Below are 72089 nucleotides of genomic sequence, written 5' to 3' on the forward strand. Positions count from 1 at the left end.
AAACAGCTCCCTACACAGAGCTCACATTGGGAGGTGGTGAGGAAGGAAGTTTAATTACTATATAAACCGCCAGATATTGATGAGTGCTAGGAAGGGAAAAGCAGAGCCCGCTGTTGTGAGGAGTAGAGGAGATGGTGCACGTCAGGGTATAGCCCAGGCCTGAGCATGCCCAGGTGTACAGCCAGGTTACCTTCCTTCCTTTCCCCCTAGAATAACCATCATGAAATATAATACATGATTTTTTCTTTTCTTTTTTTTTAGATGGAGTCTCTTGCTCTGTCACCCAGGCTGTAGTGCAGTGGCACGATCTCAGCTCCCTGCAACCTCTGCCTCCTGGGTTCAGGTGATTCTCCTGCCTCAGCCTCCTGAGTAGCTGGGTCTACAGGTGTGTGCCACCACACCCAGCTAATTTTTGTATTCTTAGTAGAGACGGGGTTTTTGCCATGTTGGCCAGGCTGGTCTTGAACTCCTGACCTCAGGTGATCCACCCGCCTCGGCCTCCCAAAGTGCTGGGATTACAGGCGTGAGCCACTGCACCCAGCCAATACATGATTTTCTTTGCTCTACCAGAAATTACATTTCCCCCCTTGTTGGTATAGGCCACCTTTGAGCAAATCTTGGTTACACATGTGGGAAACCAGGAAAAAGGTGAAAGAAGAACTTTGGCTGTCTTAGGTGCCTGGCAAAGCTGTTTATTTATGGCTACAGAAGGCTGGAATTTGGGAAGGGTTGAATAATTGTGTATGGAGTCTAGAAGTCTTTGGGAAGGGAAGGTGCCAAATCCCTAACCAGTGGTTTCCAACTCTGAGACCCAGCCCTTCTTCCAGCGCACCCTTAAAAGATATTTAGAAACACTCTATTCACTATCTTAAAATGAAATTCATTGATTTTATAATGTATGCACGTGGTCCAAAATAATCAATATAATTCTGTTTGAAAATATGGAGGCTGGGCACAGTGGCTTACACCTGTAATCCTAGCACTTTGGGATGCTGAAGTGGGCGGATCACTTGAAGTCAGGAGTTCGAGACCAGCCTGGCCAACATGGTGAAACCCCATCTCTACTAAAACTACAAAAATTAGCCCAGTGTGGTGGCACGCACCTGTAATCCCAGCTACTCAGGAGGCTGAGGCAGGAGAATTGCTTGAACCTGGGAGGCGGAGGTTGCAGTGGGCCAAGATCATGCCACTTCACTACAGCCTGGGCGACAAGGCAAGACTCTGTCTCAAAACAAAAACAGACAAACAAACAAACAAAAGAGAGAGTATGGAAGAAAAAAACAACTTGTAATACAATGCTTTGTATTTCACTATGTAAGTGCTAGGTCACAACTACACTAAATGGCAAAAATGACCCCAAGGTCCCCAACATGCCCCTGTGCCAGTGAGGAGCTCAGTGGGAGGCACTGCAGCACGGAAACTGTAAAGGGATTATTCACAGAGGTGAACATGAGGATGGGGAAGCCATCGAGGGGTGGTGCAGCCCTTGCGTTAGGAATGGGGAGTGAGAGGAGCTGGTCCCTCCCTGGGCCCTGGTGGGGCCCTGGGAGAAAGCTGTAGTCGTGGGTGGTAGCCACCCAATGGGAGCTGAGTATGACTTTGCTAGAATGGCCCAGGACATGAAACCGTGATGTCACTCTCCTCCCACACACTGAGCTCCTGCAAGTTCCTCTATTGGCCTAACTCTTTTCAATGTTGAGTCACTCTGACCTGTAGGTTCTCTGCAGCCCCTAAGCAATCCTAGATACCTTGTTACTTGCTCACACTGATTCCAGGTTGCAGCAGGGAATTTGCTTTTTATAATCAGAAAAAGGGCATGATTACCTGACCTATCTGTACTGGTTCTCTGGTCTCAGTCAGAAAAGCTCTTCTCTCTGGTTTATTTTTGGTTTTGTTTTTTAAAACAAACTGAATTCCGTCCTGTTTCTGCCTGTTTGAAGGGAGGCTTATCTCATAGTTGAAGGCGGGAGAAGGCTGATGCACAACCTCATGTTCTGGCGTTTTCCACTGCTCTCTGGATGAAGCTCAGCAGGGATGTGGTTCAATCCCTGGTGGCGAAAGGCGAGGGTTTTGCAGCAGCTTTACTCCTCCGTGAGGGCGGTTAACGTAGGGAGATCCCGGCCTTCTCCTGTCTTGATCCAGTCTCTTCTGTATTGTAAGTTCTGTCAGGTGCCACAGCCCACCCCAGGTCTCATATCCTGTGTGAGTGAAACCTCAAATCAGCTTAAACCTAAGAGGGAATTCACTTGCTTACACAAGCTGGGAAGTGTGGGGTAGACGCAGTTCAGGCTGATAGACTTGGTGGTGTGGGGTATCCAGGATGCTCCCTCCCTTCTCCGCTGGTCTCTTTGGTTTCATTTCCTAACTGCAGACGGTGGTGGGAATGTGGCTGCGGCAGATCTAGCATCATCTCTTTCTGAATGAGACAGGAGGGGCCATGGCCTTTCTCTCCAGTGCCACATTGTAAGGTCCCAATGATTCAGGTTCCTTACTGCCCAGCCTTAGACCAGCCACTGTGGCCAGGGCCATGGGGTATTTGGTCTAGTTTACCAAAATACCAATTTGGCCAGAGGTTTAGAACATGTGACTGGCACTTCTCCAAAAGCATGCCATCAGCACAGTGAAGGCGAAGCTGTTCCCACTAGAGAGAGAACTTATATTAATTCCTTCAATGCATTTTTCAGCCTACTGACCTTCCTTGAAGTCAGCATGTGTTTATCATGCACACAGGCTAGTGATCAGATGAAGAGCTTGTCTTTATTGAGCAGTATGGAACCCAACATTGTGCTCAGCACCCAATCCATGCTGCCTTTTGCTGCGGGAAGGTGAAGGAAGCATTGGGGGTGCTTCTGCCCTCAAGACACCTGCAGTCAAGACAGAGTAGAGGCAGGAGTGAGGACCTCTCCATGCCTCCCTCTCCTCTCTGCTCCCTGCCCTCATCATTTGCTGTCCTTGGGCTCACTCGCTTCTAGGCAATCCTTAGTCATGCCTCCTGGGTCCCATCCATGACACGTGCTGTACACATGATCCAGCAGTCCCATGTCTCTGATGCCTCTGCTGGGGTCTAGTCTCGTTGCCCCTTCCTTCCTGTCTCTGTCTCTGTTTTGGTCGTGCAGCCTTTGTGCAAAGCCTTCTTCTGATTGAAGCTCCTGTAATTCTCACTGCTCTTCCACCGGGCCCTTGGCACTGTTGGTCTGTCTGATGATTGCATGTCAAGTGGCTGGGATGATATAAATTCATTTAACTCACTTCATTACTAAGTGGGGTGATTAAAAAGCTGGTGGAGCTCAACATCTGTTTGTGGAATTAAATTGCTAAGGTGAGTGGAAATATGCAAAACACTCCATAGCAAAATCCCCTTGCAAAGTAGAAATCTAGTAAAGCTTCTAATTCAGAATATGATCTATCTCAAGGTTAAAATTATTAACCACATTCGTTTGTACACCATCCACTTTACCTATGAATAACAAATGCTTTCAGGGAGTTTTCAAGCGTCATTGATGCAAAAACTCTGCAACTGTGATATAAGCAAAGGCAAGCACTGTATAGCTGGGGCTTTGCTAGCTTTAAAAATCACTCTTATCTGGAAGGCTGGTCTCCCCATCTGAGGCTTAAATATCTCAGGGCCAAGGCCCCAGCCCAGCAGTTCTGGGAGTGCTGTTGAAAACACTAGATTGGAGTGTCCTATTAGTTTGTTAGAGCTGCTGTAACAAAATATCCCAGACCTGGGGACTTCAACAACAGACATTTACCTTTTTAAGTCTTGGAGGCTAGAGGTCTGAGATCAAGGTGTGCACAGGGTTGTTTTTCCTGAGGCCTCTCTCCTTGGCTTGCAGACAGCCCTCTTCTCCCTGTGTCCTCACATGGCCTTTCCTCTGTGTGTGTCTGTGTCCTAATTGCCTCTTATAAGGACACCAGTCATGTTAGATTAGGCCCCAGCCATATGACTCATTTTATTATTTTTTGTTGTTGTTGGTTTCTTTTTCTTTCTTTTTTTTTTTCTTGAGACGGAGTATTGCTCTGTCTCCCAGGCTGGAGTGCAGTGGCGCAACCTCAGCTCACTGCAAGCTCCGCCTCCCAGGTTCACACCATTCTCCTGCCTCAGCCTCCCAAGTAGCTGGGACTACAGGCAACCGCCACCACGCCTGGCTAACTTTTTGTATTTTTAGTAGAGACGGGGTTTCACCGTGTTAGCCAGGATGGTCTTGATCTCCTGACCTTGTGATCCGCCTGCCTCGGCCTCCCGCAGTGCTGGGATTACAGGCGTGAGCCACTGCGCCCGGCCTTCTTTTTTTTTTTTTTTTGAGACAGAGTCTCTGTTGCCCAGGCTGGAGTGAAGTGGCATGATCTCAGCTCACTGCAACCTCTGCACCCCAGGTTCAAGGGATTCTCTTACTTCAGCCTCCCAAGTAGCTGGGATTACAGGTACCCGCTACCACGCCCAACTAATTGTTTTTTAAAACTGCGTCTCACTCTGTCGCCCAAGCTAGAGTGCAGTGGCACCATCTCAGCTCACTGCAACCTCTGCCTCCCAAGTTGAAATGATTCTCCTGCCTCAGCCTCCCAAGTAGCTGGAACTAGAAGGGCCTGCTACCACACCTGGCTAATTTTTGTATTTTTTTAGTAGAGATGGGGTTTCATCATATTGGCCAGGCTGGTCTTGAACTCCTGACCTCGTGATCTTCCCGCCCTGGCCTCCCAAAGTTCTGGGATTACAGCCGGGAGCCACCACGCCTGGCCAACACCCAGGTAATTTTTTTTTTTTTTTTTTTTTTGGTGGTAGAGACAGGGTTTCGCCATGTTGGCCAGGCTGGTCTCAAACTCCCGACCTTAGATGATCTACCCACCTCGGCTTCTCAAAGTACTAGGATTACAGGTGTGAGCCACAGCACCTGTCCCATGACTCATTTAATTTAATGAGATCTTTAAAGACTCCCTTTTTTTTGTTTTTTTGAAGGAGTCTCCCAGGCTGGAGCACAGTGGCATGATCTCAGCTCACTGCAACCTCTGCCTCCCGGGTTCAAGCAATTCTCCTGCCTCAGCCTCCCGACTAGCTGGGACTACAGGCGCCCGCCACCATGGCCAGCTATTTTTTTTTTTTTTTTTTTTTTTAGTTGAGACAAGCTTTCACCGTGTTAGCCAGGATGATCTCGATCTCTTGACCTTGTGATCCACCTGCCTCGGCCTCCCAAAGTGCTGAGCCACCGCGCCCGGCCTAAAGACCCCCATATTCAAATACAGCCACATTCTGAGGTCCTGGCTGTTAGGGCTTCAACAGAGGAATTTAGGGGAGTGGTACAATTCAGCCCCTAAGTGTCCGCTAGCAGAGACTCTGCACACCATGGTCCCCAAGGTGAGACGTGCTTTAGTCTCCCAGGAGAGATGTAACGCTCCGTTTCCAGAGCCCATGCCAGACCCACTACAGAGGACACTTGGGGGTTTGCATCATTATTAAGTTTCTGAAGGAATTCTTGGTGCCACTAGGTCACCACCACCAATACTTAGGAAACAGTGTCCTAAACACTGCTTGGCTGACCTGGACCCAGTTACCAAAATGGCTCAGGGCAGTGGGGAATGCATGGAAAAATAAATCTGTAGGAAAAAATCTCTAAGAGTGAAAATAATGGGAAGGGACGTTAACAGTTGATGGGGAAATTTCAATTTATTTTTGGAAGCTGGAAAATAGATCATAGGCATTGTTGGAGGAAAAAGAGCGGATAGCTACAGCTCCCTATGCATGTGCAGGGCCTGCAGAGGAGGGGAGGGCTCCCTGGTGTGCCTGATGATCCCCCAGGCTGCGGGGGTGGGGTTGAAAGCAGCGAGGCGGTGAAATCCGGGGAGGAGCTGTGGCAGCTGCATCTGCCCCCCGCCCGACCGCAGCTCCCGGCACCCAGCACTGCTCATGGAGCCAGGAGGTTTTGGTGGAAGGGGGCTTTGGGAGAAAGGGGAACCTAGAGGGCCCTCTGCTAAGGAAATTGGGAATTGAAAGTCTGGTTAGTGTATTTGAGTCTAATATTTAATTGCCTGAAGCTAATAGTATTTCAGTGTTATAAATCAAGAAAGGGTGAAACGAGCAGATTATTTGGAGATACGGAGGTAAATAAATATGAGAATAAAGCAAACAGCAGGGGAAGTGCGCCTCTCCCTCTCCCGTTGGGTTGGCGGGAGCTGGGCTTCAGCAGCAGAGCGCCTGCAACTCAGGCCCTTAGAACCAAGTTCATTTGCCTCCACGCAGAGTCGGGCTGCGGCGTCAGGATGGGTAGGCCTCCGCTCTAAAGCCACAGTGGGAGGCCCGGCGTGGCACAGGTGTTGCTGTTACCGGCACGCTCCCAGTTGCCTTCCCCAGCTCCAGGAAGGGGCACAGGGCAGCAGTGCGGACCACCGCCTTGGCCAGACCCAGACCCGGGAGACGCAGCCACTTGTGCTAGGGGAAGCGGGAATAGACTTCTGGTGAGCGCTGGAGGTTCTGCCGCAGTGCAGAGTTTAGGTAAAAAGGCAAACCTAAACCTAAAGGTGGCTCACGCCTGTAATCTCAGCACTTTAGGAGGTGAAGGCGGGCGGATCTTGAGGTCAAGAGATTGAGACCATCCTGGCCAACATGGTGAAACCTGTCTCTACTAAAAATACAAAAATTACCCGAGCGTGGTGGCGGGCGCCTGTAGTCCCAGCTACTCGGGAGGCTGAGGCAGGAGAATGGCGTGAACCCGGGAGGCGGAGGTTGCAGTGAGCTGAGATCGCACCACTGCACTCCAGCTTGGGTGACAGAGCGAGACTCCATCTAAAAAAGAAAAAAAAAAAAAAAAAAGGCGGAAAAAATTAAAAAATCCTCCCTAGGGCAAATTCGTGGTGTCTGCAGACACCGGAACCCTTCTCCTGTGGAGAGCTGGTCTGTTTCTTTGTTCCCTGAATCAGGGCTGGCCTGTGAGTGCTGCGGCCGATAAAGCATGAGAGAATGAACACTGTGCCAGTTCAGGGAACTGCCAAGGCCCACCTTGGGCTCCTGGGGTCCGGGTCTGCCCTGTGAGAGGTCACCCTACTGGCCAAGGGAGCCCCCGTGTCTGTAGGAAGATGGTGAAGGACCCAGCGAGCCTGCTAGCACCGGACATGATCCGGCCCAGCGCACGGGCCCTAGCGTGGCGGATGGGGAGTCACTCCGTGCCAGGCGCGAAGAGCAGAAGTGTGAGGGGTTCATCAGGATGAGAGGAGGCGATCTTTCCAGCCCAGCCACCCCAGGTCTCCCTATCCATCCCGGAGGAAACAGTCAGTCACATGTATGAGCTAGGAAGTGAACAATGATGTTCACCATTTGGACTCGAGGCCACGCTGCGTCTGATTGAATCTGCCCTTAGTTTTGGGTTCTTTGAGCCGGTTAATTCCCTTCTCTATCTGGTAGGCATTTCTTCCTACTTGAGGCCCAGGTACACTGCAAGCCAGCTGAACGCCATCTCCGAGTGAATCCAGCCTCACTCCTTCAGCATAATGAGTAGTTCTATTCTCCTCGAGAAATCCTCTGCCTCTTCCCAGACTGGCAGCTTATCCCCTGTGAAGGTTTCTACCTTCGGGTTGTCCCTGCTGCTGGACTGCGCGTGCCTGGAGGGAGGAGGGGCCTGCTGCTGGTCTTTGCAGCTGCGCACCAGGCAGTATCCAGTGCTCAGGCGATACCTGTTGACTGAACCGACTCACTAATTCAGAAATGCATTGATATGTACGTAGCATATACTTTCTCCCGCTCACAGCTTTCTGATAATGAATTTGGCTTCCACCTCCAGGCAAATGTATCATGAACCCGTGGTTCATCTAAAGGCCACTTTGTGTAATTTTTTTAAAATTTATTTCTAAAAACATTAAAAATGAAAAACAAACTACCAAATCTAAGTCACATTGTTTCCTCTTGAATTGCGGTATATTTTTAGCACAGGCAACAACTGCAGTAGGGTCAGGGACAAACTGTCTGTCTTTTTAAGCTGCAGGAGTGTTTGCATCCCTCACTAAACACACTGGGATATGCTGTCATCTTTGCAGTTGAGGGGGACACATTGGTGGATGGTTTTTGCATTTGTGTGCTTTTTGTTGGTTATGTCACTTTTTAAAATGGTCCCCAGCAAAGTGCTGAAATGTCTAGTGTTCCTGAGTGTGAGAAGGCTGCAATGTGCCTTATGGAGAAAATTCATGTGTTAGATAAGCTCAGTTCCGGCATGAGTTATATATAGTGCTGTTGGTTGTGAGTTCAATGTTAATGAATCAAAAATATGGTTCATCCATAAAAAGGAAGAGGAAATTCACCAATCTGCACTTGAGGCTGCTCCAGAAAATGTTAAAGTAATACCTATAGAGCATGACGAAACAACAGAAAAGATAGAAAAGCAACTAAATTTATAGATTCATTAGTTGATGACTAAAGAAAATCCCCAAGCCCGCAAATCATAGTGGACAGAGTTGTGAGGCTGAAAGCCAAGGAAATTTGCAGTCACATTACTCAGGGTCAGGAAAATGCCAGACCTCTCTTGGCTAGTACTGGGCTGGCTTGCATGTTTCCAAAGGCAATGTGGTGTGAAAAATGTTAAACCCGCAGGAGAGGCAGGTTCTGTAGATAGGGAGGCTGTGGAAGAACTTTAAAAACGCCTTCTAAGTGTTACAGAGGAAAAGCGTTATTTGGGAGAGCAAATTTTCAACGTTGATGAGACTTACCTGTTTTACAAGGACGTTAGCAAACAAAGCTATATAGCGTAAATGATGTTTTGGTTGGTGAAAATGTTATGTCTGGAGCCCGGAAGGAACCTAACCCTGTGGTTTAGCTTTTGCTAAGTTGATGTTTGCAGTGACTTATGGAACATAACTACCCCTAAATTTAAATGAGAATAGGCTGTAACTGTGTCTTTTATTTCCTTCTGTTGCTTTTTGCACAGGTTAGAGCTTCCAGGACTAAGGTGAATAGTAGTAGTGAGGGTGGGGACCTTTGCTGTGTTTCTGATTTCATGAGGAGAGCATTAGGTCTTTCACTATTATGTTTTGCAGGAATTTTTTTTTTTTTTAATCAGGTTGAGGGAGTTCACCTTTATTCCTAGTTTTCTCAGAATTTTTTTTAAATCATGAAAGTATTAAGTTTTGTCAAATGCAGCCTAGTAATCCCTCTTCTAGGCATATACCCAAAGGAAATGAAATCACTACCTGGTAAGGATATCTGCACACCCATGTTGCAGCATTTTTCACAATGACCAAAGTATGAAAACAACCTAGGTGTCTATTAATGTATGAATGGATAAACTATGACATAAATAGACAATGGAATATTATTTAGCCTTTAAAAAAGGAGATCTTGCGCTAGGTGTGGTGGCTCATGCTTGTAATCCCAGCACTTTGGGAGGCCGAGGTGGGTGGATCACGAGGTCAGGAGATCGAGACCATCCTGGCTAACACAGTGAAACCCTGTCTCTACTAAAAGTAGAAAAAATTAGCTGGGCATGGTGGTGGGCACCTGTAGTCCCAGCTACTCGAGAGACTGAGGCAGGAGAATGGCGTGAACCTGAGAGGCAGAGCTTGCAGTGAGCCGAGATGGCACCACTGCACTCCAGCCTGGGCAACAGAGCAAGACTCCGTCTCAAAAAAAAAAAAAAGGAGATCTTGGCAGGGTGTAGTGGGTCACACCTGTAATCCCAGCAGTCTGAGAAGCCAAGATGTGAGAATAGCCTGAAGCCAGGAGTTCAAGACCAGGTCGGGTAACATAGTGAGAGCCCCATATCTATAAAAAAAATAAAAATTAGTTGGGCATGGTGGTGTATGCCTGTAGTCCCATCTACTAGGGAGACTGAGGCAGGAGGATTGCTTGACCCCAGGAGTTCGAGGCTGCAGTAAGCAAAGATCACACCACTGTACTCTAGCCTGGGTGACAGAACAAAACCCTGTCTAAAAACAAAACAAAAACAACAACAAAAAGTAATATCTGCCATTTGCCACAACATAGGTGGACTTGGAACATATTATACTAAGTGAAATAAGCTAGACACAGAAAGAAAAATATTGCATGATCTCATTTATGTGGGGTCTCTAGAAAAAAAGAGATCAAATATATATAGAGAGAATAAAACAGTGGCTACCAAGGTTGGAGTTGGGGAGAAAATGGAGAGATTTAGGTCAAAAGATACAAAGTAGCAAATAAATATGTGGAATGAACAAGTGGAAAGGTCTAATGAACAGCATGAGGACTACAGTGAATAATAGGGTATCATATTCAGGATTTTTCCTTAATGGGTAGATTATAGCTGTTTTTGCCACAGGAGGAATTATGGATAACTAAATGAGATGATGGAGATGTTAATTTGCTTCACTATAGTAACCATTTTATTATATATGTGTCTTATAACTATGTTTGTACACAATAAAATTTATTTAAATAAACAAATTTTGTCAAATGTTTTACTGCATCAATTGATAACATCATGTGAATTTTATTCTGTTAATGTGGTGGATTACATTGACTGATTTTTTAATATTGAACCAACCTTGCATTTCTGGAATAAGCTTCATTTGGTTATGGTGTGTAATTCTTAAAAATCACTGAAGCCTATTTGTTAATACTTGTTTAAGGGTTTTTATGTCTACATGCATGAAGGCTATTCTGTAATTTTCTTTTTTTGTACTTCGTCTGGTTTTGGTATTAGTGTAATACTGGTCCCATACAATGAGAAAGGAAATATTTTCTCTTCTTATATTATCTGGAAAAAATTGCTTATTGTTAGCATTCATTCTTCCTTAAACAGAATTATGCAGTGAAACAACTTGACATTTCTTTTTCAAGGAAAAACTTTGTTTTAATTTTAGAATTAAAATATCTATGCCTCTAATTGATGAAGATTGTTACAAAGAATAAGTTCCCTGTGTCTATTCACCCATTTCCCACTCCCACAGAGCAACTCTTTTAAACTTGCTTAGCTAACCTTTTGATATCTTCCTCAATGTCTTAAACAAAAATGCCTATATTGTTACTTATTTGGTTTTGCAGTTTAAAAATTTCTCTAAGACTTCCCAATGTGGAAGATGATTTATCTCCTTCCCTCCTTCCCTTTCCTAACCCGACCAGCAATTTCTGTCTTCACTTTCTCCCAATCTAATTAAATAGGCATTTTTTTCTTAAGCTTAGTAGTCGGCATTTTTATTAGTTGCACCTTTCCGGCTGAACCATGGACTATACACTGATGATGGTGACGGTGGTAGTGGTCGTGACAACAACAATAGTTAATACAACCTGGGCAACATAGCAAGACCTTGTTCCTACAAAAAAAAAAAAAAAGAAAAATCAGCTGAGTGTGGCAGTGCACACCTGTAGTCCTAGCTACTCAGGAGGCTGAAGCAGGAGAATTGCCTGAGCCCGGGAGGTCAGGGCTGCAGTGAGCTGAGCTCACACCACTGCACTCCATCCTGGGCAACACAGCCAGACTCAGTCTCTAAAAAAATAAATAAAATAAAAAATAAAGACCGTTAACATTTACATGGGGCTTTCTCTGGGCCAAGAAAACATCCAAGGACTTTAATTTTCACAAAACTCTCACAAGACTGTTATAATAATCCTGATTTTATATATGAGGACCATGGAGGTGAAGTGATTTGCCCAAGGTAATTCAGCCTTTAAGTGGCAAAACCAGAATTTGAATCCCAGGCATTCTGGATCTGTATTCTGTAGGTGTGGCCGCTACCCTACAGTTTCTAACAAATTTATGTTTGTTCTTGAGTTAATAATAATCTTCTGTTGGTTGCTTATTTTTCTATATATTTATCACTTATGAATTTCAAGTTCTACTTCAGTTGTGAAAAGCTTCTCTCAATGTGTTCAAACACATTAGCACTATTATTGTCTTCTTGAAAAAATATTCTAGAGTTCTGGGCTGTCTGTTCTCCAAGCCTGCTTGTGGTTGGCATCCTGGACTCTTTCTCCCATCCTGTCCTGAGGATTCCCTTCATCTCTCTTTTGTTTGGAACCCACTGTTTTCTGAATGCTAATCGTGTTCTTTCTTGTTTTATTTCCTCATTTTGATCAACAACATCCTCTCAGCTTCTGGAGACAATGGAATAGAAAGTAAATTTTGCAACTCCTTCATGTCTAAATATGTCTTTATTCTATCTTCACATTTAATTCATACTTTGGCTGGGTATTGAAGAATCTGTAGACAATCCGAATGTTGAAGATACTTCTCCATTGTTTTTTAGCTTCTACTGTTGCTGTTGAAAATTTCAAAGCCATTCTGATTACTACTCTTTGTATTTGACCTGCTTTTCCTCTAAGGAAACTTGTAAAGTCATCTTTCCATTCCCAGGATTCTGAAGGTCACTAATGATGTGTTTGATGGGGGACAAATCTCATTTAATGTGCTCCCCACTTGGTGGATCCTTTTCATTTGGCAAGTCAAATTCTTCAGTTATGATATATCTTCTTGAATTATTTTTTGATTCCTCCTGCTACCATTTTTTCAGTTCACTCTCAGAAACTCTCTTTATTGGAAGTTGGCCCTTCTGAAGTTGGTCAACTAATTCTTAAAACCTTAAAAAATAATTAATATCCTCAGAAACAAAACAAAAACCTCAGAAATAAGCAATAACAAAGGGGCTGATAATCACAAATTTAAAATATTATATCAGAAAAGTCACACTAGATCCATATATTTGACGACATTAAAATCAAGAACTCCTGTTCATCAAAGCACACCATAAAGAGCTCCTTCACATCCCTTGTAAGTTGGATTCCTAGGTATTTTATTCTCTTTGAAGCAATTCTGAATGGGAGTTCACTCATGATTTGGCTCTCTGTTTGTCTGTTATTGGTGTATAAGAATGCTTGTGATTTTTGCACATTGATTTTGTATCCTGAGACTTTGCTGAAGTTGCTTATCAGCTTAAGGAGATTTTGGGCTGAGACGATGGGGTTTTCTAAATATACAATCATGTCATCTGCAAACAGAGACAATTTGACTTCCTCTTTTCCTAATTGAATACCCTTTATTTCTTTCTCCTGCCTGATTGTCCTGGCCAGAACTTCCAACACTACGTTGAATAGGAGTGGTGAGAGAGGGCATCCCTGTCTTGTGCCAGTTTTCAAAGGGAATGCTTCCAGTTTTTGCCCATTCAGTATGATATTGGCTGTGGGTTTGTCATAAATAGCTCTTATTATTTTGAGATACGTCCCATCAATACCTAATTTATTGAGAGTTTTTAGCATGAAGGGCTGTTGAATTTTGTCAAAGGCCTTTTCTGCATGTATTGAGATAACCATGTGGTTTTTGTCTTTGGTTCTGTTTATATGCTGGATTATGTTTATTGATTTGCATATGTTGAACCAGTCTTGCATCCCAGGGATGAAGCCCACTTGGTCATGGTGGATAAGCTTTTAGATGTGTTGCTGGATTCAGTTTGCCAGTATTTTATTGAGGATATTTGCATCAATGTTCATCAGATAAAAGAGGACACAAGCAAATGGAATAACATTCCAGTCTCATGGATAAGAAGAATCAATATCGTGAAAATGGCCATACTGCCCAAGGTAATTTATAGATTCAATGCCATCCCCATCAAGCTACCAATGACTTTCTTCACAGAATTGGAAAAAACTCCCTTAAAGTTCATATGGAACCAAAAAAGAGCCCACATTGCCAAGTCAATCCTAAGCCAAAAGAACAAAGCTGGAGGCTTCGTGCCACCTGACTTGAAACTATACTACAAGGCTACAGTAACCAAAACAGCATGGTACTGGTACTGAAACAAAGATATAGACCAATGGAACAGAACAGAGCCCTCAGAAATAATGCCACACATCTACAACCATCTGATCTTTGACAAACCTGAGAAAAACAAGAAATGGGGAAAGGATTCCCTATTTAATAAATGGTGCTGGGAAAACTGGCTAGCCATATGTAGAAAGCTGAAACAGGATCCCTTCCTTACACCTTATACAAAAATTAATTCAAGATGGATTAAAGACTTAAATGTTAGACCTAAAACCATAAAAACCTTAGAAGAAAACCTAGGCAATACCATTCAGGACATAGGCATGGGCAAGGACTTCATGTCTAAAACACAAAAAGCAATGGCAACAAAAGCCAAAATTGACAAATGGGATCTAATTAAACTAAAGAGCTTTTGCACAGCAAAAGAAGCTACCGTCAGAGTGAACAGGCAACCTACAGAATGGGAGAAAATTTTTGCAATCTACTCTTCTGACCAAGGGCTATTATCCAGAATCTACAAAGAGCTCAAACAAATTTACAAGAAAAAAACAAACAACCCCATCAAAAAATGGGCAAAGGATATGAACAGACACTTCTCAAAAGAAGACATTTATGCAGCAAACAGACACACGAAAAAATGCTCATCATCACTGGCCACCGGAGAAATGCAAATCAAAACCACAATGAGATACCATCTCACATCAGTTAGAATGGCGATCATTAAAAAGTCAGGAAACAATAGGTGCTGGAGAGGATGTGGAGAAATAGGAACACTTTTACACTGTTGGTGGGAACGTAAACTAGTTCAACCATTGTGGAAGACAGTGTGGCGATTCCTCAAGGATCTAGAACTAGAAATACCATTTGACCCAGCCATCCCATTACTGGGTATATACCCAAAGGATTATAAATCATGCTGCTATAAAGACACATGCATATGTATGTTTATTTCAGCACTATTCACAATAGCAAAGACTTGGAACCAACCCAAATGTCCATCAGTGATAGACTGGATTAAGAAAATGTGGCACATATACACTATGGAATACTATGCAGCCATAAGAAAGGATGAGTTCATGTCCTTTGTAGGGACATGGATGAAGCTGGAAACCATCATTCTCAGCAAACTATCACAAGGACAAAAAACCAAGCACCACATGTTCTCACTCATAGGTAGGAAGTGAACAATGAGAACACTTGGACACAGGAAGGGGAACATCACACACTGGGGTCTGTCGTGGGGTGGGGGGTTGGGGGAGGGATAGCATTAGGAGATATACCTAATGTAAATAACGAGTTAATGGGTGCAGCACACCAACATAGCACATGTATCCATATGTAACAAACCTGCATGTTGTGCACATGTACCCTAGAACTTAAAGTATTAAAAAAAAATACACCATCACAGGAGTGAGAGGCAGACAACAGAGTAACAGAAAATATTTGCAATTTTATATCCAAGGAAGTACTTGTATCCAGCATATATAAAGAACTTCTACAAATAAATTTTAAAAAGATGGAAAGCCAGTAAATCAATTTGTCTATCAGCAACAGAATGACAATCTCCTCCACCATGTTATGACACAGCAAGAGGGCCCTCACCAGATGTAGTCTCTCAGTCTTGAACTTCCTAGCCTCCAGAACTGTAAGCCAAATATATTTCTTTTCATTATAAATTACCCAGTCTGTGGTATTCTGTTATAGCAATATAAAGCAGACTAAGACACTTGTGTTTGTTGTCTTGTGCACATGGTATTCTATTGTGTGAACATACCACAATGCATGTGTTCATTCTGCTGCTGATAGACAATTGATTCCAATTTTTATGGATAGTGCTGCTGTGATCATTCTTGCACGTGTCTTTTGGTTTACATATCTGTGCATCTCTGTTAGATATATACGTAGCAGTGGAACTGTTGGGTTATAGCGTACTCATATGTTCAGAATTAGGGGATGTTGCCAAATGATTTTCCAAAAAGGGGTTTTACCAATTTACACTCCCTCCAGTAGTGTATGAGAGTTCAGGTTGCTTTAACACTCTCACTAATCCTTGGTATTGTTTGTTTGTTCTTCACTTTAGCTGTTCTGGTTGATGAAATATTATTGTGGCTCTAATTACATTTTCTTAAAGCTGAGTACCTTTCATACCCATCAGAATATTCTCCTTTGTAAAGCACCTGTTCAAACTTTTGCCCAATTTTTAATTGGCTTTCCATCTTTTTAAAATTTGTTTGTAGAAGTTCTTCATATATTCTGGATACAAGTACTTCACTGGATATAAAATTGCAAATTTTTTTTTTACTCTGTCAGCTGCCTCTCACTCCTGTGATGGTATGTTTTGATGAACAGAAGTTCTTAGTTTCAATGTTGTCAAATATATAAATCTAGTGTGACTTTTCTGATATATTTTAAATTTATGGTTCTCTATCAGCTCCTTTGTTGTGGCTTATTTCTAAGGTTTTGGTTTTTTGTTTTGTTTCTGAGGATGTTAATAATTTTCTTTTCTTTTTTTTTTTTTTTGTCAGACAGAGTCTTGCTCTGTCACCCAGGCTGGCATGCAGTGGTGCGATCTCGGCTCACTGCAACCTCCGCCTCCCAGGTTTAAGTGATTCTCCTGCCTCGGCTTCCTGAGTAGCTGGGATTACAGGCGTGTGCCACCACACCTGGCTAATTTTTTTTTTTTTTTTTTTTTTTTAAGTAGAGACGGGGTTTCACCATGTTGGTCAGGCTGGTCTCGAACTCCTGACCTCGTGATCTGCCCGCCTCGGACTCCCAAAGTGCTGGGATTACAGGCGTGAGCCACCGCTCCTGGCTTGATATTAATGATTTTCTAAAACTTTCTTTTTCCTACACAGCCTCTGTTTCTTCCCAGTCATCCTTCTCTGTTTACTTCTTCCCATCAATCACTAAAAGCTATTGCAGGATATTTAATTATAAAAACTATACTAGAGATTAAGACAACTATTATTAACCCTACAATTAGAATGCTCTGTCCTATTACTAAAATAATCTAGCGTTTCATACAGGATGGCCAAAACCCAGAAGACTGTCAACACCAAATGCTGACAAGGATATGGGGCAACAAAAACTCCCATTCATTGCTTGTAGGAATGCAGAATGGTATAACTACTTTGGAAGACAGTTTAGCAGTTTCTTACAAAATTAAACATCCTTTTACCATACGATCTAGCAATTGTACTTCTTGGTATTTACTCAAAGGAGTTAAAAACTTGTATCCACACAAGAAACAACACATGAATGTTTATTGCAACTTTATTCACAATTGCCCCAAACTGTAAGCAATCAAGGTGTCCTTCAAAGGCAAATGGCTAAACAGTGCAATATCCAGGCAATGGAATATTATTCAGTGCTTAAAAAAAAAAATGATCCATCAAGCCATGAACAGACGTGGAGGAAGCTTGAATGCATTATCCTAAGTAAAAGAAGCCCATCGGAAAAGACCCAGACTGTATGATTCCAACTATATGACATTCTGGAAAAGGCAAAACTGTGAAGTTGGAAGATCAATGATTGCCAGTTCAGGGAAGGGAGAGATAAATAGATTTTTAGGACAGCAGAACTACTCTGTATGATACAGTAATGGTGGCTACATGCCATTTTATACTCGTCCAAACTCACAGAATATATAAACCCAAGAGTGAAAGTTAAGGTAAACTACTGAGTTCTTTACTCCAATTATTGCTAATATTTTCGAATCACAATACTTGTAAGTTCCCTCTTTCTTTTAACAAAATTCCTCCCCGTGATCTTTCTCTCATTCTTCCTCAGATTTGGTCTTTCCCTTCTAACATTTGTTTGTTTGCTAAACTTAAAAAATTACTGGCTGCATTCTAAGTGAGCACAGTTTAACTTGACTACATATTTAATTCAAGTCTTAACAAAATCTGCAAAAGAAAGGAGGAACTTCAGATGTAAATATGATAAAGAATAAGCAAATGAATTGATTGTCCAAGTTGTTAGTCCTATGGGATAAAATTTTCTGTTCAAAAATTTCTGTTGAAAACTGCTGAAGAGACACCAGGTTGTGTAAACAACTCTCAGGGCAACGTGGTGCCCAGGTTCTCAGAGGGGCTGTTCTTTTAACGTAGCTTCCCTCCGGGGCAGTCTCTGACTCCTCTGTGACCAGCACACCACATCCAGCCTGTCCTAAGCCCCATGGCCTCTCCTTCAGACTGAGCGCCTGCCCAATGTCCAGCTCCCACCCTCACCCCGGCCGCCTCATCTCTCTCTGATGCCAGGAGCTTCCTCAGTGGGCTCCCTGCTTTTCTCACATTGGGCCCCATGGTCTGGTCTGTAGGCTACAGTCTGAGTGATTTTTTTTTTCTTCCAGTGACAGAGTCTCACTGTTTCACCCAGGCTGGAGTGCCATGGCGTGATCACAGCTCACAGCAGCCTCGAACTCCTGGGCTCAAGTGGTCATCCTGCCTTCAGCCTCCCAAGTAGCTGGGACTACAGGTGCGCACTACCATGCCCGGATAATTTTTTAACTTTTTGTAGAGACAGGGTCTCACTATGTTGTCCAGGATGGTCTTGAACTCCTGGCCTCAAATGATCCCCCAGCTTCAGGCTCCCAAAGTGCTGGGATGATAGTCATGAGCCACGGTGCGTGTCCCTGAGTGATCTTCCAATGCTGAGGCAAAGCATTTCATTCCTCATTGACCCTTCTCATGGTGTCCAGTCCTCTTCAATCCACAATTTCCTCCCTGTCAGGGCTCCGGCTAGAAATCTCTCCAGCCCTCTCCAGCTCTGAAACCTGGATGAGTCTGAGCGCCCATTCACCTTTCCCACAGCAAACAGAGGGAATGGGCTTGAGGAAGAGGAGGCGAGAGAGTCCTGCTGAGTACAAGACAAGGTCACCGCCATTGCCAGCTTAAAGAGCCCAGGGTTGACCATGGGACATCCTCTGAGGAGTCCACAGCTCCATCCACTGCCCTGATAGAGTGGTTTCATGGACAGCGTCTTGTTTTGCCTGCCCCCTTACCATATCTCTTTCTCTGTAAGCATCCTGAGTTCCATTTTGGGAATTCCTGTTCTTCACTGGGTAAAGGCTTGGTGGGGATGTAAATCAAAGTTCCGTTTGCTCCCTGTTCAGAAACCAGTGGGCCCTTCCTAGCAGAGCCTTTTTTCCACAGCCTTAGCCACATTCAAATGGTGGGCATTTGCTGTAAAGGGGGCCAACCAGGCCCTCCGCTGGGATTTTGCCTCCAGTGGACGAATGCAAATATGAGGAGTGAGTTGGGGGTTCATTCATTTCAAAATGGAGTGTGAAGAGGTGGCCCAGCTGCTCTTGCCGCCCTGGTTCCCATGGTTTCTGACCTCCATTCTTCAGCCTTCCGGGAGTGTCTGGCATGCTCCTAATTCTTCCTTTATTCCTAACTTGGCTGGCATCAGTTTCTGTGCTTGTAAAGGAAGTAGGGGCAGTAAGGGGTGGCAGTACCACCTGGTGTGCCTCAGGGGCTCCAGGCATTACTGTGTGGACATCCTCTCCCTTACTGAAGCAGGAAGCCCATTCAGCACAGTGGGCTCCAGGGCTCCACCTTGTTTCAACTGAGTACAAATAAAGGAAAGGCAAGCAAGGAATTGAACTTGAAGTTTTAATGGGTCAGTTGAATGAAATCTGATAAACTTTCCCAGAGACCACTGTTACAAATAGCAAACACTTTGCTAAAGAGACACCCTATGACTGTGTGAACTGCAAACCTGGAGATGTGGGCTTGGCAGCCTCCTCCAGGAACGTGTCTCTAGATGCATCTTTCCTGTGCAATATCTTCATGAACAGGATATGCGGGTGTCACTGTGCAGTCGAGGAGGCAGGCCATGCTATGGCACCCGAAGGACCTTTGAAGTCTCCACCAACCTGAGAGCTTGAGGAGGGTCAGTAAACCCTGGGGGTGTCTATTTGCTCTCCGCTTTGAGTTCCACTTAGTACTAATTACCTGAAATGCTTTTCGTCTAAACACCTGAGTCTAAGGCAAGAGGCCCCAGGAAATTGCTGCCTTTAATTTGATGGGTATGGACTGAACTTTAACACCAGGCCAAGGCGCTGGGGAGAGAGGAGACGGACTGCAAAAACACTGTGCCCTGGAAGCAAATGACTGAGAAAAATGGATTTTTCCCCTCAGTTTGGTCCTCCCTAAGAGCTACTTTGACAAAATGGTTCAACGTCTTGCCGCTGGCTGCTGTCAGAGTATCAGCTTTGCAGCTGGTAGAATGTTTGGGTTACTCAGGTTGTGTGTGGGGTAGAGAAGCCCCTGGCTCACCTCAGTGCCTGCCCCTTCATGGCCTGCCAGTCCCAGCTGAGGGCATTTGTCTCCTTCCCTTCACAGATTTGATATCCCTGTGCAGGGGTAAGCACCTGCAGCTCGTGTGTAAATGGGATTGGGCCCACTTTGATTTCAGCTCTGAGAAGGACCCAGTGCGAGCCAGGAGGAGCCTGGAAAGGTCTCACACAGTGGAGGCGACCTCTGGACCAGCCTTGTGAAGCTGGTCTGGAGCCTGTAGCCTGAGACGCCTGCCCAGGCACCTGACTCCTGGGGCTGCTGCCTCCTGCCCTCAAGGGCGGCGTGACTGACTCAGAATCAGGAGCGCCACTGCTGGGTTCAGCTCTGCCACCTGCCAGCTCCTTGAATGTGGTAAATTGTTTCACCTCCCTGAACTTTCTCCCTTAGCTTTTTACCTGAAAAACAAGGAAATTGACTTCCATTTCCTCTGCTAAGTAGGTTTGTAAGGGTAGAGCTGCCATCAACCGAGCTGCCAACTATGCCCCAGTTTATATGCCCACCTTTACCCCTGCCCTGCCCTGGTGATACTATTAGTTTAATGAGTCCATTGGTTTACTTTAGATGATTATTTCTTCTTCTCCTTCTTCTTCTTCCTCTTCCTCTCCCTCTTCCTCTTCCTCTTCCTCTCATTCTCCTTTTCCTTCTTCTTCTTCTTCCTCTTTTTTTTTTTTTTTTTTTTGAGACAGAGTCTTGCTCTGTCACCCAGGCTGGAGTGCGATGGCATGATCTCGGCTCACTGCAACCTCTGCCTCCCAGGTTCAAGCAATTCTCCTGCCTCAGCCTCCTGAGTAGCTGGGATTACAGGCATCCGCCACCACACCCAGCTAATTTTTGTGTTTTTAGTTGAGACGGGGGTTTGCCACGTTGGCCAGGCTGGTCTTGAACTCCTGACCTTAGGTGATCCACCCGCCTCGGCCTCCCAAAGTGCTGGGAATACAGGCGTGAGCCACCGCGCCCAGCCTAGATGATTTCTTCTAAAGTACCTTTTTCCTCCCAGACTCTGAGTGTCTTTAGTCGCAGGCTTTGTGCTTCTCAAGCAGGTAAAATGCTTATTATCCCGACTTTAAACGTCCCTTCTTCATCCCGAGCTATTTTCTCAGAAAAGTGGGGGGACTCCCTGGAGTTGAGTCAGGAGCTGTGCCGTGTTGGACATCTCATAGTGGCCAGAGCAAACTGTCTCTGGAAAAGGAATAGATTTCATTTTCTAAACCAGACAGACACAGCAGTTTCAGTATTTTTGCATAATAAATGCTAATCACCAACCAGGAAGGAGTGGGTGATTAAATATTCGGTTACAGCACTGGGTGCTTTGACTCCTCACCAGCCCCACACCAGGGTGTGAAGACAAGAAGAAAAGCTAGCGCTGACACCTACTTGCAGAGGCCCTTGGCTCTACCCTTGTCTGGGTCACGAGTGCTGGGTGAGAAGTGCCCTTGAGTTGGCCTTTGCTGGCAAAAAACAGACAAAACACATCATCTTGTAAAAGTCTGTGTCAGTTTAACAAAATTTTATTAACTCCACATTTAAGCTGTAGCCATAATGCCATGATCTGCGCTAATACGCACTGTTACAGCTTATCCTAGAACATGCAAATTCGTTCTTATATGAAATTTAAAGCACAAAATTATGTGTTTCAAATTCTTCAGATCCTCAGCTTTCAGGTTTAAGGATGTTTACATAGCTTTAATATGCTTAAATTTATTGTCATTTTAGTCCATTGAAACCGTGATAAAATCACTTTAAGGAAGTTGCTGGAAATATCATTCCTTGTTATTATTTAATAGTAACTTTTAATAAAAAATTTCACCTCACATTGCCACTTCTACTACCTGAGAGCTTTAGAAGACGTAAGAAATAGTTCTATCTGTAGCATGTACTTAATGGTAAATTTTTAAGGAAATACAGTGTTCAGAAAACTCTCCCTCACTCTCTAGTCAAGGCCTACACACTGAATATTGATTGGCTATCAGGTTGGTCTGTGACTTCCAGGTCATTAGGGAAGAGACCATCAATTACTGATGTTAAGTTGCATCATCCAATATTGTCCTTTTATTGCTGCACATACTCAAGATGCATCGATTTTTTAAAATTAATTAATTTTAAAATTTATCTATTGACCTTTTTTGGGGTCTATAGTTCTGTAAGTTTTAACACCTGTATAGATTTTTATAACCACCACCATAATTAGGATGCAAGAGAGCTCCATTGTATAAAAAGTAAACTCTTGTATGTTACCCCTTTCAAATCAAACCCCTGACCCCTGGCAAGCACTGATCTCTTCCCCATTCCTTGTGGTTTTGCCTTTTTTAGAACATCACACACACACACAAATCATACAGTATGTAACCTCTTGAGGTCTGCTGCTTTCTCTCTGCAAGATTAGGAATTCAAATGTGTTGTTATGTGTATGAATGCTTTGTTCTCATTTATTTCTGAGTAGTATTTCATCTTATGGATATATCATAGTTTATTCACCTGTTGAAGGATAATTGGGTTGTTTCCAGTTCTTGATGGTTGTAACTAAAGCTCCTATGACTATTTATATAAAGTTTTTGTGTGATCAGACATTTTCATTTCTTTTGGGTAATGACCAAGGACTAGGATTGATGGGTCGTATGAGAACCCCAGGTTTAACTTTATAAAAACGGCAAAGTGGTTTTTCAGAGTGGCTATATTATTTTGCAGTCTAACCAGCAGTGCATGAGAATTCTAGTTGTTCTGTATCCTCACTGGCATTTGGTATTGTTAGATTTTTTTTAAGTTAGTCATTTTAGCAATATGTTTTTTATTGTGTTAAAAAATGTTTCATTTAAATTAGCTGGGTGTGGTGACAAGCACTCATGATCCTAGTTATTTGGGAGGCTGAGGTGGGAGGATTGCTTGAGCCCAGGAGTTTGAGGCTGCAGTGAGTTATGATCACACCACTGCACTCTAGCCTGGCCAGCAGAGTGAAACCCCATCTAAAAATTTTTGTTTTATAATTTTATTGAGATAAAATTTACATACAATAAAGTGAGCATATTTAAAGTGTACAGTTTGAAAAGTTTTGGCATGCATATATACCTGTGAAGCCATCATGAACATAAAGAAAAATGAGCATGCTTATCATACTCTAAAGGTTGCCTGTGCCCATTTGGAATCCTTCACTCCACCACGATATCACCTTCCTCAGGCAACAAATGATCTGCTTTCTGTCACTGTAGATTAGTTTGTATTTTCTAGACTTTTATAAATGAAATTATATGATATATACTCTTTTGTGTAATATAGTTGTATCAAAGATGTCCTTGCCTAATATAGTCATACCACATGTTTGGTTAAATTGATACTTCTTATTTACATTTCTTTTTTTTTTTTTTGAGATGGAGTCTCGCTCTGTCACGCAGGCTGGAGTGCAGTGGCGTGATCTCGGCTTACTGCAAGCTTCGCCTCCCGGGTTCACGCCATTCTCCTGCCTCAGCCTCCCGAGTAGCTGGGACTACAGGCGCCCACCAACACACCCGGCTAATTTTTTGTATTTTTAGTGGAGACGGGGTTTCACCGTGTTAGCCAGGATGGTCTTGGTCTCCTGACCTCAAGTGATCCACCCGCCTCGGCCTCCCAAAGTTCTGGGATTACAGGCGTGAGCCACCGTGCCCAGCCCCTATTTACATTTTTTTATGTTTGTGTAGCTGTCATTCAATGCAGAGCCAAATTATGACTGTGATGATGATGATGATGATTATTATTTTGAGACAGAGTCTTGCTCTGTAGCCCAGGCTGGAGTGCAGTGGTGCAATCTCAGCTCACTGCAACCTCCATCTCCTGGGTTCAAGCAATTCTCCAGCCTCAGCCTCCTGAGTAGCTGGCACTACAGGCACACACCACCATACCTGGCTAATTTTTGTATTTTTAGTAGAGATAGGGTTTCACCATGTTAGCTAAGCTGGTCTGTAACTCCTGACCTCCAATGATCCACCCACCTTGGCCTCCCAAAGTGTTTGGATTACAGGCGTGGGCCACCACACCCAGTCATGACTGTGATTATTAACCATTATTTGTTAAATTGTTGGGCTCAGACCTAGTATTTGTGTTTCTGTTATTTACAGAATTTTTTATGAATGTATACATATGTTTTTTTCCTCAAATAATCCCACATATTGAGACCTCTTAATACGATTTTCCCATAGGTAAACGTTTTATTATGATACCTGTAGTTAACAATTTAACTATAGTTAAACATGTAGAGTAAACATTTCAATTTTTGGTTTGTTTGACAGCTTGAATTCCTTTATTTTCTTGCCGTATCTGTCACTTGAGATTTGCTTCACTGTTCTGTGTTGAAACCCCTGTTTCTGGCCACTTAAGTGTCTTTCTCCTCTTTCTTAGTTTAGTTCTTTGTTTCTGTATGTCCTTTATTAGCTTCTTGAGGAAGAAATGAAATTACTCGTGGCCCTTTATACCTAAAAATGTCTTTATTCTAGCCTTATGTGTAATTGATAATTCAGCTAGATATAGAATTCTGAGTTAACAATAATTTTCCCTCAGAAATCCGAATTTATTTCTCTCTTGTTTTTTAGTGTGCAATATTCCTGTTGAGAATGTGATACCATTTTGATTTTAGGTGATTTGTATATGACTTGGAAATGCCACAAGGATACCCTTTGGTAGGGGAATGTCTTATTCATTGTGCTAGAGCTTCAGTGGGGGTCTTTCAATCCAATATGTATCCTTAAGTTACAGGACTTTTTCTTGAATTTCTTTTTTATACTTTGTTTTTTCTACAATTCCTATTACTCGTACATTGGACCACCAAGATTGATCTTTAATTTTTAAAAAAAATTTTTAAAATCTTGTTTTTGGGATATGTCTTAATTTATTTTATCTTCAACTATTTCTACTGATTTTTAAAAATTTCTCCTACTATATATATTTTTTCTGCTGGTTCTTTTAGAAGTAGAACATGTTCCTTTTTTCAGGGATATGATATTTTCTGTATTGAAAAATGTTTAATCACAGATTTTTCTTCCCACAAAATCTCCTGCTTCTTGCATTGTCTCTAGTTCTCTTTTATGATGTTTGTTTTGGTCTCTGTATTTCATGATGAAGGCTTTTCTCTAGTTCTCCTTGGTCCTCCCTACATATTTAAGTGTAAAATACAAAAAAGGATTACCAGAGGCGTCAGATAAGAGGGTAGTCAGAGTGGAGACAATATTCTTTACAAGTTGCCGTTCAAATATCTTTATTTTTGCAAAACTTACAAAAACATATGACCCATTGTTGATTTATTGCTCTATAATTATTTACAGTTATTTAGTGAGATTTTGGTGGCAGAGGAAATAAATATGGTAATCATTTTGTACACCCCTCCTGAATAATAATTTGGCTGGGAATAGAATTTTTTTTTTTTTTTTTCCAGAGAGACATGGTCTCACTCTGTTGCCTGGGCTGGAGTGCAGTGGCACAATCCTCTCACCTCAGCCGCCTGAGTAGCTGGGATGACAGGCTCACACCACCACGCCGAATTCTTTTTTTTTTTTTTTTTTTTTTTTGTAGAGATCAGGTCTCACTATGTTGCCCAGCCTGGCTTGAGCTCCTGGACTCAAGCAATCCTCTCACTTCAGGCTCCAAAAGTGCTAGGATTACAGGTGTGAGCCACCATGCCCAGCCAGAATTCTTGAGTCAGTTATTCTATCTCAGTATTGTGAACTTATTACTCCTATGTGCTCTGACCTCTATTGTGTCTGGTGAGAAATCTGTTTATCATTCATAGTTAATTCCTTTATTTATACACCACTTTTTTTTTTTCCTATGATAGCTTTCCAGATTTTCCTTTAAAGTTCTGCAGTTTTACTATGATGGGGCTAGTTAGGAATTTACTACAATAATTATTATTTATTTAACATTAGGTAAAATTTTTTAATGAAAAAACTCATGTCTTTCAATTCAGGAAAATCTCAGCTTTCATCTCTTTAATTATTATTATTATTATTATTATTATTATTATTATTATTATTATTTTGAGACGGAGTCTTGCTCTGTCACCCAGGCTAGAATGTAGTGGCACAATCTCGGCTCACTGCAACCTCCCCTCCCGGGTTCAAGCAATTCTCCTGCCTCAGCCTCCCGAGTAGCTGGGACTACAGGCATGTGCCACCAGGAGGGTCTCGATCTCCTGATCTCGTGATCCACCTGCCTTGGCCTCCCAAAGTGCTGGGATTACAGGCGTGAGCCACTGCACCCAGCCTAATTATTACATTTTTAACATTCATTTTTTCACTCTTTCAAACATTTCTTTTTTTTTTCTTTTGAGACTCCCGCTCTGTCGCCAGGCTGGAGCACAGTGGCAGAATCTCAGCTCACTACAACCTCCACCTCCCGGGTTCAAGCAATTCTCCTGCCTCAGCCTCTCAAGTAGCTAGGACTACAGGCACGTGCTACCATGCCCAGCTAAATTTTAGCCCAGCTAAAATACTAAAATTTTGTATTTTTAGTAGAGATGGGGTTTCACCATGTTGACATTTCTTTAAATTTATATCATGTCTCTTCACTTTTTTTGTTCTAATTTCCATCTCTTCATCTCTGCTCTGTACTAGGAAATTTTCTCAGTTTTCTTTTCTAATTTGCTAATTATTTTGCTCCTGGATATGTCCTCTATTTAGTCTATATTCAGGGATTTTAAATTATCAAGAGATCTGATTTTTTTTTTCTCTCTGAGATGGAATTTTGCTCTTGTTGCCCAGGTTGGAGTGCAATGGCATGATCTTGGCTCACTCCAACTTCCGCCTCCCAGGTTCAAGTGATTCTCCTGCCTCAGTCTCCCAAGTAGCTGGGATTACAGGCACGTGCCACCATGCCCAGCTAATGTTTGTATTTTTAGTAGAGATGGGGTTTCACCATGTTGGCCAGGCTGGTCTGTCGAACTCCTGACCTCAAGTTATCCACCTGCCTCGGCCTCCCAAAGTGCCGGGATTACAGACGTGAGCCACCACTCCCGGCCAGAGATCTGATTTTGTAAAAATACTGATCTGTTCCCTTGCCATAATGGCATTTTAAAATTTTGAATGTTCTTGTTCCACAAATGTCATTCTCTACTTAATCAATTTGAGGATTCGATATTACTCGTGGCCCTTTATACCTAAAAATGTCTTTATTCTAGCCTTATGTGTAATTGATAGTTCAGCTAGATATAGAATTAGAATTCCTACCATAAGATTTTGCATGGGCTGTGTGTATGAGTGTGCAATTGTGATCAATGTGAATTACACACCTACAATCATACGGTCTGTATGCAGCAGACCTGGGTTTACTATTGTCACAATACTAGACATTCTTGTATGTTTTTTGCAATTCTTACATGTGAGTTTATCTTCTGTGGGAATTTTACCTTGTGGACTCCCTCAGCTGTGGTTGTCTCCCTGGGAAGTAATTTCACATTGACCCACAAGGTACATACATCCCAACCAGATCACAGGTTAATGACGGGTTCAGGGCTCCTGTGGATGAAGCTGATGCAGCCATGTTCATGTGAATGCACCTATCTCCACCCGTGACTGGTGCAAAGGCATTTCAACTCCTAACAAGCCAGCCCTGCACCCAGTTTGGGTCCCGAATACAAGACTCTCCCAGGCTCAACTCCTGTCCCTGTGTGATATTGGGCCCTACCCTTTCTCCTGTTTCAATCTCCAAAGGGGAATTTTTTTAAAGGTGTAGAAAAATAGGGGAAAAATGAACTCATAGATTCCAGTCTTGGGTTTGCTAAGAATATTTTCCTAAAAATACGTATATCCTATTTTAAAAATATTTGTACGTTACTAAAGCAAAAAGAAAGTGTTACTTTCCCAGACATGCTAACTTCCCAGCAAATAAAGCTTTGGCAGATTGGCAAGTTTTGCAAATAAACAAGGACCATTCATCATGAAAGATGACAAGCATAGATACTCAAGATTCCAGTTTCTAAAACAATGTCTAAACAACGTTTCAGTAAATTACTAAGTTTAAAAATATATTTAATTTAAAAATTTCACAATTCTCATGAAGACAGCTTCTTCTTATTAAGAAATGTTAAAATCTTTGTTTTAATTTCTATTGTGAAATTAAATAATTCCAACTTCAAGTTGTTGGAACTTTAAGTTATTCTGAGCCTTGAGACAAATGTGGCTATGCAGCCTGAGTCACATGGCATGCAGCTGCAACTTCCGCCTTTTTTTCCCTCTGTGAATAATTAAGAAGACCAAACAGCACGAGAGAAGACCTCCTCAGATCACCACCCCTCCTCATTGAGTAATAAAGTAATCTTCTTTGGCACGTAGCAATCTGTGACCAAATTGCTTTAATGTATGCACTGGTCTCCTATGGAAAATGTTGTAATCCTCTGAAAATGTCTTTTTCTCTGTCTGTAAAAGTGAAACCTTAACTTCTCCACTTGGGAATGCTGACCATATTCATTTGGAGCTGACACTTCATGAGTGGCTATCCTCAAGCTTTGCACTCGAATAAACTCTATCCTTAGTCATATTTTCTGAATCTCATTATTTAAGGTTGACACTATTTATGAGAAAAAGATGAAACAGAAACAACCGCAGCCAAGGTGAACTGGTCAAAACTGGCTAAGGTCGTAAAATAAAATAGAACTTTTACAACATACAGATGTGAATTAATAAAGTTTAGGCATCTCAGCTGAGAATAGTAGATTTGTATCTGAAGTCCCACAAATCTGGGTTTCATCAACTGCTTCAACTCAGTATAACATTGTCAGGGCTTGCTCTAGGCACAATGCTGTGCTTGGCAATGGGCATACAAAGGCGACTAACATGTGCCCTTTGCCTCCCAAACAGCTACTTTTTAACTGATCAACCTCAAAAGTGCTAAACCTGGGTTCACCAGACATTCTGCAGTGCAACTGGAACTTTCATGCTAAAAAAATTCAAACCTGAGTCTAAACAAGCCTCTAAATGTAAACATCAGCTTACAGGAAATACAAGAAGCAAAAGAATGTGTTAGTTACACCATAAGAATGCAATTAATCAAGATCCAGACTGTGGAAAATTGAGCAGACCAAACATATGGCCTGAAAGCCAGAAAGAAGAAGGGGAAGTATCACATATTAAAAGAGCTCAAGATATTTATCAAATGCACGATGTAGACTTTGCATAGAGCCTATTTGAACACACCAACTGCATAAAGTTATTTTTGAGAAAATTTTAAAACAAACTGGGTATTAGATGAAATCAAGAAATATTAATTTGGGAAAGTATGATAATGTGCTGTGATTAGGTTTTTTTTTAAGTGCTTATTTTTAGACAGACGTGATACATTTAAGACTGAAAACCTGGAATTTGCCTTAAAATGATCCAGAGAAACATTGAGTGGTGAGGAGAGGAAGGGGTGGAGAGTAGATAAAACAAGATTGGCGGCCGGGCGCAGTGGCTCACGCTTGTAATCCCAGCACTTTGGGAGGCCGAGGCGGGCGGATCACGAGGTCAGGAGATCGAGACCACGGTGAAACCCCGTCTCTACTAAAAATACAAAAAAATTAGCCGGGCGTAGTGGCGGGCGCCTGTAGTCCCAGCTACTCGGAGAGGCTGAGGCAGGAGAATGGCGTGAACCCGGGAGGCGGAGCTTGCAGTGAGCCGAGATTGGGCCACTGCACTCCAGCCTGGGCGACAGAGCGAGACTCCGTCTCAAAAAAAAAAAAAAAACAAGATTGGCAAAATGTTTATACTTGAAACTGGGTAATAAATACATGAAGATTCATTATCTACTTCCTTTATTTTTGTGTATGTTTGAAAATATTTATAACAAAATGTTTGTAGAAATAACACACGATTGAGTTTGACTCAGCAAAGGAAGGAAAGAAGAAGGGGAGGAAGGGAGGAAGAGAGGGAGGGAGGGAGGGAGGAAGGAAGGAAGGAAGGAAGGAAGGAAGGAAGGAAGGAAAAAAAAAAAAGGAAGAGGGGGAGAGAATGTGCCTGTGTGTAGCAGCAGGAAAGCTGCAGTGAGCTTATGAAGATTTGTGGTGAGGGCTGGCTGCCTTCCATGAGTGTCTCTCCATAAGAAATATCTTAATTCTGCCCAATATGAGAAGTAATGAAAGGGTAGCAGTATTATAGACATATAATCTTTTTCTCTTCTGCCCACTTTACTTAATCTTCTCATCAATAATTCGGGACTATCTCTCTGCCTTTGGTTGTTTCAAAGTATTTCACTCCAAAATACAGGTCCCTGGTATAATGAGTATTTTAAATTAAAAACCCTTAGAGATCAATAAGCACTGGTTTTCTCCTATCTCTACATACAGGTAGGACAGACTCACCAAGGAGAACAATTATTCTTGCTGTCTTCCCTGTTATCTCCTTATCCATTACAGAAAAGAAGACCAAAAAATGTGAGTACATCTGAATAGACCCTTTTCAAGATGATAACTGGCTCCAAGGATCATTTAAATTCCAAAGAGAACTATTTACAAGTTAATTTCTGTTTCCCATCCAGTCATTCATTCTAGTAATCATTTATTGCCCCTCAGTGGAATTCTTCTCTCCACTCCCATAACCTGTTTTACCAGGATCCAAGCTCCCATTCTTTCTGTAACTGACATCAGTGGGCTGCGGGAAGTCCCCAGTTGCTAGTGGGACCTCCACCCCAGTGAGAATAAATTCAAGGCTGAGTCAGAAAATAGTCCAAGTACGGAAATGTATTGCAAAGTGAAAAGTACACACTCAAGAAAGGGGAGTGCGGGTGTACTCAAGAGAGAGTCACATGCAAAGGGGTTTGGAGCGGCTGCCTTTATGGGTTTAACTAAGGGGTAGAATATTCATGAAGATTCCTGGAAAAAGGTGGAGATGTTCTGGAATTGTAGTGCTACTCATTTTCACACCAAATATGGATGTTCCTGGAACTGTCATGGTGCTGGTGGGTGTGTGATTTGTATGCTAATGAGCATATAATGAGGTTCTAGGTGAAACCTAGGTCAAATCCAGTGCCACATTGAGTCCAGTTAGTCTCACCCAGCTTAGTCCACACCCTGGTTTTTCAGGGTCTTATCAGTCGATAGTTTCTGCAGCTATTTCTAGTTTCCTTTTGCTAACCATGTGAATCCACTGCCTGAAATTTTCTATTCTCCTGCGACTTGTTATTCCTGTCTCCTAACCTCAGAATGGTATGTAAGCTTCTGTACCTCACTGGGAAGTTGGGTCTTCATTCAGAAGGCTCCCAATCTATACATGTTAAATGAATTTGTATGGCTTTTCTCCTATTAATCTGCCTTTTGCAAGTTGATTTTTTCAGTGAAACTTCAGAGAGGGTCAAAGGGAAAGCCCTCCCTTGGCCCCCACATGTTATTGAGGTATGTTTCTCATGGATAAACGCAATCTTTAAGTGATTCTTGGAATTTATTAGTCCTTTACTGGTAACTCCCTTTGCTTCTATAAGAAACAAAGGCAAAAACTTATAGTAAATTCCAGGGCTCTCCATAGAATTATTAACCCGTTATAAAAGTAATAAAGTTGCTGAGAAATTGCCTGCTTGTTTTTTGGGTGTCCTTTGGCTTATTCTGTTTATATACATTACCTACCACCCTAAAACTTCAGGGCCAGGATGTGGACTATCGTGGGTTCCAGTGAGGATCATGAAGGAAACCAAAATATTTCACTCCAAAATATCCTTCTCTGATGTATTTTGAGATGGCTGTTCAGAGGGCTTGCAAACAGAAGTAGCCCTGAAAAACTCTTTCCTGGGGAACTTTGCATCTGCACAGAATCTGCACGGTGCAGCCAGGCCTCCTCTGAGGCCTTCTCTTATCCAGATCCAACAAAGATTAACTGAGAGTCCACCATCTTTAAAGATCTGAAGGAAACTCTTACCATGTATTCTCTCTGAGAGCTGCAGCCTGTGAGGTTTCATCGTCTACATAACAGGACCCCCCTTTGTGAGACAGGCCTCTTCTCTCCCTCCATAACCTGTCTTATTGCCATAACTTATGTTGGCCATGCTCTGAGCCTCCATTCTTTCTGTAAGCACAAGATGGTAGAATAGTGTCAACCATCTGGCGATTTCCTTCAGTTTTTATTTTTATTTTTTTTTATTTTATTTGAGATGGAGTTTTGCTCTTGTAGCCCAGGCTGGAGTGCAATGGCGCGATCTTGGCTCACTGTAACCTCCGCCTCCCGGGTTCAAGCAATTCTCCTGCCTCAGTCTCCTGAGTAGCTGGGATTACAGGCGCCCACCACCACACCCAGCTAATTTTTGTGTTTTCAGTAGAGGCGGCATTTCACCATGTTGGCTAGGCTGGTCCAGAACTCCTGACCTCAGATGATCCACCTGCCTTGGCCTCCCAAAGTGCTGGGATTACAGGAGTGAGCCACAGCTCCTGGCTTGAGTTTTTGTATTTTGTATGACTCCCAAGCTCATATGCATGTTTCTAAAATTTGTAACTTTTTTTTTTTTTTGAGACAGGGCCTCACTGTGTCACCCAGGCTGGAGTGCAGTGGCAAGATCTCAGCTCGCTGCAAACTCCGCCTCCTGGGTTCAAGCGATTCTCCTACCTCAGCCTCCCGAGTAGCTGGGGTTACAGGCGTGCACTTCCAGGCCCAGCTAATTTTTGTATTTTTAGTAGAGACAGGGTTTCACCATGTTGGCCAGGCTGGTCTTGAACTCCTGTCCTCAAGTGATCAGCCTGCCTTGGCCTCCTAAAGTATTGGGATTACAGGCGTGAGCCACCACGCCCGGCCAGTAAGCTTTTTTTCTTTTCAGTTAATCTATTTGTTTTATAAACTAAAATGATCAAACCTTCTGGGAAAACATCTAAACTTCCCTACAATCATTACCATGAAATCCTTTCCATTCTATATCAATCTACCCACATAAAGACTGGAAAAACTGATAAAGATGTGAGTTATTCCTGCCTACTCTCAATTTGGGAGAAGAATACTCTGGTTTCCTTTCCCTGGAGATATACGATATATGGAGGAAATGGAAGATGGGAGCTAAGAATATACAAATATGGATACTAGACAACCTGGAGTGTCTAAACATCTTTTTTCTATATAATATACTGCCTTTGGATTCTATAAACTCTAAAAATATCTGAGGAATCACAGGATTATTTTGAGAACCTTTTATTCCCATAAGTGGCCCAAGTATCACTCTTGTTCTAAATTTTAGTTGGAAAAATATGGTCACTGAAAGCATAGACTAACCTAAGCAGACTCTCTGCTAGTTTATTTTTAACTAACGCTGTATGCCAGGCACTGTTTTGAGGACTTTACCCTTGGAAGCATGCATGATTATTTTTAGAGCTCCTCTACAGAGGAGAGCACCCAAGTGCACACAGGCATCAAGATGCAGCCAGGACTCACACCCAGACAACCTCGTCCTCAGAGTTCTGCACCTCCCCACTGCCCTACGCATGGCTGTCCTTGGTTTAGCTTTAACTTTCGTATCTGATATTTTTTAACATCAGATTTTCTATTGATTTTTCCCAAGTAATAATTAACAAAACACTTATATTGAACCTACTAATCACTAGAACTATGCAATGGTAAGAACAAAAAAACCTTTTCTCTGTGCAAAAACTGGAATAATTAACCAGAAACTTTGGTACCTATGATATTGGAAATCACCCAACTTCATACTTCTCCCCTTTGTTTTTTTTTTTTTTTTTTTTTTGAGACAGAGTCTCACGCTGTTGCCTAGGCAGTGGCGCGACATCGAGTCACTGCAAACTGCACCTCCCGCGTTCAAGCGATTCTCGTACCTCAGCCTCCAGAGTAGCTGGGATTACAGGCATTTACCATCACGCCCAGCTAATTTTTGTATTGTTAGTAGAGACAGGGTTTTACCATGTTGGCCAGGCTGGTCTCGAACTCCTGACCTCAGGTGATCCACCTGCCTTGGCCTCCCAAAGTGCTGGGATTACAGGTGTGAGCCACTGCGCCTGCCGTCCCCCAACCCTCATTGCTTTATTCACTGATGAAGCAGGCAAACTTATAAACAGATGCTATGCTCTTTTTTTTTTTTAACTTCTTTTGGGTTCTTTATTGTAACTGTGATTCTTTTTTATTACATTGATATGTATGACATTTTCTAAAATACACCTTTGAAATCCAGAAATTTAATACTAATAAAGCTATCCTATTGAACAGCCCTTTGCAAGTCACTTTGTTGGATACTTTGTGGAATTAAGATGCATGAGACATAGATACTACTTTCAAGGGGTCTAGACCATGGGGTTCTGAAAAGTGTTCTCCTTGGACCAGCAGGATCTGCATCAGCTGAGAGCATGCTAGAAATTCTTGGGCCCCAGAGACTCTGGGAGTAGGGCTCAGCAAAGTCTTAACAAGGTCCTTGGGTGATTTTGATGCACACTAAACTTTGAGAATCGCCTATCTAGCAGTGTAAGAAATATAAACAAAAGACTCTAAAACAAAGTTAAAATCAAGTTTAAACAAAATTCAGTGGAATTTCCAAGAGGGAAAGTTGAGTTGAGGTGGAGGGAAATCTTGAAAGGGCTTCCTGGATTTGGTACTGGGGCTGGCTCCTTATGGAAGGATGATATTGGATGGCACACATTGGAAAGCGGCAGGAGGTTCATCTCAGGAGGATAACAGAGAACATGGAGGTGGACACAGTTAAGTGTGGCCCGTGAGGGGGCCTTAGAATCCTCCATCTGGGTGGAACAGAAAGTGTGAAACAGTCAGTAGAGTCTCAGTCATGGAAATCTTTGAATATCATTACTAGTATTTTAATAATGAAAGAAAAAAAACACTTAAAGACAGTATGCCTTTTCTATAATGGAGGAAAATAGTGGGAATATAAGTATACACAGGTAAAATAATGGGAAATGTTCTTATATTTGTTAGGACTTCAAGGAAACCTAGAAAACGATGATACTTAAAAAAAAAATTATTCTGTATATTTAAAAAATACTAAAGTACTCATTACTTTTTGAAGACACTGCTATGGAAATTTCATTCACAATATGGATAACATTTTTGCCTTATAAAGAAGTATGGTAGTGACACTCTATTATTGTAATAAAGCCATAATCTTAATTCCTGAACTTTGTTAGATAATTTCCTGATTCAACTTTAGAAATAGCTTCACAGAGCATTTTGAGAGAAGTTGTAAATGAGTAAGTATAAGGTAGAAAATAATATTGCTATTAAAATGAAAGCCTGATATTGAAATATAAAAATGAACTTGCACTATAATAACTAGAGAAATCTTTTAAATATCCAAAAATAAGTATATTTTTAGGTTTACTATTCAAAGAAAGACTGCAGAAAGTCAAAGGAATTTTATCTGATGCCTCTACAAATGGAGAAGACAGCGTAAAATGAAAGAGATTTTAAAGGGCTTTAAATTTGGTTGAAATGGAGTAACAATCTCCTACTTGAAACAACCAAAATAAATACGTGAAAGAACAACATTGCATGGACATCAGGCAGCAAAGGACAGTGATATCTAAGAAGCATGAGAAACGTGCAGTTGAGGAAGGAGGCTGGCAGGACTTGCTTTCCAGTCACAACCCTGCTGACCAAGCTAGGATCTGGTCAAAACAGGACTCTGTGAAGAAACTGGCAAAAACCAGCAGGTGGCTCAAAGGCAGCTTCTAGTTGCTCCCAGTGCTCATTAGCATAAGACACTCTCATCAGCACCAAGACAGTTTACAAATGTCATGGCAATGACCAGAAGTTACCACCTCTTTCTGTGGCAATGACCAGGAAGTTGCCCCCTCTTTTCTATAACATTCTGAATGACCTGCCCCTTAATTTGCATTAATTCACCCCTTAATTTTGCATGTAATTAAAAGTGGGTAAAAGTAGGTAGAAACACAGGTAGCCAACAGCCCACAAGAAATGCTTTGGGGCACTGCCAATGAGTTAGCCCTGCTCCATAAGGACAGTTCTGGTTCAATAAAAGATTGCTGTCTAATACCCCTGGCTTACCCTTGAATTCCTTCCTGGGTAAAGCCAAGAATTTTCCTGGGCTAAGACTCCAATTTGGGGGCTCAGCTGCCCTGCGTCAAAGTGAGCCCTAAGATTGTCCACCTTATGGCTCTGAGAAAGCTTTCAGGCCATGTCGCAGGGAGGGGCAACCAGGTGGAACATGGTGGTCTTTCTGAGTTGAGACAGAGCTGGGAATTGGGGAAGCCAAGAGAGCAAGAGTTCTGAAGAGAAGAGAGCGGCACAGAGGAAGAACACTGGAGACCTGCAGAGAGTTCCCATGGGATCTTGAGCAGAGCACTGATCAGTACATATGTGTGAAGAAATGCTTTGAGGATGGGGGAAGAATGATCCAAAAGATTGAAGAGAACAGTGCTTCAAAGAACACACAAGGCCAAAAATAGCACCTGTTCCCAAAAACCAGAATGGAAAACTTTGTAATTCAGAGAGCATCAGTTAATGTACTAAGAACCGCTTTGCCACTGTAGTGGAGAAAAATTAATCCTAGAATAAATTCAGATCTGCTTCTAATAAACAAATCTTAAAAGCAAGCCGAGAAATGATCAAACTCTTTCAAAGTACCTTAACTACATCTCAGAACAGAGCTCAGATATTTATAGGAGTACAAAAATAGTCAACAACCAATGAAATAAATCATCAATATCTACCATTCAAAGAAAAATTGCCAGACATTCATAGAAGCAAGAAAATACAGCCCATAATGAGAAGAAAAATCAGTGAATCAAAACCAGCTCCAAAATGACACAGATGATAGAATAGGCAAGGACTTTAAAACAGTTATTCTGATCAAATTTCATATGTTTAAGAAGCTAGAGAAAAGATTAAAAATGCTAAGTAGTGACGTGGAAGATCCAGATCAAACTTCCAGAGTTGAAAGCTTTAAAAACTGAGTTGAAAAATATATTAGATGAGAATTACAGCAGATCAGAAATTTTAGAAGAAAATATCAGTGACCTAAAAGACAGCATTAGATGCTATCTAAAATGAAACACCAAGATTAAAAAAGATTTTAAAAAAATTAACAGAGTGATCTCTTGGAAAGATGGGGCAGCTTGGGGGCTTCTCCACTGAAGCACTTTGTGCTGGATAAGAAAGCAATTACTGAAATCTTTGACCAGTTACTGGAGTTTGTTACTGAGGATCACATTTTGTTGAAGTATGTGAATCTCCCTTCTCAGCTCAAGATCTGAAGATCCAATCAGGGTGGAATAATAATAGCAACATATAAGAATCTAGAACTTGACTGAGCTACTGAGGATAATCAAGTAGAAATATAAGAATATAAAAACAAGCTTTCTATCATTGGTAAGGTGCTATCTCGGAGACAAATGAAGGTGGCATTTTTTGGCAGGACAAGCTCTGTTATCAATGCAATGTTGTGGGATAAAGCTCTCCCTGGTGGGATTGACCATACAACCAATTGCTTCCTAAGTGTTTAAGGGACCAATGGAGATAAAACCTATCTTATGACAAAAGGATAAGATGAAAAAAGAGTGTAAAGACAGTTCATCCGCTGTCCTATGCCCTTCATATGGACACAGACTTGGAAGCTGGCTGTCATACACGTGTTTTGGCCAAAGACAAAGTGTGTCCTCTTGAAAGGTGAGCTGGTTTTAGTAGACAGTCCAGGCACAGATGTCACTACAGAGCTGGATACCTGGATTGATGAGTGTTGCTTAGATGCTTATGTAATCATTTGTTTGTAAACTCTGAATCAACAGTAATGAACACAGACAAACATTTTTTTCACAAGGTAAATGAGCAGCTTTCCAAGCCTAATAATTTAATTCTGAATAATCACTGGGATGTCGCTTCATCAGAGCCAGAATATATGGAAGATGTATGTAGACAGCACATGGAAAGATGCTTGCATTTCTTTGTGGAGGAGGTTAAAGTTGTGGATCCTTTAGAAGCACAGAATCATATATTCTTCATTTCAGCAAAGGAAGTTCTTAGCGCTAGACAGCACAAACCACAGGGGATGCCGGAAGGCAGTGAAGTACTCGGTAAACGATTTCAGGCAAGATTATAGGAGTCTCAGAATTTTAACAAATCTTTAAGGAGTGTATCTCACAATCAGCAGTGAAAACAGGGTTTAAACAGCACACTATCGGAGCTAAGCCAATACTAGATATTGTGAAAAACACAATGGATTCAATAAACGCGGCAGCAACAGAGAAGAGCTTATTCAAAGAGTGGGAAGAACAAATTGATAGACTGAACTTTATCCCAAACCAGATGAACCTTTTAACACTAGATGTTAAGAAAAAAATCAGGAAGGCCAGGCGCGGTGCTTCACGCCTGTAATCCCAGCACTTTGGGAGGCTGAGGCAGGTGGATCACGAGGTCAGGAGTTCAAGACCAGCCTGGCCAACATGGTGAAACCCCGTCTCTACTAAAAATACAAAAATTAGTTTGGCGTGGTGGCGGGTGCCTGTAATCCCAGCTACTTGGGAGGCTGAGGCAGATAATTGCTTGAACCTGGGAAGGGGAGGTTGCAGTGAGCCGAGATCATGCCACTGCACTCCAGCCTGGGCAACAGAGTGAGACTCCATCTCAAAAAAATAAATAAAAATAAATAAATAAATAAAATAAATAAATCAGGGAGGTTACCATGGAAGTAGCAAACAAGGTTTCACGTGCAAAGCAGATGAAATTTGTTGACCGTCTGTTTTGGTTGATGAATTTTGTTCAGAGTTTCATCCTACTCCACGTGTATTGAAAGTATATAAAGGTGACTTAGATTAGCACTTAGAAGACAGTATCAGAAGAAATATGGCTGATTGATGCACCGTTAAGACAATGCCTCAGTGTTTAATCCAAGGAAGAAATTATTAAAAATTTGAAACCATTACTTTCAGCTGATCTATAGAATAAACTGCATACACTGATCCCTTGCAAGAAATTTGATCTCAGTTATGATCTGTATTGCCACAAGTTATGACCAGATTTTCAAGAGGGTATTGTATTCCATTTTTCCCTGGGCTGGTCTTCACTTGTGCATTGATTCCTGGGCCCTACAAATGCTCAGAGGGTGCTCCTAGGATTGTCAGAGGCTAACTTTCCCTAGCTCTTTAGCCTGTACTCCCACTGCTTCTATCAACCCAGCAACACCAGATAATGCATCACACAAAGAACTCATGGTTACCTTAATAACTGGATTAGCTTCTCTTACATTTAGGACTTCTATGGACATCACTGTTGGAGGAGTAATTTGGAAAACTATAAGCTGGCAATTCGTATATGTTTCATTATGTATGTATGGAGTTTGGTATCTTTATGAAAGGCTATCCTGGACCACTTGTGCCGAGGAAAGAGGCTTTAAACAGCAGTTTGTGAACGATGCATCTGAAAAACTTCAGATAATTGCTAGCTTCTGGAGTGCAAACTGCAGCCATGAAGTACAAGAAATGGCTATCACTTTTGCTTGCCAGCGCCAACAAGTTGTTACTCAAAGACATCTGGAAGAAATTACTAGATTATCCAAAGAAATAGATCAGTTAGAGAACATACAAAACAATTCAAATATTTTTTTCATATTCGTAGCTTTAATAGTGTGTTCTACTCGACATATCTACTCTCATAACTATTACACTTAATAGCTTCCAACAGCCTTCCCTTCCCTTCCCTCCCCTCCCCTCCCCTTCCCTCCCCTTCCTACCCCACCCTACTCTCCCTCCTCCCCTCCCCTCTTCCCAATCCTCTCCCCTCCTCCCCATCCTCTCCCCTCCTCCCCCTCCCCTCCCCCCCTCCCCTCCCCTCCTCCCCCTCCCCTCCCCCCCTCCCCCCCTCCCCTCCCCTCCTCCCCCTCCCCTCCCTCCCTTCCCTCCCCTCTTTCAGAGTCTCACTTTCCTTCCCTCCCCTCCCCTCTTTCAGAGTGTCACTCTGTCACGCAGGCTGGAGTGCAGTGGTGAGATCTCGGCTCACTGCAACCTCCACCTCCCGGGTTCAAGTGATTCTCCTGGTATCCAGGTGGCAGAGGGGAAATAGAGTCTGGAGAGGGAGGCCAGGTGCAGTGACTCACGCCTGTAATCCCAGCACTTTGGGAGGCCAAGGTGGGTAGATAACCTGAGGTCAGGAGTTCGAGACCAGCCTGGCCAACGTGGTGAAACCCTGTCTCTACTAAAAATACAAAAAATTAGCTGGGCATGGTGGTGGGTTCCTGTAATACCAGCTACTCAGGAGACTGAGGCAGGAGAATCGCTTGAACCTAGGAAGTGGAGGTTGCTGTGAACCGAGATCATGCCGTTGCACTTCAGCCTGGGCGACAAGAGCAAAACTCCATCTCAAAAAAAACAAAAACATATTAAATAAAAATAAACACAACTTAGTTAGCGTACTATCCTGTGGGTTAGCAATTTAGGATAGGCTCTGCTGTGCACTTTGGCTGGTGTCAGCCAGCCTCAGCTCATTCATGTATGTGTAGCCAGCTGCTGGTCCAGGGTTCCTAGTTGTTTTTATGCAGACTTTTATCTTTCCCACCATGTTCTTTTTTTTTTTTTTTTTTTTGAGACGGAGTCTCGCTGTCGCCCAGGCTGGAGTGCAGTGGCGCGATCTCAGCTCACTGCAAGCTCCGCCTCCCGGGTGCACACCATTCTCCTGCCTCAGCCTCCCGAGTAGCTGGGACTACAGGCGCCCACCACCTTGCCCGGCTAATTTTTTGTATTTTTAGTAGAGAAAGGGTTTCACTGTCTTAGCCAGGATGGTCTCGATCTCCTGACCTCGTGATCCACCTACCTCGGCCTCCCAAAGTGCTGGGATTTCAGGTGTGAACCACCGCGCCGGCCTCCCACCATGTTCTGGTCTGCAACCTTATGTCTGCCTTCAAGGTACCCATGTCTTCAATCCCTGAGCATTTCCAAGTTCTGTAGGATGAATCAGTCCTTGGTAGGCATCTAGTTTTCATCCTACATATTCTGCTAAGGCAGTTCGCAGTCCTCAAATGTTCATGTGCAATGAACAGGTATCTCTTAGCTTCATTTAAAAAGTCTGTGTTTCTGTCTCCTCCTTCTTTTCTCTCCCATTCTCCTAGCTCATCATTAATTATCATGGGGATATGGGTGCAGAAACACCTGTACTCTGCCATACACAAAAGTCTGAAATAAAACTTCTTAAATAAATGATGACCCTTTTTTAATGTCAAAGAAAGGAGTGATGAGTCTAAACCCAGCTCTCTGAGTGGCAGCCAGGCAGGGAGATGTTTCCCCAGTTACTAAATTAGAACGTAACCCACAAGAATAGACTGTGACGATGGCAGCAGGAGTTTGAAGGCTCTGTCAGAACATTCTGGATGTTCTTATGGCACGTGGACTCATAAATTCAAAGATCTTTCTTATTTTTTACTAAAGGCTATGTCTTTGACTTTGGGGCCTCTGTCAGACTCCAGTTAGTAAGTGCACTAAAGGCTGGAAGGTTGGCTGTTTTGGGGTGTGAGATAATGATGGTTGTGCTCCTAATAATTATCCGCATTGGCTGTCTTTTGTTCTGGAAAGTATTTACTACTGCTTTATGGTGGTTTTTGAAAATGATTTTCAAAGCATCCCAATTATGTCATTTATTTACTTTTCTGAGAGATTATTTTGAGGTTTGAGAAAAAATTAAATTTCTGGCATTAGAACCGTAATAAAGCCATTTTGGGGGTCTGACTGCTCATTGCTTTCAAGCCTGGCCCCTGTCTCTGCCCACCACTGGACAGGCTGGTGCTCCTTCCTTCAGCGCCAGTAGGAGATTCACACCACACCAGACCCTGCCCTCATGGAGCAACCTACACCTCGGGCCCAGCCACTGACCTCCATCCAAACCCAGCCAGTATCCTTTCCTTGTTCTCTCACATCATTTTCTTTGTGCATTTTTCAACTTGTTATTTCTCTTTTTTAGCAAATTTGCAGAAATTCTCTCTGTATTTTTGACGTTAAGTTTTCACATGTTATGAATGATGCAAATATTTTCTCCAAGACTGTCACTTATGTTTTAGTTTTGCTCATTTCTTTTTTGCTGTACCAACATTTTGACTTTTATAATGTCACATTTGACAATCTTTTATTTTGGATTTTGTAACATTCTTAGAAAGTACTCCCTCCTTGCCCAAATTATGAAGGTTGTTTTCCTTCTAGAATTCCTATTAGATGGCCACTGGAATTTCTGGATCTATCTCCCCTGTCTCTTATATTTGTTTGTATTGCATTCCGGGATAATTTCTTAATCTTTTAGTTTACAAATTTTATCTTCAGCTGTGTCCATTTTGCTATTGTACATCTACTGGCCTCATTTACTGGCCTCATCTACTGGCCTATTTTTATTTTGGCAATCATTGTAATTTTTGAGGTGGAAGAATAGGGAGTTGGGGTAACCAAGGGTTAAGGTGTAAGCAAAAGGACGCAGATGCAGCTAGTTCTAGGCAACGTTAAGCAGCCTACAGGCCAGACCCTCACTCCTGTGATAACCAGACAGAAGTCTCTACTTCAGCCTCTGATTGGCTACAGGCCAACTCTTCACTTCAGCCTCTGATTGGTCACAGGTGAAGTCTCCACTTCAGCCTTTGATTGGCTGTGGGCCAATCCTTCAAAGGGTGTAATCAATTAGAGGCCTCTAAAGGGCACCTAGGGGGTGTTACCAAATTCTTTTAGCTTAATAAAAACCCTAAAGAACATTGTAATCTGGGCTCTTGAGCCACTTGCTCCAGCCTGCTCCCACTCTTTGGAGCATACTTTCACTTCAGTAAATCTGCACTTTCATTGCTTCTTTCTTCTTTTGCTGTTTTGTGTGTTTTGTTCAGTTCTTTGTTCAACATGCCAAGAAGCTGGACAACTCACAGTCAACACTTTCCATCTATGGCCAGATGTGATGGCTGACGCCTGTAATCCCAGCACTTTGGGAAGCCGAGGTGGATGGATCACCTGAGGTCAGGAGTTCAAGACCAGCCTGGCCAACGTGGTGAAACCTTGTCTCTACTGAAAATACAAAAATTAGCTGGGCATGATGGTGTGTTCCTGTAATCCCAGCTACTCAGGAGGCTGAGGCAGGAGAATTGCTTGAACCTGGGAGGCGGAGGTTGCAGTGAGCCAAGATTGTGCCACTGCACTCCAGTCTGGGCTCCAGAGTGAGACTTCATTTAAAACATTAAAAAAAAAAAAAAAAAAAAGACTTTCCATCCATTAACATTTTCAATAAGTTAATTTTTTTCATAACACTTAAAAAATGCAGTATCTACTTAAACTATTCTCAGGATATTCATTATACTTATGATGAAAATCCTTTCCTCTTTGCCCTACTAGTTTTATTTTCTTTGGGGCTACTTCTGTTTCCTCAAATGATTGATTCCAGGTTTTCTGTTCCTGTGTGTAGTTGAGGGTCTGTATTAAACATTGGGTTTCCTCAGCCCAAGGGGAAACTCCTGGTGGTCTGATGCCAATTGTCATGGAAGAAACTCTACACTGGTGAACCTGGGAGTGGAAAAGACTGTGTGGTCCTCTGGCATGGGAGCAGGGGGTTGCCTTCTGAGTTTGATTTCCCACTCCTCTCCTTATCCAGGGGGCTTGGACCCTGGCTTGGGGTCTGCTGTAAAAGTGGGGAGTTCTTGGGCTTGTATTTTGATTCTCATTCCCCACCCAGGAAGGTTTTGTTTTCTCTTCAGAGCATCCATCACTCGGGTCCAAAGCTGTCGCTCCAGCAGCTCCACGTACAGGGTGTCAGAGAGGCATGGTAGCCCACCGACCCTGAATGCTGCTCTGCAGCCTCCTGGACAATCTGCCTGAGCCCCATTCTGGGCTTTGTGTTTATTGGCTCTAAGCCTGGAATTTTCCAAGGATATTGTTAACAGCCCTGACTACCACATCATCTGGATACTTCAATTTTTCTTCCGTCACTCGAAACCCATCTTCTTCCCCCAATTTTTATTTTTATGAAAGTTATTATATACATGTATCAGGAGATATTCTAAGAATGCTTATAGAAAAATACAGCATTCTCTTACACCCTGTGCCCTACATCCCACCCCAGCTTTTCCCCAACCCAGAATGCTTTTCCGTGGGGGCAATTTACCTGCTGTATCTGCAAACAACATGCTTATGTTGTCCCATCTTGAAATTTTGGACTTGCAGATCCTCTATTGGCTTCCCAGCCCCACCACAGAATTCCATCCTTCCCACTTCCCTCCCCATGCTGTCAAGACAGTCGCATCCTGGTGTTGGTAGAACAGTGCTCACTACTCACATTATGACAGTGATGGACATATCTGTTGTCACTGAGATTTTTGCAAAAGCCTATGTTGGCTTTTCCTTTTCTACCCCAACTTTTTGTTTTCCCTAGAGATAGTGTTCGTTTTATTGTTTTTTTCTTTTCTTTTTTTTTTTTTTTTTTTGTTGAGATGGAGTTTCACTCTTATTGCCCAGGCTGGAGTGCAGTGGCACCATCTTGGCTCACCACAACCTCTGCCTCCCGGGTTCAATCAATTCTCCTGCCTCAGCCTCCTGAGTAGCTGGGATTACAAACATGTGCCACCACAGCCAGCTAATTTTTTAGTTTTAGTAGAGACGGGATTTTACCATGTTGGTCAGGCTGGTCTCGAACTCCAGACCTCAGGTGATCCACCCACCTTGGCCTCCCAAAGTGCTGGGATTACAGGCATGAGTCACCATGCCCAGCCTATTGTTTATTAACTTGGTTTTAAAAATATATATAATCGTCGTTAATCCAAGCACAATTTTCCACCAGTTATCTAAGTCTCTTCTCAGTATAATCAGGTTCATCAGGTATTTTATCACTTTCCTCTTCCTGAAGACACCTTTCCCACCCACTTCAATCCTTCCTGGGTTGAATCTTCTGTTTTCTGTATCGCAAAATTTCTTCTTTTTGGCTGAATTCTTTTTGGGCAAAAGGACATCCTCTAGTGGCTTCATGAGATACTCTCATTATTTGCAGGTTCCAAACTTCCAAATTTGCCTGCTCGCTGAAATGTATTTGTAACCCCCAAATCAATCATTGTCAGGCCTCCTCAGTCATTCACAAGCATGCCCCGAGCAGTGAAAAATGTGTTTCTCCAGGCACAGTTCTTAGCTGAGGTCAAACAAGGCAATGCGCTGCCTCTTATTTCAGCTGTCATACCGTAACGGTGTCGTTATCACTGTCTATTTAGTGTCACATTTTTGGCATTTTTGTGCTTTTTGTCAGTGACTTTTTTTAAAAGAAAAATTTCATTTTAATCCAGCCTGACCCCCACACGTGTGTTTCACACAGACCTTATTTTTTAAACAGAGTTTATTGTATTTAATACATTATAAAATTTGAAAAATTGTAGGAAAGCAGCAGACTTGAACTGGAGCAATTCTAACAAGGAATAATGAAGTTCACATCTGTGAGGTGGACAAAAAGGTGTGACTTCTGTACAAACTACGTTTAGCATTTCATGTCTAACATCTTTCAAATGCAATGTGCTCATAGGGTTTTTCTGAAGTCCTGCCTGGTCCCTACCTAAAGAGAGTCGTGGAACCTCCATATACAAAGAAACTTGATTCAAGGTGTGTTTTTTTTTTTTTTTTTTGAGACAGAGTTTCACTCTCCTTGCCCAGGCTGGAGTGCAATGGCACAATCTCGGCCCACCACAACCTCCGCCTCCCGGGTTCAAGCAATTCTCCTGCCTCAGCCTCCCGAGTAGCTGGGATTACAGGCATGTGCCACCACACCTGGCTAATTTTGTTTTTTTTTTTAGTAGAGACAGGGTTTCTCCATGTTGGTCAGGCTGGTCTCGAACTCCCAACCTCAGGTGATCCGCCCGCCTTGGCCTCTCAAAGTGCTGGGATTACAGGCGTGAGCCACCGTGCCTGGCCGTGTTTTTTTTTTTGTTTTTTTTTTTTAAAAAGGAAAAAGAAAGACAAAGGAAAAAGAAAGACAAAGGAAAAAGAAAGAATGGATGGCTGTTGGCAGTGGAAACTGTAAGGAGACTGTCCTCACCGCTCATGGCTTGTTTATTGGTCAGAGGCCTCGGAGGGCCCAGGATACTTCATGGCCATCACAGCACCAACTACGGCTATCACCTTTTTTTTTTTTCTTTTTTGCATTTCCTACCTTTTGACATATATATATATATACACACACACATATATATATACACACACATATATATATACACACACACACATATATATATATACATATGTACATATTTTTTTTCACCTTGAGGATATCACTGTTCCAGTTGTTCCCATATGAATACAGGTGTGGTCTCTATTGCATATAAATATGTCTTTTATTCAACTTTAGGTCCAGGACTTGGTTTGCTGTCCCAACGGCACATAAATGTCCCTTTTTTGTTGTTTGTTTGAGTTATTAGTTGTGTGTGTTTTCCTTTTGCATAAGAAATATGTCCGTTTAGTCCAGAGGCTCTTGCTTTATCCGGATGATGGAGGAGGGTACGGGAGGGCGTCCGCCTCAGTTCCCTACGAAGGATGTATTTGCTGAACTAGGATGAGCCCACTCCTCCCCCACAGGAGCCCACGATTTCAAATCCTCTTTGCTGCAACCTCTCGAGGACCTAGACAGAGGTGACAGTAGCCACTTAGTGGAAACCTGACGAAGTGCATGGAGTCGTGATTCCAGCCTGCACTGACAAAGTTGCACATCGCATCGCCGATCTCTGGAAATACTTCTTCTACCAAGGATTTATCACCTCTTAGCGTGATCCTTTCTGTGAGGTCTGGGGCCACACAAACAACAAGGCACTCACAGGGCCTTGAAAAGCGACCAGTTTCTCTGTCCTGCTTCCATCTTTCCATCTCCAACAACGTGGGCTGAAGCTGAAAATATTTTGCCTCTTCATATAACAAAGTGTAGTCCTTGAAATCTTCAGGAATGAGGAGTTTGGATGTTCGTAGAAAATTCAAGATATATCTGAACATCTGTCCATCTCTGTCAGTGAAATAGTGCTGTCTGAGACTGTCCAAAACTATTGGACACTGGCCCACATCAATGTGGGCAGCCGCACTGGATTTTGTGAGTTGTGCCGGAGTAGGGGTGCCTTGGTTGTTCAGTGGAGATGCAGGGGATCTAGTGATCAGAGGTCATAACATATTAGGCCGACTGTCCCTCTGGCAGAGAATTGTGCGGGCCCGAGCGGGAGAGAAGGAGGGCCGGCGGGAGGGCGAGACGGTCTCTCTTCTCTAAGTAATGCCCGAGGAGTAGTGCCCCTTCCACTGCCCCCTGGAGCCGGGGGGTCGGGGCAGCAGCTGCGCCGGGCGTGCCGTGGTGCTGCCGTGGGAAACCCGTGTCTGGGGCCTCCCTGAGCGGAGCGGAGCCTGTCAGTGATTTAATTGTTTAAAATGGCCCCCAAGTGTACTGCTGAAGTGCTGTCTAGTGTTCCTAAGTGCAGAAAGGCTGTCATGTGCTTTACAGAGAAAATATACGTGTTAGACAAGCTTGGCTCAGGCATGAGTTACAGTGCTGTTGACAGTAAGTTCAACAGCAGTGCGTCAACAATATGTTATATCCAGAAGGAGGAAGAGGAAAGTCATTGACGCAGATGTGAGGCCACTCTGAAAAGTGCCCAAGTAACATCTATAGTACCTGGTAAAGTTATGGAAAAAGAAGAAGAATAAAAAAAAAAAACAGTGAAATTTGTGGATTCATGAGATGACACTAAAAGTTTGGTGGACTGGCGGGGCGCGGTGGCTCGCCTGTAATCCCAGCACTTCGGGAGGCTGAGGCAGGCGGATCACAACGTCAGGAGTTCGTGACCAGCCTGACCAACATGGTGAAACCTCATCTCTACTAAAAATACAAAAATTAGCCGGGTGTGGTGGTGTGCACCTGTAATCCCAGCAACTCAAGAGGCTGAGGCAGGAGAATCTCTTGAACCCGGAAGGTGGAGGTTGCAGTGAGCCAAGATTGCACCACTGCACCCCAGTCTGAGCGACAGAGCGAGACTCCATCTTAAAAAAAAAAGTTTAGTGGACAGCATTGTTGTGAGGTTGACAGCCAAATACATTTTTAGTCACATTACCCAAGGTCAAGAAAATGCAAAACTCTTCCCAGCTTGTGTTTTATTATAAAGAATAATACATATAGTTAGCTATTGGTAAGAAACATATATTAAACAAGGTGTCTGTAGATAAAAACACATAAAACAAAAGTATGTATTGGTTGGATGACAAAAATGTAGTGACCAGAGGCGTGGAAGCTAACCCTGTATTTCTCCAGGAGCAGTTGTTCAGTATCAGCTAATAGTGTTCACAGTGTCTTTAGAGAACATACTCCAGCACTCACCAAGGCCATGCTTCTTGCATCACAGCTATGCTTCCTGCACCCACCAAGGCCATGCCTCCTGTATCATAGCCTCCCCTCCTGCACCCACCAAGGCCACGCCTCCTGTATCATAGCCTCCCTTCCTGTACCCACCAAGGCCACGCCTCCTGTATCATAGCCTCCCCTCCTGTACCCACCAAGGCCACGCCTCCTGTATCATAGCCTCCCCTCCTGCACCCACCAAGGCCACGCCTCCTGTATCATAGCCTCCCTTCCTGTACCCACCAAGGCCACGCCTCCTGTATCATAGCCTCCCCTCCTGTACCCACCAAGGCCACGCCTCCTGTATCATAGCCTCCCCTCCTGCACCCACCAAGGCCACGCCTCCTGTATCATAGCCTCCCCTCCTGTACCCACCAAGGCCACGCCTCCTGTATCATAGCCTCCCCTCCTGTACCCACCAAGGCCACGCCTCCTGTATCATAGCCTCTCCTCCTGTACCCACCAAGGCCACGCCTCCTGTATCATAGCCTCCCCTCCTGTACCCACCAAGGCCACGCCTCCTGTATCATAGCCTCCCCTCCTGTACCCACCAAGGCCACGCCTCCTGTATTCACCACTGCTATGCTCCCATTCAATAGCCACACTACACTTCTACACCACAGCCTTGCCCCCTGCACCCACCACAGCTATGACTATCCAATAGCCACACCTCCCCTACCACAGCCACGCCTCCTGGACCCACCACAGCCACATCCCAGCACTCTCCATAGCCATACTTCCTGCACCTTCCACAGCCACGCCTCTTGCTCTGGCCTTCAGAGGCTGCAGTAACGTCTCCTCTCCTCCTTCCTTTCCCTTAACCTTTGTGGCTAATCTTTAGGTTCTCCCAACATCACTTTTATTCCTTTTACTTCTGCCGATACTTCTGGTTAAATTCTTTTCATTTAAATGCTCTCCAGCATCCATCTCTCTTCTTTCAGACCTTGGCTGACTTCCTTCTTTCCCAGCTGCTCGGAAGCTGTCTGGCCTCTCCACAGGGTCCATCCGTTTCCCCGCCTTCCAGAATCCCCTTTTCCCCCCAGACTTCAGCAGGAACCTGTGCCAATGAGATCCACAGGGCAGAGTAATTTCTCTTCGATATCATCAATCTCTCCTCCTCTAAGGAGATAGGAATAGCACGAGTAGTTGCAGGAGTATGGACAAACCCAAAGAACCCCTGAAGCAGGGGCTAGGCAAAGAAACCACAGGGTAGAGAAAGCCCAAAATAAGGCAGAGAAAATGACCAAAACCCTGGTCAGGGTGACATGTCCATGACTCTTCCAGGCAAACCCAAATAAGGGAGAAAGGGGGCAATAACAGGAGGGGGGAGGAATCCCTGAAATCCTCTCCTTTTCCAGAATGCCTAATGAGCATTCCACCCCCTTGTTAAAGAAACATCCCAGCTAGGCGCAGTGGCTCACACCTGTAATCCCAGCACTTTGGGAGGCCGAGGCAGGCGGATCACGAGGTCAAGAGATCCAGACCATCCTGGCTAACACGGTGAAACCCTGTCTCTACTAAAAAATACAAAATATCAGCTGGGCGTGGTGGCGGGCACCTGTAGTGCCAGCTACTCAGGAGGCTGAGGCAGGAGAATGGTGTGAACCCGGGAGGCAGAGTTTACAGTGAGCCGAGATTGCACCACTGAACTCCAGCCTGGGCGACAGAGCGAGACTCCGTCTCAAAAAAAAAAGAAAGAAACATCCCTAAAATAAGAAACCCAGCCTCTGTTGTGCCTGACTTGTTCTCACGGGCATGCCTGCGCTCCTCTCAAGGGCACACTTTCACTTTGCAATGGAAGCTTCTCGCCTTGCGCTTCATTCTGACTCGACTCGCCCCCGAATTCGTTCTTGTGATGCTGTCAAGAACCTGGAAAACCGGCTGGGGCTGGGGTCTCATTGGCATCCGGAGACCTTCCTGAACCCTCCAGCAACACTCACAGCTTCTTTCTCTCAAGATATAAACACAATTACATGATTTTCACCTTAAAAGATAAAGAGAGAGCTATCCACCTCAAGTCTTCTTCATAGCCAAATTTCTAAAAATAGTTTCATTTCCCTCCTAACTTCCCTTCTGGCTCAACCCCATTTAAAATCTAGCTTCCACCTTCTTCCCTCTATTGAGACTACTAGAACACAGGACTCCAGTTTTACCCAGAATCATGAGAGTTGTAGACACTTCCCATCCTTCTCCCGCATGCCCTCCCGCTGACTTTTGACACAGATGCCATCCCCTCCTTCCTTCCTCATTGCTCCATTTCTGTGATTGCTGCTCTTCTCTCCAGTGCCACTTCATTCTCAGTGACTTGAATGTTCAGATTTCTCTCCTTCTCCCAGTCTCTCACATCGTTCTCCTCAAAGGATCTGTGGATTCACCCAGCCCAAATGCCAATGACTGTCAAGTTTCTCTCTAGATAAATCTCTCTTTAGCACTCCAGACCAATCTTCCAAACTGCTGCCTGGGTTTCTACAATGAAAACCCAAATCATGATTTGCACCTCAACTTTATGTGTCCAAAGCAGAAGCTCTGTCTTCTGTTCATCAAACTTATCCTGTGTTTCCTGAGATACCTGGTTTGGGTATTTCCTACTGTGTCACTCAATTTCAAAACCTGGGAGCTGACCCACTGATCTCAAGATAATCATCCAGTCATTTTAACCCTGACTCCTGTAGTGGTGAATTCTATGTGTCAACTTGATTGGGCCACAGGATGCCCAGATATTTAGCAACACATTGTATTTAATATATAATAGATGCGTCTGTGAAGGTGTTTCTGGAAGACAGCAGCATTTAAATTGGTGGACTGAGGAAAGCAGGTGGCCCTTCCTGATGTGGGTGGGCAGCGTCCAATCCGTTGAAGGCCTAAATAGAACAAAAAAGGTGGAAGAGGGTTGAATTCACTCTGCCTGGCTGTTTGAGCTGGGCCATTGATTTGTTCCTGCCTTCAGTGCTCCGGGTTCTCAGGCCCTCAAATTTAGACGGGAATCTATGAATCTACATCACTGGCTTTCACGCCCTCAGGCCTTTGAACTACACCATCAACTTTCCTGAGTCTCCAGCTTGCAGGTAGTAGACCATGAGTCTTCTCAGCCTCCATAATCCTGTGAGCCAATTCCTCTTAATAAAACTCCTCACACACACACACACACACACACACACACACACACACTCTGTTTCTTTGGAGAATTGTAATAATACTCCTAAATATTTCTCAGATTTTTCCTGCCTCTTTCACCATTGCCTTATTTCAGATTCATCTTCTCTCACCTGGATTAATGCAATAATCTTCTAGCTCAATGGTTCTCTAAATGTGCTTCCTGGACCAGTAGCCTCAGCATCCCCCATGCTAGAGCTTCTCACTAGACATCCAATTTAAAAGAATGTCCAAGTTATAAGACTCCAAGAATGTGACAGTTTTCTAAATTGTTTGCTTTATTATCTAAAAACATGAAAGTGGATAAATCACACAGCTTGTCAAGATCCTGATTCTTTTTTGCATCCCCTTCCTCTGTTCAATTCTGTTCCAAAATTAAAGTGATTCAAAGCACCTGTGTTCATTAGCCACATGTTTTCTTTCTCATTTCCATCTGCATTTCCAAAGCCTTAACTGCTTACTATTTTTAGGAAGATGAAGGCAATAGATCTTTTGTTCTTTTTCTATTAACAAGGATCTGTACGTATCTAACACACAGTTCCTTTTTTTTATGACTTTGGAACATCATGAAAGCATTTCATGATATTTCATTAAAAAACAAACCCTGAACAATGGTTTTAAACCCTGGGAAGAACTGAGAATCAAGATTTTTAAAATACAACTGAAAAACATGGTAGGAACAAAGTTAAACTGATGCTTGTGTTGAGAGGTGCCAGGCAGATGGGGCCACTGGCAGTGGGTGGGACCCTCTGCCCCCACAGTGACTGTTCCCACGCAGACAGATGCAGTTTCCCCTTCAGTCATCAATACCTTTGCTACCATGATTACAGTTGTGTCAACAGGTTCTCAGGCTGTTTCCATTTATTTAACTGGGGGAGCTTTGAAAACCCCCGATGTCCAAACCAATGACCTCAGACCTCCAGGATTGGAGGGAAAGCAGGGGATCAGGATGTTATAAAGAGCCCTGGTGATTGCAATGTGTCACTAAGGTTGAGAACCATAAGTTAAACTGTTTCTTTCCAGAAAGTACTTACAGATTATGTGATTGATCTCTTGCTGTTCTTCTCCTGCTAGTGAATGATTTCTTCTGACAGAGAAAATAGAAATTCAGTTTTTCAAGGAACTACTTCTTTAGTGACCTACTGCAAAGGCAAAGAGGCAAAATGTCAACAACAATAATAGTAATATCATCTAATGTCAGATGGCCATGTATAGGAATCCAATTATTTTCAGAAAAATAAACTATCAAAAAATTGATTTTATAACCCATAAATACAGAATTGAAAAGAAGAATCTTAATTGGGAAAACTGGGATTAGATTAGTTTGATTTTTTTCTGTTATCAAATGTCTCAGCAAAGATTATGTTGACTTTGTGTGTGTGTGTGTGTGTTTGTGTGTGTGAGCAAAATGCCTACTTTGTTTTTATCAACTGAACCAGCAAGTAACACTTAAAAGTCTCAGCAGGGGAAGACTTATGAACAATCAATCTTCTGGCTGCTGTGCAGCCAAAGGAGATTATTTGATCATCAATTATTAAGTAAGGAAAGTCAATATAGATGTCTCCAGATTCTAACATGTGCCCTAAACAGTTTCTTAAATAGGCTAGTATGCACCCAGTATGTTTGTTTATATTTATCATGGGTTTATATATATATATCCTTAAAATATTTTAAGTATACCATTACATTATAACACTGTGTTCATTATAACATATGCAAAAATAGAAATTAAAAGGGATAAATTGGAGATGAAATAAGCATTATTTAAAAATACTTGCATTATATCTAATGATATACAAACTTATTTTACTTTCACTAGAAAACATTATTCTAATACAGTAATGTGATTGGACGTGTATTGTTATTTTTGAAAAATTGAGCTTGAATCTTTTGATACAACTTCTTTTGTGAAGTTCTGGCTCTAGATTCCGTTTATTTTGATGCCTGGTTTCTATCTCCATCATTGTTGCAAAGGGTTCTTTGAAACACAAGAATCCAGACAGAAGCCTGTGGCTGTGCTGCCCTTGCCAGCTGTACATCCCGGAGTCCAGGTTCACCTGCTGGCTTTGCAGAGATCTGAAGGGAGTCAGGCTCATCTTTCCTGATGCAGTTCAGGAGGCCTCGCAAATCGATTAGAAGGGGTTTTACTTTTTATGTTTTATGAAGTGGGTTCTTCATTTGGAAGATTTCAAAACATTAAAAAAAACTCTATTCCTCAATTTTTAAGTGTGCTATAAGAAATTTCACAATGACACAGAATTTTCTCATCTCTCTTTCAAAAAAGGTTATTTTTTCTCCTTGTTAGAATCTAAAATTTGCCTTGAAAGAGTAGATTTTTGTCTGTTCTTTTTTGTTGTTGTTGTTGTTGTTGTTGTTGTTGAGATGGAGTCTCACTCTGTTGCCCAGGCTGGAGTGCAGTGGTGCCATCTCGACTCACTGCAAGCTCCGCCTCCCGGGTTCACACCATTCTCCTGCCTCAGCCTCCTGAGTAGCTAGGACTACAGGCGCCTGCCATCACGCCCGGCTAATTTTCTGTATTTTTAGTAGAGACAGGGTGGCACCGTGTTAGCCAGGATGGTCTCGGTCTCCAGACCTCGTGATCCTCCTGCCTCGGCCTCCCAAAATGCTGGGATTACAGGCGTGAGCCACCGTGCCTGGCCGTCTGTTCGTTTTTTGAAAATATATTCCAGGCAACAAATTACTAAGACATTTCTATTTATAGAAAAGTTTAGCAGTATTACCACATTTTGGTTGTAATGTTTAAGTTAAAAACTCTGGTTTAAATATTTTATTATGAGATGATCTGTAAATTACCATGAATGCCAAAGACTTTCTTGGTTGTTCCCTGTATAATTATGATACTTCTCAATTAAAAGATTTTCAACTTAATAATAACACCTATAAATTCACTTAATTGGATGTGGGCAGAAGTTCATGAGTAATAATTGAGTGTAGGGGACACTCTCATTATGGAACTTCTGCTTTTTTCTCAGATGCCCCCGCCTCCCCCTTGTGACAAGGGGGCATAAACCCTGAATCCAAATGGCAGGTCTGATGGCTCCCCCCATGGGTTTGGAAACCACTGGTCTAGACAACCAAGAAGGTGAGAGTTTACCAGGAATTCAGCAACTCTGCTGTTCATCTTTTTTATTTTTTCATTTTATATTTTTGTCTTTTAAAGTTTTAATCATACAGGTCTTCTTCATTTCTTGCTATGCGTATTTCTACGTATTTTTAATTAGGTTGTTATTATCAATGGGAAATTTTAAAAAGTGGTTATTACATGAAATTCTGAGCACCATTGCTTCCAGATATTCGCCCTACCACTTACCAGCTTTTGACCTGGACAAATTACTAGCTTCTTTGTGCCTCGGTTCCCTCATCTTTACAATGGGGATAACAGTAATGTGTGCCTCTCAGGATTGTTATGAGAATGAAACTAGCTCGTGTGTGAGAATCACTCAGCACAATGCCTGGAGAGAGTGAGCTGTCATTATGATGATGATGATTCTCCAGCCATCTCGCTGAATTCTTTTTTTTTTTTTGAGACGGAGTCTCGCCCTGTCACCCAGGCTGGAGTGCAGTGGCGCAATCTCGGCTCACTGCAAGCTCCGCCTCCCGGGTTCACGCCATTCTCCTGCCTCAGCCTCTCCTAGTAGCTGGGACTACAGGCACCCACCACCACGCCCGGCTAATTTTTTGTATTTTTAGTAGAGACGGGGTTTCACCGTGGTCTCGATCTCCTGACCTCGTGATCTGCCCGCCTCGGCCTCCCAAAGTGCTGAGATTACAAGCATGAGCCACCGCACCCAGCCTCTTTTTTCTTTATGATAAAATTTTTATTCTTTTAGATTTTCCAGGCGTATGTCATCTAAAAGTGATACTTTTGCCTCCTTCTGTCCTATATTTATACCATCTTTCTTTCTTTTGTCTAATAACAGGCAAAACAATTTAATAATGAGAATACAACTAAGTAATGGAGATAACACACAACCACATATGCCTGATTTCAATGGCATATTTTATCACTAAGTGATACATACACACACACACACACACACACACACACGTCTTACTGAATAATTGAAATATTTTTGTTTCTATTATACTTATGGCTTTAATCAAGCATGAGGTTTTTGTTTTGTTTTGTTTTGTTTTTTTGAGACAGAGTCTCATTCTGTTGCCCAGGCTGGAGTGCAGTGGCGTGATCTCAGCTCACTACAACCACCACCTCCTGGGTTCAAGGGATTCTTCTGCTTCAGCCTCCCGAGTAGCTTGGATTACAGGCATGTACCACCACATCTGGCTAATTTTTGTATTTCTAGTAGAGACGGGGTTTCGTCGTGTTGGCCAGGCTGGTCCTGAACCCCTGACCTTAGGTGATCCACCCTCCTCGGCCTCCCAAAGTGCTGGGATTACAGGGGTGAACCACCACGCCCAGCCTAAGCATGAATTTTTAAGTGATCATCCAGTTTTTTTCTCATTGATTTTTAATATGATTAATTATACTGGTTGATTTCCTAATATTACACCATCTTCATGGTGACTGAGATGACCTTAAACTTGCCTGAGGTTTATGATTTTATAATGCACTTAATAAGCTCTATTTATTAATATCTTATTAAGGATTTACATTAATATTTACATTAATATTAACACGGGAGATTTGTCTCTTGATCATGTTTAATGTTTCCCTTTGCTCCTCCTCATATTTCTGCTGGATTAATATTGTTACTAGGAACTTGATTGGATTCAATGTGGTTATTTGGGAGGCCCACCTCACAGATGCTGTGCTCTTCTGTCAGAAGACTTTTATTGTCTGGCAATATTGTCTCTCTCTTTTATTTTGAGACAGGGCCTTGCTCTTTTGCCCAGGCTGGAGTGCACTGGTGCAATCACAGCTCACTGCGGCCTCCCAGAGTGCTGGGATTATAGGCATGAGCCACCAGGCCCAGCCAGGCTATCTCTTTTAGTGATGTCAGCAGCCAGTGATGCGCAGAGCTTATATCTGTTAATTCAGTAGAAACTGCAAAATAGCAGTATTATAATTGTATCAGCCTTTATCTTCATTTATTATCTGAAACACTAACTTTTCCTTATCTACTTCAATTTGTAAAGGAAAGATGAGAAGAGAGCTTGAAAATCTTATTTTTTCCCCCATTAGCATACTCTAGATGTGACCAAGGAGCCAATGTACTTTCTTTCTTTTTTTTTTCCTTGAGAGGGAAAGGAGTTAGGTGTACTTAATATTATTATGTATTTAGTATTATTATAAACCAATATGTTTAAGCGTATTTGATGTGCTTCAATCAATTGTGGTTATTGAGCATCAAATTGTTCCACCGTTGATCAGTGGGAGGTTTTTAGGTTGGCTCCTGAGGCCTTCGGATGCAACTTTACTTCTTTGTCATGTGGTTGACCGGATGTTTCAGGTCATTTCTGCCCCTGACCAGGAATCAGCCATCTTTCCAAGGAGCCCTTGTTCATTCAAGTGAGCAATGGCCACAGAGACCACAGTCTGGGGCAAGGGCTGCTTCTAGCTTCAGGGTTGTTCAGTGGTTCTCGATTTATCAGCAGACAGAAACAGGACCTAAGCTGAGTTATTTTTGTTTCTTAAGGAAAAAAATACATCATAAATTAATACTTATGTTGCCAATTCAAGTTCAGCAGTTCTCATGTAGCTGGGCACAGTGGCTCATGCCTGTAATCCCAACACTTTGGGAGGCCAAGGCAGGCAGATCACCTGAGGTCAGGAGTTCAGCATGGCAGAAATCTCCTCTCTATTAAAAATACAAAAATTAGTGGGGTATGGTGGTGGTCACCTACAATCCAAGCTGCTAAGGCTGAGGCAGGAGAATCGCTTGAACCCAGGAGGTGGAGGTTGCAGTGAGCCAAGATCGTGCCACTACACTCCAGCCTGGGCAACAGAGTGAGACTCCATCTCAAAAAAAAAAAAAAGAAGTTCTCTTGTAGAGCAGCATATTCACAGGGATGATGCTGATGATGATCACAGTTTGCTTTCTTAGGTTATGCTTTTTTTCATAATAGATTCTTTGTTTATCTGTTTCATGCTCTGTTCATTTTCTTTGCTTTTTACTTTCTATAAAATGTTTGCTTGGTTACATACGTCACCTTACCAAATTTAGCTGTTTAAATAGGTAATATACATACATGCTATAAAATTAAAAATAAAAAAGGGCCCATGTGAAAGGAAAATGTTACTACCCCCAGGTCCAGGCCCCTCTGTCCCCTCAAGTAGCAACCTTGGATATGAGTTTCTGCTGCATCCTTCCAGAGATATTGACAGTGCATTCCAGTATACGAGCGTCTTTCTTTCGTAAATTGTAGCACTCAATAGAAATGACCTTTTGTTAAATTAATTCAAGATGGATTAAAGATTTATATGTTAGACCTAAAACCATTAAAATCCTACAAGAAAACCTAGGCAATACCATTCAGGTCATAGGCGTGGGCAAGGACTTCATGTCTAAAACACCAAAAGCAATGGCAACAAAAGCCAAAATCGACAAATGGGATCTCATTAAATTAAAGAGCTTCTGCACAGCAAAAGAAACTATCATCAGAGTGAACAGGCAACCTACACAATGGGAGAAAATTTTTGCAACCTACTCATCTGACAAAGGGCTAATATCCAGAATCTACAATGAACTCAAACAAATTTACAAGAAAAAAACAAACAACCCCATCAAAAAGTGGGCAGAGGACATGAACAGACACTTCTCAAAAGAAGACATTTATGCAGCCAAAAAACACATGAAGAAATGCTCCTCATCACTGGCCATCAGAGAAATGCAAATCAAAACCACAGTGAGATACCATCTCACACCAGTTAGAATGGCCATCATTAAAAAATCAGGAAACAACAGGTGCTGGAGAGGATGTGGAGAAATAGGAACACTTTTACACTGTTGGTGGGACTGTAAACTAGTTCAACCATTGTGGAAGTCAGTGTGGCGATTCCTCAGGGATCTAGAACTAGAAATACCATTTGACCCAGCCATCCCATTACTGGGTATATACCCAAAGGACTATAAATCATGCTGCTATAAAGACACATGCACACGTATGTTTATTGCGGCACTATTCACAATAGCAAAGAGTTGGAACCAACCCAAATGTCCAACAACGATAGACTGGATTAAGAAAATGTGGCACATATACACCATGGAATACTATGCAGCCATAAAAAATGATGAGTTCGTGTCCTTTGTGGGGACATGGATGAAACTGGAAAACATCATTCTCAGTAAACTATCACAAGGACAAAAAACCAAACACCGCATGTTCTCACTCATAGGTGGGAATTGAACAATGAGAACTCATGGACACAGGAAGGGGAACATCACACTCCGGGGACTGTTGTGGGGTGGGGGGAGGGGGGAGGGACAGCATTAGGAGATACACCTAATGCTAAATGACGAGTTAATGGGTGCAGGAAATCAACATGGCACATGGATACATATGTAACAAAACTGCACATTGTGCACATGTACCCTAAAACCCTAAAGTATAATAATAATAAAAAAAAAAAAAAAAAAAAAAAAAAAAAGAAATGACCTTTTGTTTTCCCTTAAAAGTTGTATCATTCAAGGTTCAGGGCAGCAAAGAAAAACTGCTCCAGGCATTTTAAACAGAAAAGGATTTAATGCAGGGATTTAAAAATTGTTAGGCTTCTAAGAACAACTCCTAGAACACAGCCTAAATGACTTCCCAAGAAAGCTTCTACCTCTGCAGAAAAGGAAATGGTATGTAAGTGATGCCTGTTACTATTTTTATTATTATTGGATAGACAGATAGATGATTGAAAAGATTATATAATAATAGAGTAACAATAATAGCAATAATAGATAGATGAAGATCAATAGATAGATAGTTTTTCATTGGTAGATCAACAATAAGTTACTCAAAGTTCCTCTACTGATGAGTATTATGCTATGACCCATTTTTGCTCTGATGAATAATGCTGCATTAAGAGCCCCTGTATATTCATCTCTGTGCTCCTGAAAGCATAGATGTTACAAAATTTCTGGGTCTCAAATCACATCCATGTTAATATTTGACAGATATTGCCAAATTGCTCTCCATAGAAACTATAAAAAATATTTGAAATTACTTGTTTCTCCATACTTCCACCAACAGTGTGGACAGTTTTTTAAACATCTCAAAATAAAATGGATGAGATGATGGATCTCACTGTGGTTTTCCTTTTCATTTCTCTTTTGGAGGTTATTCTTACATTAGGAAGTAATACTTTGTCACATGCATCCAGTATTTTCCCATATTATATTTATCTTTTAAACTTTGTGTTCAGCATTTTTTTGAATTTTATGAAAAAGTGTGTCTTATTTTTAGACTTCTAGGCTTTGTATTATAATCAGAAAGTCTTTCTCACTGATATTATAAAATGAAAACACAATCATTTTCCCTGAATGTTCTGTATTTTAATTTCCTACACCTAAATTTTTAAGTTATCTGGGGTATATTTATATTTTTACAGGAAGGCTTTTGATATTTGTATATGAATTGTATTTCCACCACCCTACTGAAATGTCTTAATTTCTTTAGCAGTGTTTTTCTAGTTCATTCCTTTCAGATTCCTTGATATACACTGTGTCTCCAGCACTAAAAGAATATTTGCACCACCTTCTCTATTTCCTTTCATTCGTCCTTCTGTTTTCTTCTTTTACCTTCCTCTCTCCCTTCCTTCCTCTGATTTTATCAGCTACTGTCTCCAGAACAATACTAAATAATGGTGTACATCCTTGTCATATTTCTACCTTATTGGTAACCTTTCAGTATTTCTCCATTAAATATAATATTGGATTTTACATCAATTATAAGGAAAATATTTTTCCATTTTATTAAGTTTTAAGGAATAGATTTCAAAATTTGATCAAATCTTATTTCTTTTTTTTTTTTTTTTAAGATGGAGTCTTGCTCTGTCACCCAGGCTGGAGTGGTGCAGTGGCGTGATCTCTGCTCGCTGCAAGCTCCGCCTCCCAGGTTCATGCCATTCTCCTGCCTCAGCCTCCCGAGTAGCTGGGACTACAAGCACCCCCCACCACGCCCGGCTAATTTTTTTGTATTTTTAGTAGAGATGGGGTTTCACTGCGTTAGCCAGGATGGTCTCGATCTCCTGACCTCGTGATCCACCCGCCTCGGCCTCCCAAAGTGCTGGGATTACAGGCGTGAGCCACCGCGCCTGGCCTTATTTCAATATCTATGGAGATGATCATATGTTTTTCCAATTTTATCTATAAATATGATTAATTTTATTGGTAGATTTTCAGTATTGAGCCTTCCTTGTATACCACTTATGAAAACAATTGATCATAATATAAAATGCTGCTGGATTTGATTTCCTACTATTTTACTTTGAATTTCTGCATTAGTAATTATACTTCAGATTGCTTATGAGATTATTTCTTAGTGCTATCCACTTCAGAATTTGGTGTCAGCATTAAGCTGATTACATAAAAATTTTATGTTTCCCTTTTCTCCCTGTGCTTTGGAAACCATTTAAATATCTTTGGTTTACCTCAACCTTAAAGGTCTGTAGACTTCATTTGTAAAACCTTCTGTGCTGTTTTCTCCCCATGGGGATAGTCTTTTGAAACCATTCTCTCATTATTTTTTGATACCCGAATTGTTAATATTTTCTAAATAGTTTCCATTTATTTTTCCTAGAAAATTATCTATTTTATTTACTAGGTATTCTAATATTCTTTTATATATTTTAGCTGATTTTAGGTTTATTAGCTTTTTTGCTTTTTGTTTTGAGATGGAGTCTCATTCTGTTGCCCAGGCTGGAGTGCAGTAGTGTAATCTCTGCTCACTGCAACCTCCGCCTCCCAGGTTCAAGTGATTCTCCTGCCTCAGTCTCTGGAGTAGCTGGAATTACAGGCATGCCACCATGCCCGGCTAATTTTTGTATTTTCAGTAGAGATGAGCCATGTTACCCAGGCTCACCTCAAACTCCTGACCTCCAGTGAAGGGCTTGCCTCAGCCTCCCAAAGTGCTGGGATTACAAGCATAGCCACCGTGCCTGGCCCCATCTTTTATTTTAGTGTTTCAGTTAGTTTATTTTAGATCTGTCTTTTACATATTACATATACATTAAGTTTTGCTTTGTGATTCTATCTGAGATTTAAATTTTTTTTTTTTTTTTTTTTTTTTTTTTTGAGACGGAGTCTCACTCTTTCACCCAGGCTGGAGTGCAGTGGCACGATCTCGGCTCACTGCAGGCTCCGCCCCCTGCGGTTCACGCCATTCTCCTGCCTCAGCCTCCCGCGTAGCTGGGACTACAGGCGCCCGCCACCTCGCCCAGCTAATTTTTTGTATTTTTAGTGGAGACGGGGTTTCACCGTGTTAGCCAGGATGGTCTCGATCTCCTGACCTCGTGATCCGCCTGCCTCAGCCTCCCAAAGTGCTGGGATTACAGGCGTGAGCCACCGTGCCTGGCCTAAAAAATTTTTAAATTGTGGTAAAATATACATAACATAAATTTTACCACTTTAACTTTTTTTTTTTTTTGAGACAGAGTCTTACTCTGTTGCCCAGGCTGGAATGCAATGGCACAATCTCGACTCACTGCAACCTCCGCCTCCTGGGTTAAAGCGATTCTGCTGCCTCAGCCTCCCAAGTAGCTGGCATTACAGGCTCCCACCACTATGCCTGGCTATTTTTTTTGTTTTTTGATATGTTGGCCAGGCTGGTCTCAAACTCCTGACCACAGGTGATCTGCCCAATTCGGTCTCCCAAAGTGCTGGGATTACAGGCATGAGCTACCTCGCCCAGCCCCACCTTAACCATTTTTAAGCATACAGTTCAGTAGTGTAAAGTACATTCATCAATCATTGGAACTCTTTTCATCTTGCAAATCTGAAACTCTGTACCCATTATACAATAACTCCCCATTCCCTCTTCTCCCAGCCCTTGGCAATCACCATTCTACTTTTTATCTCTATGAATTTGGCTAATCTTGGTACCGCACATAAGTGGAATCATACAGTATTTATCTTTTTGTAACTGGCTTATTTCATTGAACACAATGTCCTCAGGTTTCATCCATGTTGTTGTAGCATGTGTCAGAATTTCTTTCTTTTTTTTTTCTTCTTGAGACAGTGTTTTGCTCTTGTTGCCCAGGCTGGAGTGCAGTGGCGTGATCTTGGCTCACTGCAACCTCCACCTCCTGGGTTCAAGCAATTCTCCTGCCTCAGTCTCCCTAGCAGCTGGGAATTACAGGCGTGCACCACCACGCCTGGCTACTTTTGTATTTTTAGTAGAGGTGGGGTTTCATCATGTTGGCCAGGCTGGTAACTGGCCTCCTGGCCTCAGGTGATCTGCCCACCTTGGCCTCCCAAAGTGCTGGGATTACAGGCGTGAGCCACCGCGCCTGGCCTCCCTCTCCAGACTGTTTCCCCTCTGCCACCTGGATACCAGAGCAAACTAAACCCTAGTGATGGGTGGATCTACATTCCAAAAGAAGCCTAAGTTATTGAATGACCACAAAGAAGAGTAGTACAAACATTGCTGTAACCTTACTAGGGCGTCAGAAAACTATGGAAAGTATAATTTTCCTGCTTGGACTATGGGAACCAAGATAAACCAATGTGAAACTTACCATTGTGTATGTGTCCTTGGGGGACTAATGAGTCACAGCAGATGGTCTCAGTCCCCTAATTAATTGCTGCAAATGAATATGAGTGTTTTGTCCTTTAAGATTTTAAATTCTGTCTTGTAACCACCATATGGTGTCTTGTCATCTGCATAGTTATCTATCACCTGAACGGTGACTTATTTATTATATGGCAAAAATATTTGCAGAATGAATATGACTTGATACTAGTAAAAATACTCATTAGAATCTGGTTTCTGAAAGCGATCACTGAGTGTCTCAGAGCATCACCCCATGTCCCCAAAACCTACTAACTCAAAAAGGGAGGGTTTGCCGTGGTGTGAAGTATGTAGCACACCTACTTTTATGTTTCAATGTCAGCTTCATGAGAACACTTTGTGCTTATTAATTTTTACTCATTTTGCACAAATCGAAATGAAAGCTTAGCTTAATTATTGGAACTCATGCAATCTCCTTGCCTACAGCAACCTCACACACTTGTCACCCGGGAAAACACTGGATTCCTGTTCAGCTTGTTCACCTCATCCCTCAGAGCCCCGCAGTGGCTAAGTTCCAGAAAAGCTGTTTCCTTATCATTCCACAAATGTAGCTCTCTTACAGCTGTGGTTTTGTTTGTGTTTTATCTTTTTCTTTCTGGAAATGGTGGGTTTGTGAGCATTAAGGCCCTTTCTTGCTAAGACCCACCAGCAAAGCTGCAGCTGTTCCTGATGGCCACTACATTGAGATGTTTAAAATTAACAGCGTAGGTCACCTTAAGAAGCAAATCAAATCTGACTTTATTTGGACAGCAAGATGTGGAGACAGGTGCTCACAAGATTAAAATTATTGTGCCACAAACAATTTATTTGCTTGTTTGTTAACTAGCTCATTCTCTTCCTGGAAGTTTTGTTTGTTTGTTTGTTACCTAAAACTGATTTTGTTCCCCTGAAGTAATGCTAACTGAATTTGACTATAGCATCAGTCTGTGCTGCATTTATTTGCATAATTGAGCTTTTCCACTTTCCTTTTAGGAAAATGGTAAGGGCTGAAGCATGGATGATGGGAGAGACAGTGAAAGGAGAAGAAATCAAGAAAGACCGCATCACACCTAGTGATGCACTGTTTCCAACTTAGGCTTGAAAAAGGGTCTTCCGGGGCATAGCTAATTTTAGGTCATGCATGTGGTGGTGCACTGAGACACTTCCACAGGCAAGGATGGGACTGTGGCACTTTTAGAAAAGAAAATAACTCCTTAAAAATATTATACTATTGGCTGGATGTGGTGGCTTATGCTTGTAATCCCAGTACTTTGGGAGGCCGAGGCAGGTGGATCACCTGAGGTCAGGAGTTCGAGACCAGCCTGGCCAACATGGTGAAACCTCATCTCTACTATAAATACAAAAATTAGCTGGGCATGGTGGCGCGTGCCTGTAATCCCAGCTACTCAGGAGGTTGAGGCAGGAGAACCGCTTGAACCCAGGAGTTGGAAGTTGCAGTGAGCCCAGATTGTGCCATTGCACTCCAGCCTGGGTGACAAGAGTGAAACTCTGTCTCAAAAAAAAAAAAATATATATATAAAAATATATATAAATATATAAATATATATATATAATCTAGAAAATCACATCTACAACTTCCAGAAAAAGAAGGCTGAGAGATGGTTGTGGGGTTATCTCTACAACATCTGACAAAATGAACAACAGAGAAAAGAAACAAGAAGCACACACACGCATATGCACACACATGAGCTCTCATTCCTCAGCCAATGATGAGAAAGGAGACTTTATGGCCATGATCTCTGCAGAGTGGTGCTCACAGAAAGAAAGAAGCAGAACAGCCTGACTTAGTTTGCAGAAGTATCTAGCCTCAGAACACTCCCCCAAATAAGAGGAAAGAAGTGGGTGAACAAAATCTTGAGAATTTTCACTGATATTTAAAACTTTAGAGGAAGTAATGACATTGATTCTTGCCAACACACGTTATTGAGAAAGGGAGGGAGATGAGGGAAGATACAAAGAAAACCTTAGAAAGGAGACACGCTTCACTCTGACTGCAGGGACAGGTATAGGGAGAGGTAATTGGGATCTGAGCTCACCACTTTCATTTCTTCAAGGTGGGGGGAAAATAAAGGCAAAATTATTAAAATCACAAAGATCTAATAATTCTCATGAATAGATAGAAACCTAACAGAAGGGAAGAAAAATGAGAACAAGAATCACATCTGTAATCTCAACACTTTGGAAGGCTGAGGCTAGAAGATCACTTGAGCCTAGGAGTTTGAGATCAGCTTGGGCAACATAGTGAGACCCCCATCTCTACAAAAAATTAAAAAATTAGCCAGGTGTGGTGACACATGCCTGTAGTCCCAGCTACTTGGGAGGCTGAAGCAGGAAGATTGCTTAAGGCCAGGAGGTCGAGGCTGCAGTGAGCTATGATCACACCACTGCACTGTCACCTGGGTGACAGAGCAAGACCCTGTCTCAAAAACAAAACAAACAAAAATCCCCAAAAGTAGGAGAGATGGTGGAGGGGGAGGAGGAGGATAGATCTCAGGAAGGAGGTGAAATGTCAGCCCCAGCCCTGGAGGGATTGAGCCATAAAGGCCAACTCAGGTGGAAACGAGGCCCCATGGCAGGCCACGGGAAACTGAGTCCAAAACCCATGGGCTCAATCCCACAGCAATAAACATCTCTGACACAAAATGTAGCCAAATTGCAGAAGAAATAGGAGTCTTGGTAGGGCAGTCAAGGTTGTGCCCATTCCCAGCTGAGCTCCCCATCCTGAAGTGGCCACCACCCAAGACGGCAGGGAAGACATTGAGGACGTGCCATATACAGGCCTCACTGCCTGTGGGACTGGCCGCAGGGAGGCTTCAGAGGTAGTGGGAGGATAGTGGGGCCTATTTCAAAGCCTCAGAGCTGCCTCAGGTGAGCAGGACTTAAATATGGCAAAGTAAGGACTTCTTAGACCCCTCTTTTCTCTTAAACCATAAGAAAATGACAAGGAGACTAAGAACAGAAATGGCAATCTTGGTGTTAATAAGAGAACATCTCTAATGCCAAACGTCAATATGCTTGAAGCAGGGCTGCCAACAGCGGGGGAAACTTGTAAACCTGAGCACACAACAGGACCAGACCTTGTACACAGCTGGGGAGCAGGGAAAAGGCACAAGTGAGAAGGCACTCCCTACGGTGTGCAGATCCAGCATGGCATGGGAGATCACGGGAGGAGCCGGTGAGAAAACTTCAGAGGAAGTGATGACATTGACTTAAGTCTTTTGAGAATTCAAGAACTGTGATGGCTACTACAACTACCGGCAGAAATACAGTAGAGCAGGCTGGAGAACGTTCGCGTCTTGGTTGCCATGAAAGCGCACTCAACAGAGACAGCAAGCCAGGCAGCACCAGGGCAGTGTACAATTCAAAAGCAGTCTTGTCTTCAGTGTTTGCAAGAAACCCTCCCAGGTCAGGGGCTCTCAGACTGTTTTGCTCTAGACCATTGGTAAGAAATACATTTTCATCACACACACACACACACACACACACACACAAAATTTACATTACTAAATACAATTTTCATTTAGAAGTACATACTCTCATTACATGTGATACATGCTGATATCTTCTATATAATCCTATTTGATTTTCTAAATATAGATGTGATGATAAGACCCTAAGATGATCCCCAATGAACTGCACCTGCTGGTGTTGACACCTTTGGATACTCCCCTCCCCTCAACTCTGGGCAGGACCTGTGACTTATGCTCCTATGGGTTAATAGGACATGGCAAAGGTGATCATATGCCACTCCCCAGACTATATTATGTCATCAGACTGGAGTGAGAGAGCCTCCTTGTTGGCTCAGTGTATGGAGTGCCACGTTGAGGAAGCCCATGTGGTAAGGAACTGTGGAGGGCCTCCAGCAACTGTGGGCAGCCTCTAGGACCAAGGGTGGGCTCCCACCAACAACCAACAAAAGGCAGGAGCCCTCAGCTATACAGCCACAAGGAAATAAATTCTGTAAAAGGCCTGAATGAGCTTAGAAGTGGATTCTTCCCCAGTTAAGCCTCCAGATAAGAATGAAGCCCAGATGGCATCTTGATTGCAGCCCTATGAAACCCTGAACAAAGGACGCAGCAAAGCTGTTTGCATATTCCTGACCTACAGAAACTGTGAGATGATAAATATGTGTTGTTATAAGCTGCGCATTTTGTCATAATTTGTTATTCAACAATAGGAAACCAATCCAGCAGATTACAATCCATTAAATAGATTTCATGACCCCATCATGAGTTGTGGGCTGCAATTTGAAAAACAAAGACTTGGCTGAGTGTATTGTGTCATATCTGTAATCCCAGCACCTTGGGAGGTCAAGGCAGAAGAACTGCTTGAAGCCAGGAGCTTGAGACCAGCCTGGGCAACAAAATGAGACCTCATCTCTACAAATTTTTTTTTTAATTAAAAAAAATTAGCTGAGTATGGTGTTTTGCCCCTATACTTCCAGCTACTCAAGAGGCTGAGATGGGAGGATTGCTTGAGCCCAGGAGTTATAGACTGTAGCAAGCTATGATCACACTACTGCTCTCCAGGCTGGGTGACAGAGCAAGACCTCTTCTCTTTAAAAACAAAAAATGTAGACAGTAAACTGAAAGCAACACATATTTCTATATTCTACAGGAATGTGACCTTGTGATAACAGTAAATCTTGTAAGTGTATTTGTTTAAAAAAATGGATTTATGTGCCTATAGAAGAGGACTAAACAAATGTAACATGTAAGTATTTAGGATGATGATTCAAAAAATTTTTTTTGAAATGAAAGAAGAATCAAATCTGCAGATTTAAAAAGTGCACCATGTTATGGAGGAAAATGATATAGAAAAGTCATCACTCAGCCATACCCTGGTAAAGCAATTAGACTTCAAAAATAAAGAGAAGATAATTTGGGCATCTTCTAAAAAAGATCAAGTGACTCAGAAAGAGAAAAATAATAAGACTTGATTCAGATATCTCCTCCTCCACCATGGCAGAGCCTGCCAGCTGTCCAACAAAACCCCATTTTCTCTGCTTCCTGGGCACATAGCTCAACATTCCTACCCCCCCACCTTCCCCCACCCCCTGCCAATGCAGATAGGTGGCCAGTAGTGACTTAGTAGCAGAAGTAATTGTGCCATTTGGGGCCTAGCATTAAGAAAGCTGCAGTCCAGTCCCCTCTCCAGACTCTTTTTTTTTTTTTTTTTGTAGTGGGTGCTGAGGTCCTTAGGCTTGTTTTCAGGGTTTCTTCCTCTCCATGTTTTTTTTTCTGTTCTGACTCAGATCCAAGGTTCTTCCCCCCTTGTATTTTTCTAGCATCTCTTCATGTCCCTTGGGAGGAGCCAGGGATAGAAGAGGAAGCACCTTGTTATGTTAGGTATAGCTTTCTTCATATTATCAGACATAAGAGCAGGCATTGAAAGAGATGTTAAAATGTGTATCATTGCACAAGACTTCCTGGGCAATTTGAATGGCAATAATGTACCTTCTGAGAACAGGTCTCAAGTCCCAAGTATTTATCCCGTCAAAATTTTAATCTCCCTAGTGCCATATTGTTCTGCTCAGCGGGAGACTTCTAGGCTAAAAATACAAAGTCAAAGCAAAAAGGATTAGGGGAGAGGGCAAGCAATTACCTAAGCATCTGGTACTGTATAGGAAAATGTTAAAATGAATCGTTCAGGGGAAGGAAAGTATTCCTCTAACCTCACCCAAATGACTATGAATTTCTGCTTCATTTTAGCATTTGCATGTTTGCGTTCGTTTTTCTTGTCCCCCTGGTTCCTATGGGGCTGGTCCGGAGCATCCAGATGACACCGGCACATAAAGTAAGTTGTACGAGAAGAATATGAACATGAGAAATCCATCGCTTTAATAGCAAGCAGCAAACAAGCCTCCTCTTTGTCCAGAGAGAGGCATTACCCCATCCCTCAAGGTTGCCTGCTGCGAACAGCCCTGAGAAAAGGCGCAGATAAAGTGTGATCAGGGTTTGGCATTTGTGGAAATCAGAGTAACGGGCAGTGGTGTGAGAGACCCAGGAGGGCTGTCTTTCCTCAATAGGGAGGAAGTGGAGGTGGCAAGAAAAGCACTTTTAAATGGAAAAGTGAAGAGGCCGTGGGAGCAGGATGGTCACTCAGTACTGGTGGAGGCCTCAGGTGCAGCTTTTGAGGCAATGTGGCAGTGACTCCAACTGGTCTACCAGGCCTGACCTTTACCTGACAATGTCTAGTCATTGAGGGAGGGAGGGAGGGAGGGAGACGGGAGGGAGAAGATATAAGAACAATTTGGAAGAATAGAAAGGAAATAAAGTGAATCTGAGGTATTTGCGAAGGAGGCAGAATGATGTTTGGGGAGACACAAGATTATGGGAAGAGTGGCTAGGGTTTGCTTCTTGGATGTGAATTATTCGGCAAAAAGTTCTGCCAGGGCACAGGAGAAAGTTAGGAGAGAGATGAGCAACAGCAGAGCTGAGGATACCAGTTGGCGAGGAAAGTATCTGTGCAGGTCCCCATGGCAGGGCAAAGACTTCTGTAATCATGCACTAGAGGCTGAGGTAGAAAATGCCTGGGAACATAGCCCATGTGCCAGCCCACAATAGGTCACACGCAGAAGCAAAGAGGAGCAGGGGCTGGAGGGAGCTGGGGCTGGGGAAATGCTGTGCAGGATGGAACCTGCAGGAGAAACGAGGGAGTCCCAGGGCCACCCACTGACCCACACAGAGGAGCCAGCATTGGATGCTGCTGAGTCCGGAGATCTCAGGATAAGGAAGAGGACTACAGACACATGCATGATTGCAGGAGCCCACAGGCCCTCCCTGCCCTCTGCTAATGAGCAATGGGCCGTTTCATACACCAGGAGGAAGGAGGAGAAGAACCAAGAGTGGGAGAAGACTCCCTCAGGAGCATCAAGAATGGGGGGAAAGTGATTAGATATGGCAGAAAAGCTCTCTGAAGGAGACAGCATTTTAAAACTGAAGGTGACTAAAGAACCAAAATGAAGCTAAAACATAAAATTGATTCCTCTTAGCAGAGAAAGAAAGAAAATTTCATTTTCTGAACACATCTTGACTTTATATTTTTAATTTTCCTGTTCATACCTCTTTCACCCAGTGGTAGAAGGTAACACAGGCCCATGTAATCACAGTCCCATCACCCCAGAGCAGAGGCAGCCCAGACAGGGGCTTTCCTACCACAGTGGGACAGAGAGAGGTCCCTTTGGCAGCCCAGAGAACAACGGGCAAGGGGCACACAGCCCTGCAGAACCTGATGCCTCCAGGTCTCCTTTCACCTGCACAGATGATGAAAGCTGGCACCAGATGGCTGAGAGCAAGTGAGGAAAGCACTCTCGTCCCGTGTGCCAGTATTTCCCGCCGACACCCAGCATCCCGGGGAAGTGCAGTCCACCAGCTCGGATCAAGGGAAGGACACGGACAAGAATAGCACTACAGGGGCTTCGAAAACTCTATTGTCATTAGAACCACAGCCCACAGGCCGGCGAGGTGCCTCAAGCCTGTAATCCCAGCACTTTGAGAGGGTGAGGTGGGCGGATCACCTGAGGTCAGGAGTTTGACACCAGCCTGACCAACGTGGAGAAACCCTGTCTCTACTAAAAATACAAAATTAGCCAGGTGTGGTGGCGCATGCCTGTAATCTCAGCTACTCGGGAGGCTGAGGCAGGAGAATCACTTGAACCTGGGAGGTGGAGGTTGCGGTGAGCCAAGATCACACCATTGCACTCCAGCCTAGGCAACGAGAGCAAAACTCTGTCTCAAAAAAACAAAAACAAACAAAAAACACAAAAGAACCACAGCCCACAAAAGCAGGAACAGGACCTATGCACTAAACTTAAACAGGGTGACTGACTGCTAGAAGAGGAGATTTAAGTCAAATCTAAAGTCTCCTCACATAATATCCAAATGTTTAGGATACAGTCAAAACTCACTTGTCATACCAAGAACCAGGAAATTGCAAATGGAATGAGAAAAGACAACAGATACCACAGCAGGGTGAATCAAGGTTGGAACTATCTCCCCAAAATTTTAAAGTAGCCATCATACAAAAATCATTCAAAAGAGTAGTTACAAATATACTTTGCAAATGAAAAAAAATGAAGTCTCACTAAAGAAATAAAAGATATAAAAAGGAACCAAATGAAAACTATAGAATTGAAAAGTACAATAGTTGAAAAAAAGAGACTTATTGGATGGGTGCAATGGCAGAATGAATATGACAGAAGAAAAAAATCAATGAACCTGAAGATAAAACAATAAAAATTACTCAGTCTGAACAACAGAGAGAAAAAGACTTAAAAAGAAAAAAAAAAAAACAGAGTTTTCAGGACCTGTAAGACTATAACAAAAGATCTAACATTCATAAGCAGACAAAGAGAATAGGGCTGAATAAGTATGCAAAGAAATAATGGGCCAGGCACAATGGCTTATGCCTGTAATCCCAGCACTTTGGGAGGCCAAGGCAGGCAGATTACCTGAGGTCAGGAGTTCAAGACCAACCTGGCCAACATGGTGATAACCTTGTCTCTACTAAAAATACAGAAATTAGCTGGGCATGGTGGCATGTGCCTGTAGTCCTAGCTACTTGGGAGGCTGAGGCAGGAGGATCACTTGAACTTGGGAGGCAGAGGTTGTAGTGAACTGAGATTGCACCACTGCACTCCAGCCTGGTAATAGAGAGAGACTCCATCTCAAAAAAAAAAAAAAAAAAAAAAGAGAGAGAGAAAGAATTGGTGAAGACTTTCTAAACATGGCAAAAGAACTAAGCTTATAGATTAAATTACCTAAGTGAACCCTAAATAAGATAAACCCAAGAAAACTCATGCCAAAACACATCATAATTAAATGAAAGGCAAAGAAAAAAATATCTTGAAAACAGTCATCTGGAGCCATGATACCAGAAGGAAGTGGAAACAATTTTTCAAGTGCTGGAAGAAAAAAACTGTTCATTGTGAGCTGTATGTTTGGTGAAAGTATCCTTCAGGAATGACGAGGAAATAAAGACACATTCAGATGAAGGTAAAATAA

The 72089-nt window shown here is 42.7% G+C and overlaps 2 pseudogenes; one reads left to right on the forward strand and one right to left on the reverse strand.

The window, feature by feature from the left end:
- Nucleotides 1-34604: 34604 nt before the first annotated feature.
- Nucleotides 34605-47562, forward strand: LOC129478502 (mitofusin-1-like; annotated as a pseudogene).
- On the reverse strand, nucleotides 46324-47033 carry LOC129478323 (BTB/POZ domain-containing protein KCTD1-like; annotated as a pseudogene).
- Nucleotides 47563-72089: the final 24527 nt, after the last annotated feature.

Source organism: Symphalangus syndactylus, chromosome 3, assembly GCF_028878055.3.
Source record: "Symphalangus syndactylus isolate Jambi chromosome 3, NHGRI_mSymSyn1-v2.1_pri, whole genome shotgun sequence".
Taxonomy (NCBI): domain Eukaryota; kingdom Metazoa; phylum Chordata; class Mammalia; order Primates; family Hylobatidae; genus Symphalangus; species Symphalangus syndactylus.